This window comes from Cyanistes caeruleus, chromosome 11, assembly GCF_971803275.1.
Source record: "Cyanistes caeruleus chromosome 11, bCyaCae1.hap1.1, whole genome shotgun sequence".
In the NCBI taxonomy this organism is placed as follows: Eukaryota; Metazoa; Chordata; class Aves; order Passeriformes; family Paridae; genus Cyanistes; species Cyanistes caeruleus.
Window position 1 is genome coordinate 1,211,660 of NC_141711.1, and position 70,999 is coordinate 1,282,658.

The 70,999-nt window shown below is 46.6% G+C and overlaps 1 protein-coding gene and 3 long non-coding RNA genes across 9 annotated transcripts; all 4 read right to left on the reverse strand.

Annotated features, from left to right (window-relative positions):
• Positions 1-1,026: 1,026 nt before the first annotated feature.
• Positions 1,027-6,504, reverse strand: LOC111934861 (uncharacterized). Of its 3 annotated transcripts, XR_015275036.1 has the most exons (3): positions 3,808-3,936; positions 3,623-3,705; positions 2,405-3,526 (listed from the first exon to the last, which is right to left on the reverse strand). XR_015275036.1 is itself a non-coding variant. In XM_086846112.1 (2 exons), the coding sequence occupies exon 2, from the start codon at positions 2,389-2,391 to the stop codon at positions 1,075-1,077; it is 1,317 nt and encodes a 438-aa protein (XP_086702238.1). In that variant the 5' UTR covers positions 2,392-3,526; positions 3,808-3,965; the 3' UTR covers positions 1,027-1,074. The 3 variants fall into 3 exon arrangements, 1 of the variants encoding a protein (XP_086702238.1); XM_086846112.1 differs by lacking the exon at positions 3,623-3,705 and having other exon boundaries at positions 1,027-3,526; positions 3,808-3,965; XR_002867450.2 differs by lacking the exons at positions 3,623-3,705; positions 3,808-3,936 and adding an exon at positions 6,384-6,504.
• Positions 6,505-13,777: 7,273 nt separating this feature from the next.
• On the reverse strand, positions 13,778-22,177 carry LOC147650934 (uncharacterized). 2 transcript variants are annotated; one of them, XR_015274932.1, is made up of 3 exons: positions 21,970-22,177; positions 20,073-20,196; positions 13,778-19,835 (listed from the first exon to the last, which is right to left on the reverse strand). It is a non-coding gene; the product is annotated as an uncharacterized LOC147650934 (long non-coding RNA). The 2 variants fall into 2 exon arrangements; XR_015274933.1 differs by having other exon boundaries at positions 20,073-20,252; positions 21,970-22,125.
• A 5,197-nt stretch (positions 22,178-27,374) lies between these two features.
• LOC111934924 (uncharacterized) lies at positions 27,375-54,748 on the reverse strand. 3 transcript variants are annotated; one of them, XR_015274929.1, is made up of 7 exons: positions 47,674-48,460; positions 41,277-41,489; positions 33,826-33,903; positions 31,580-31,885; positions 30,882-31,031; positions 28,958-29,225; positions 27,375-27,587 (listed from the first exon to the last, which is right to left on the reverse strand). It is a non-coding gene; the product is annotated as an uncharacterized LOC111934924 (long non-coding RNA). The 3 variants fall into 3 exon arrangements; XR_015274931.1 differs by lacking the exons at positions 28,958-29,225; positions 30,882-31,031; positions 47,674-48,460 and adding exons at positions 28,733-28,904; positions 54,589-54,748 and having other exon boundaries at positions 27,400-27,587; XR_015274930.1 differs by lacking the exons at positions 27,375-27,587; positions 28,958-29,225; positions 30,882-31,031 and having other exon boundaries at positions 31,135-31,885.
• A 13,474-nt stretch (positions 54,749-68,222) lies between these two features.
• LOC147650935 (uncharacterized) lies at positions 68,223-69,539 on the reverse strand. Its single transcript, XR_015274945.1, has 2 exons — positions 69,397-69,539; positions 68,223-68,906 (listed from the first exon to the last, which is right to left on the reverse strand). It is a non-coding gene; the product is annotated as an uncharacterized LOC147650935 (long non-coding RNA).
• Positions 69,540-70,999: the final 1,460 nt, after the last annotated feature.

Genomic DNA, 70,999 nt, shown 5'->3' on the forward strand with positions numbered 1-70,999 from the left:
ATAAAGGGAGCAGAGCTGGACCTTAAAAATGATAAACCTTCCTGCTTGATCCTGGGGTGAATTAAAGCATCTTTGCAGTCCTTAGCAGAGAAGTTTGCCACACACAGGCTATGCCCAGGCAGGGAACACGATGTCCCTCAGCTCTCTGGGCACTCCAAGGTGTGAGCACCTCATAAAACCTCTCCAGTTCCAGAGCCACAGGGCTGGAAATGCCTCTGCTGCTGCTGCTGCTGCTGCTTTTTAAAAGCCAGCAAATACTGACAGAGCTCCAGACTGGGTTCAGGTGGGATAAAACACAGATGCAAACCAGAAATTTGTGTGGCTTCATATTAATCAAGCTGGGCATAAACACAGAGGGTTTTCTTACCTGGACACATAAAAACCCCACAGAAATCACATTTGTCTCTGTGCTTCATAGGAGATATTTGCTTTTCTGCCTTCCCCACCTTTCCTGCTCCAATTGCAGCATTCCATAGTTTAATTAGAGTCAATTTTTAGTTTGCAACTGATTTTTTCAAAGCCCCACAAAAATCCTCTCAGCACAACACAGCAGAAAAATTCTGGGGTTCACTGGGGTTTTTTTTCTGTGCTACAGGGATGGAAATTAAGACTTTCAGGACAATCCTGCAAATATCCTTTATAGCTGCTGTGGGGTTAACTTGAAGCTCTGACAAGCATTTCCACAGGCTGGGAAATGCTGTGATGGGAACTGAGCCTGAATTCCCAGGTGGTCCTGGCTCATCTGCATCGCTCCCAGAGATCTCTCAATTGACACCTTGAAAAATGATGATGATCTGCTACAACTTGGCTTAATTAATTGAACTGCTCAGCCCCCTCCTCCCCCACATTAAACACCTGATGTGCAGAGTCAGTAACTGGATAATTACAGTGGGAGAGCAGGGACACGGAGGCAGAGGGCAGGAAAACACAAGAGAGTGATTTTCCTTTAAAAATTCAGCCACCCATAGCAGAGAGCCCTGGATAAATTGAACACATAAACTCCATTTTTGCTGTGTCCAACAAGCAAGCATTTAAATAGAATTCTTCTATAGAAAAGAGAGGTGTTCTGCAATATCACTCCAGTGGTTTCCCACTGCAAGAGGGAAGGGATGGATGGATGGATGGATGGATGGATGGATGATGGATGGATGGATGGATGGATGGATGGATGGATGATGGATGGATGATGGACGGATGGACGGATGGATGGATGATGGATGGATGGATGGATGGATGGATGGATGATGGATGATGGATGGATGGATGGATGATGGATGATGGATGATGGATGGATGATGGATGGATGGATGATGGATGGATGGATGGATGGATGGATGGATGATGGATGGATGATGGATGGATGATGGATGGATGGATGGATGATGGATGGATGGATGATGGATGGATGATGGATGGATGGATGGATGGATGGATGATGGATGGATGGATGGATGATGGACGGATGGATGATGGATGGATGATGGATGGATGATGGATGGATGGATGATGGATGGATGATGGATGGATGGATGATGGATGGATGATGGATGGATGATGGATGGATGGATGATGGATGATGGATGGATGGATGGATGGATGGATGGATGGATGGATGATGGATGGATGATGGATGGATGATGGATGGATGGATGATGGATGGATGATGGATGGATAGATGATGGATGGATGGATGATGGATGGATGGATGGATGGATGATGGATGGATGGATGGATGATGGATGGATGATGGATGGATGGATGATGGATGGATGATGGATGGATGATGGATGATGGATGGATGGATGGATGATGGATGGATGATGGATGGATGATGGATGGATGGATGGATGATGGATGGATGATGGATGGATGATGGATGGATGATGGATGGATGATGGATGGATGGATGATGGATGGATGGATGATGGATGGATGATGGATGGATGGATGATGGATGGATGATGGATGGATAGATGATGGTTGGATGGATGATGGATGGATGGATGGATGATGGATGATGGATGGATGATGGATGGATGATGGATGGATGGATGATGGATGGATGGATGATGGATGATGGATGGATGGATGATGGATGGATGATGGATGGATGATGGATGGATGGATGGATGGATGGATGGATGGATGGATGGATGATGGATGGATGGATGATGGATGGATGATGGATGGATGATGGATGGATGGATGATGGATGGATGGATGGATGATGGGCAGGAATTGTTCCCTGGGAGGGTGGGGAGGGGCTGGAACTCCCAGGGAAGCTGTGGCTGCCCCTGGATCCCTGGAAGTGTCCAAGGCCAGGCTGGAGCAGCCTGGGACAGTGGAAGGTGGCACTGGATGGGATTTAAGTTTCCTCCCAACCCAAACCATTCCATGATTCTCTGACACCAAAGCTCAACACGGAGCTCCATTAAGGTTTTTTCCTCTTCTCTCCGGAAAAGATTTAAAATCATGCTCAGAGATACAAAATTCTGGGGATATCCAAGGAGATCCCTCATCACTGCCTGGGGATCCAGGACTATGATGCCCCTGGAGGCTTCTCAGAGTCCAGATTCACCTTCGGGGACACAAACGCTTGGAATGGTCACCTCGGAGGGTGAGCTCGGAGGGACTGGCAGCATCCTGCCTTGAGCAAGGCCCTGTGCACACAGCCAGGGCTCTGCAGGCCCAGGGGAGGCTGTGGATGCCTGGGCAGGGAGCAGAGCTCCAGATTCCCCAGGAATGATTTATTAACCCCGGCCACGCCGAGCCCTGGTGCAGCCCCGGCACAGAGACAGAGGGGATTGCTGTACCCAGAGCACTCCAGCTCTGCTCTGGGCACCTGGAGCACAGCACAGCCCCTAAATCACAGCTTTGTTCAGTCCTCAGCAGCCTTTGCAGGGGGAATTGCACCCTTTGCCCAGCTGCTCTGGGTGGAACCAGCACGGTGTCACAGAGAATTCCTGCGCTGGGAGGTTCCACACGGAACAAACCTGCGGCTGCAGGAGAATTCACTGCTGTCTCAGGCTCCAGCAGCACTTCTCAGCCTTCTCCCTGTGCTTGTAGAACATGAATTACAGCAAAAAATCAGCTTCAGAGCTGGGCTCAGTGCTGTGTACAATTAATTTATCAATGCTCCCAGCACTCACATCGTTCTTTGTACTCTTCTCAGCTCTGGAACATCTTGATATGCCTGAAGTGAATATGAAATCATGTCTTCTAGATAACCTGCATTTATTTAAATTTCTGTGTCTCTTTTGTCTGGCACCTCTCCAAACAAACAGATAAACCACGAATGCGTCAGGGAATCAAATCCCAGCAGCAGGATGTGCTCAGGAAACGCCTGATGTGTGATTGCCCGTCACAGCAGCTCCTCACTGTGCCAGGTGTGTTCATCCCTCCTGGAGCCCTCATCTCTCCCAGCCTGGGAGGAACAAACACCTCAAAGCGGGAGCAAAGCTGCAATTTGGAGTGAAGCAGTGTCAGGAGCCTTGGGGCTGGTGTCATTTGGTGCCTCTTGGCAGGGCTGGAGCGGAGGGAAATGAGAGCAATCACAGCATGAGAGGCTTTGCTACAACAAGGGATCCTTTCCCAGCTTCAAAACCGAGCCTAAAGGCCTCACCTGAGTGAGCCTGAGAGCTGGCACAGCAACTTCCCTGCTCCTGCATGGCTGCTGTTACCTTGGCCAGTTAACCCCTGTGCTGCCTGTGGGCACACAGAGCTGGAGCATCCAGCCCCATCCCGACCCCATCCCAGCCCCATCCCAGCGGGAATGATGGAGCTGGAGACAGCAGGGGCTGAGCTCACCTCCAGCAGCCCCAGGAACACTCACACAGCCCTGCCCAGCAGCTGCAGGCTGCCCCCTAAAATCAGAGATTGATTCACTGCAAGCCCAGCACATGAACAGCAGCCTTGGCTCAGAGACAAGAGCTGACACCAAACTCTGCACTGGTAGAAGCAGAGCTTCTGCCACCTTGATGTTGCATTTATCAATTAAAGCTTTTGGGATAATTAGGCTTTTCCTCCTCGTTAAACTCCAACCTGTTTGGTTCTGCTTTGATTATTCCTGCCTGGCGTTGGGCTGGGGCAGGATACGACTTCAGGGTGAAGGTCACCATCGTTACTCAAGGGATGCAACAGGGAGCAGAGGTGCTGGGGGAGTGCAGCACATCCTGTCCTGCCAGCTCTTGTCACCAGCATTTACTGCTCAAGGCCTTTGTTCTTCTAGCCCTGCAGAAAATAAAATTCCCCAGTCCCTTCCAAAATTTCCCCGTGTACTTTTTTCTCCCCTGAGCAGTTTTAGTGCCTGTGCACCCCTGCAGCCCCTGCCCACTCTGTTATCCTGCTCTGGGGGCTGCAGGTCCCAGCACCTGGCTCAGGAATGTAATTGATGCTGTCCAGGAAAACAGAACCAAAATTAATTATTTTATAAACAAATTATAAAATTTATAAATTATTTATAAAATAATTATTTTAATAAACAAATTATCTGGCAGATTGCTCTGCTCTCCTCTTCCCCTCTTTCCAGAGGGGGAATTAGTAACTTTTATTTTTTTGCAAAATATGGTTTTGTACCAGAATCCCAGGATGGTGTGGGGTGCAAGGGACTCTGAGACCCGTCCACCCCAGACACCTCCCACTGTCATGAACCACAAATCTCACTCAACAGCATCAAAATGTGCAGGGAAGAGAATTCCCAGCCCTTGGCCAAGGCCTGGGTGCTGACACAGAGCAGGATTTGGCTGCTCCCTGTGGAGTCCAGCCAAGGCAGCAGCAGTGAGGCAGCCCTTGCTTTGGCTTTTATTCTGATTTTTGCTCACATAGGCAAGAATTATGTTTATTAATAGAGCAAATTAAGTAACCAAGTGTTCCCAATATGTTCAGGCCAACCAGGAAAGTGGAGACAGCAGGACAACTGCTCTCTCCTGCTGAGTCAGGCAGATCCAACTCAGGAGGGAGGTCCAAGTTACCCCTTTGTGGAATTAGTGAAGATCCAGAGTGGGAAGGGACCCACAGGGATCAGAATCCAACACCCCAACAATCCCACCCTGTCCCTGAGGCGTTGTCCAAACCCTCCTGGAGCTCTGGCAGGTTTGGAGCTGTCACCACCCTCCTCCACAATCGATGAGAATTTATTTCCTGAGGGACCAACTCTGCCTTTGTTCCTGGGGCTGTTGTCTCCCCCCGGGATCCCCACGTACACTGAAATCACACTTCCTATCTGCTGCTTGCTGGAAGATGTGGCAGGAAGTGTTTTACTTGGAAACACTCAGAGAACATATTGGAAAACCAGAAAACATAAGGAAAAGCCTGCTCTTGCCAAGAGATTCTCCTTTTTCCATCCCACTGCAGAGTGACAACAGCGATGGCAGATGAGAGAGGAACTTTGGGGTTTGCACAGCCTGAGTGCCACAGCAGCTCCTGCCTGTGGGATCCATAAAGAATGAATCCCACATTCCCTGCTCTAAATCTTTAACATCAGATTAAACATAAAAAACAAATATTCTTTTTTTATGGACTTCTTAAAAATAAAAAATGAAATAGAAACTCTTTCAGTCACTAAAACCAACTTCAGCTCCCTGCTCCTTGGACAGCAGTAATTTCATATAAATACTGCAAAAGCAGATTTGTTACTACCCCTCATCACTCAGCACCTGCAAGTTTACTCCAAATCCCAAAATACATTGGAATGGGAGCTGGATCCTGCAGGAGAGCAGTAGGGCACCATCCTCATCTCCAGGGACCAGGCTGGGGCTGCCTTCCCCTCCTGGAGCAGGGTCTGAAATCCCAGAATCCCAGAGTGGTTTGGGTTGGAAGGGAAGAGCAAGGTCCAAAACCCCAGAGTGTTTAGGTTGGAAGGGAGGAGCAGGGTTTGACACCCCAGGATGGTTTGGGTTGGAAGGGAGGAGCAGTGTTTGATATCCCAGGATGGTTTGGGTTGGAAGAGCAGGGTTTGATACCCCAGGATGGGTTGGGTTGGGTTGGGTTGGAAGGGAGGAGCAGGGTTTGATATCCCAGGATGGGTTGGGTTGGAGGGAGGAGCAGGGTTTGATACCCCAGGATGGTTTGGGTTGGGTTGGAGAGAGGAGCAGGGTTTGTCACCCCAGGATGGTTTGGGTTGGAAGGGAGGAGCAGGGTTTGATATCCCAGGATGGGTTGGGTTGGAGGGAGGAGCAGGGTTTGATATCCCAGGATGGGTTGGGTTGGAGGGAGGAGCAGGGTTTGATATCCCAGGATGGGTTGGGTTGGAAGAGCAGGGTTTGATACCCCAGGATGGTTTGGGTTGGAAGAGCAGGGTTTGATATCCCAGGATGGTTTGGGTTGGAAGAGCAGGGTTTGATACCCCAGGATGGGTTGGGCTGGGGGAGCCCTTTAAAACTCACCTCATTCCCAGCCCATACCATGGACACCTTCCTGGCTCCCAGGGAGAACTGGAATGGAAGAGTTCCAGTCCATTCCCAGGAAATTCCGCAGCACTTCTCCAGCAGAACTTCAGCTGATGTTGCTGCTGTCACATGAAAAACAGTTTGAACTTTATTTTGCCTCTTAGAACAATCGGTCCCTTCAAACTGGCAAAGGAAACAGAGCCAGGGGGAGATGGGAAGGAAGGGATGTGGGAGCTGGGAGAAAGGGAAGACAGCATTAATTACACACAGCCTGACAGGTGGAGGAGAAAATTCTACACTGCTCAGAAGGTAAAGAATTAAGAGATGATGGAAAGCGGGGAAAAGTGGTAATTTCTTTGAGCAGTTTAAAGAGTTTACCAACCTCTTACAGGAGCTCTGTGTGTCAGAAAGAGATGGAAAGCAATCCAGGACAAGAGGGAAATCTAGAAAATGCACAGAAGTGGAATTCAGGAGAACTGGAACAGATAAAAGGGAAAAAATAAGAGTGTGAAGGGAACTTGAAACTATCTTAGATGTCAAATTCAGCTGGAAATGCTTGAGAACCCAAGGAAAAGATCCCCACAGCTGGGGATACTTTGGGTCTCAGCTGTCAGGGAGGGATGAAGCACAAAAAGCACCTGTGACAACTTCAACCCAGTGTTTGCATTTAGAAATCCAACAGGCACAAACCAATGTTTGTTTGTGGGAAAGGGATGATGTAAAAATGTCCTGAGCTGGCAGAACATGAAGCCAAAAAATACTTTTCATTCCAAAATATAAAGAAAGAAAGCTAAAATTCAATCTTGATAGAGATCAAAGCACTTTGAAATGCCCAGCAAATGGAAGCTATTGCTCGCAGGAAAAGCAGCAATAAAGACCCAAAACCACTCACCTCAATTTGGGGAAGGAAAGTTTCTGAAGTGTTTTGCAGGACAGGAAAACCATTTCACTCAGATGCTCCTGAGGGGAGCCAGGAGAAAATGGGATATTCAATTTACAGCAGCAAGGAAAGAGCACATTGTGATGTTACCTTTGGCTGGGAGGGACAGAAATGGAAGCAGGGCCAGATTCAGAGGGGCAGCTCCCACTTCTTACAGGAGACACAGAAGGAGCTTCGTGAAGTCCCTCCTGCCATTCAAAACCTTCTGCATCAATAGTGAAATGTCCAGGCCCAAGAGAAAGGTGTGGAATGTGAAATGTGGTAAATGAAAACCTCCCACAGGGAGTGAGCAGGGAATTCCAGAATGGTTTGGGTGGGAAGGGACCTTAAATCCCCCCCAGTGCCCCCCAGCCATGGCAGGGACACCTCCCCCTGTCCCAGTGTCCAGCCCCAATGTCCAGCCTGGCTTTGGGCACTGCCAGGGATCCAGGGGCAGCTACAGCTGCTCTGGGTAACCTCATTTCCCCACAATTTTGTCTAAAACCCCCATTTAGGCTGCATTTGTCCCAAGCTGGAGAGGCAGTGCTGAAAGGCTTCACTGTGAGGAGTGAAATGAATTCACACAAACATCCATCACGGAGATGGAGAGAGAGTTACCACTGGTATTTCAGGAAAGGGAACTGCTAAGTGACTCAGGGTGGAGAAGGGCTATAAAAAGCAATCAAAAAGATTGTGCAAGGATCCCTGGATAGTTTAAAACAAATATTTTAACTCCGCTCTATTTTGGAAGTGTCTTAAAATAATGTGAGTGTGGATATTTTTATGGTGAAAGCAATGGCACATCCTGCTAATCCAAGTTATTTGTATGCAGACAGAATGCCAATCTTGTGCATTATGGATTTGGGAATGTCCTTCCAGCCCTGGTTTATTTAACTCCTTCTGTTCTCCCTAAAGAAGATCCAGAACACATCCACTGTGCTTTGCTCCCAGAGTTTTTCCTGCCTTGCAGTCACACCGTGCCAGGAATATTCAGTGTCTCCCATGGTGGATAAAGAGCATTACCAGCATTTAAGAACTCCACATCTACAAGGAGCCACTTGGAAAAGCTCTAAATAAAGCAGAAAAACTCTGGAAAAAGCTGGAATTTGGGCAAATTCCAACACAAGGCAATTACATAGCAGCTGCAAAAGGAGCAGAGGGGGAGCACGAATGGCAGCAGCAAAGAAAGGGGAAGAATTTACTCCCAGGGATGGTGATCCCAGCACATCAGTGCTCCTGACCAAATCTCCTCTTGGCCTCCCAGCTCCTGCTCCTCTCTCCTGTCTCCCTCCTGTATCCAGGGATTCTGTAGGCCTGACGTGCTCCAGGTGAGAGACAGGAAAGTTTTTGCTGCTCTCCAGACTTCTCCTGGATGAGCAGCACTTTGGGCATTACAAAAGGGATCATAGAGAGGGTGAAAGAGGGGGAATGAAATACAGCTTGGAAATTGGATAAAGGAACCTTATTTTCCTTGTTTTACCTAGGGAGGAAAAAAAATAAGTAAAGTTTTAGGCAGAGGGAAAGGAAAGTGAATGAGCATTGTGAATAATTAAAAAAATTTAAATTAAAATTAAAAGCAGGATGTGGTTGGAACAAGTCATACAAACCAGCAGGAGAACAGAAGGATTGAACTGTGTTTCTTCCCTGCAAGGGCTCTCCAGGCTGCCCAGGGCAGTCCCCATCCCTGGGGGGTTCAAAGGTTGTGGATGTGGCCCTTGGGGCAGGGGTGGGGGAACAATAATCCCAGAGGGCTTGTCCAACCTGAATGATCCCCAGATACAGGATATCTTGATTTCATTTGATAGAGGATATTTTGATTTCTTTCTTTGTTTGCATAAGATCAATCCTAGATGGACATAAAGAAGGAACAATTTAATTCTTTTTTTCCCCCTGGTTGATATGAAGAGATGACACTGAGAGAGAAAAATCCCATCCAAGTCAGTTCCTAGGGAAGACCATTCCATCAAGTGGAGCTGATTTTTCCATGTGAGTGAAGGTTCAGAGGAACCTGCACCTCAGTACTTACCCAACTTGTATTTAAGCAGCACAACATATTCAGCCCTGCCATTAGAATATTGAATAAAACATTCCTAAAAGGAAAGGCTTTGTGAAAACATCTCCTTTTGCTCTCAGGTGCCATCAGAGGTGAATGACGGGGCTGTGTTTGGCTGTTCCAGCCTTAACAGCTGAAACAAAGAGTGACTGCAAAGAAATCCATGGAAAAATGTCCCATTTGGCCACACATGACTTGAATTCCATGAATGGATCTGTCTCCTGCAGCAGGCACGGGGCGATCAGCCTTACATAAACGCCCTACATCATCCCAGTACTCACTTTCTGATCTTCCAAATCCAACAGAATTATTTATAGCCTGGCATGAAATATTCATGGAAAAGTGTCCATTGCCTGAAATTTCTGCTAAAGAGTAATTTAACTTGGGTTTTTGCATTTCTTGCTATCAGAATAATTTAGGTCAGGCAAGTGGCAACAATATCATTTGCCTACAAACCCCTTGTGATGAACATGACAAAGCTTTTAGGTTTGGAGTAGGTATTTTGTAAAACCCTGGGTGAACAATGGGCCCAGCCCAGCTCAAGTCAATTATTAGCCCAATATTTCCAGTTATTTCAGCCTGGTGAAGCCCTGGGAGCATTTTTAATTACCACAGCTGATTCTGCCTGTATCCAAAGCTCTGTTACACCGAGTCAGATCAGGCACAGCAAATCTGCATTTCCTGGGGCCAGGAACAAACCAAACCAGCCCTGCCACATCCCCTCCCAGGGCCTGCAGCAAAATCCTCTTCTGGTTTGGAACCCCTAAAATAACGACTCCAAAGGCACAGGAGCAGTGCCACTCCTGCTTTGGGGCTGAATGCAGTGAAAATTGGTGCTGGAACCTCAAGGGCTGTTGAGCAGGGGCCAAATGACATCATCTTTGTGCTGACGTATTTCACATTAGCATTGAATAAATCTCCTGGCTAAATAAATATTCCTCCCCCCACCACCTTCAATATTTTATAGATTTTTATTTTTTTTTTTTATTAATATGCTCATCTTTACCTGCAGATAATAAATATGCAAAAAATCTGAAGCAATAGATGGGGGGAAACATTAAAGTGCAATACAATAAATATATATATATGTGTCAATGAAAGCTGCATATCCATAAATATATTTATGTGTGTCTTACAAGGAACTATTATTTCCACAGGCTTTGAACTGCCATTTTCCCTCGAAGGAGTTGAGATTTTATGGCCAGCAGATGTCATAAAAACATCTCCATTGCCACAGGAGCTGCTCCCACCCCTCCCTGCAGGCTGTGCCCTGGGCAGGGAGAGTTCTGCAGGGGGTGGATGTCACTGGCTGGGAAGGGAATGGAATTGGATCCAAGGGTGGGGAGCTGTCCAGCCCCTCGGTGTCCCCATGAGAGCCCCCAGTGTCACAGCTGAGCTGGCACTGTTCCCTCCCTGCTGGGCTTTGTGGGGCTGGTTCTGCCCCAGCCCCTTCCCCAGCCCTGGGATCTGCCCCAGCCCCCAGGCCACGCTGCCCCTGCTTGTCCTGCTCTGCTCCCTCCCTGCTGGACAGGCAGCGGGGTTCAGGGTCATGCAGGATCATCATTCAGGGTCATCCAGGGTCATTCAGGATCATTCAGGATCATTCAGGGTCATTCAGGATTGTTCAGGGTCATCCAGGATCATTCAGGATTGTTCAGGGTCATTCAGGGTCGTTCAGGATCATTCAGGGTCATTCAGGATTATCCAGGATCATCATTCAGGGTCATCCAGGATCATTCAGGATTGTTCAGGGTCATTCAGGGTCATTCAGGGTAGTTCAGGATCATTCAGGGTCAGCCAGGATTGTTCAGGGTCATCCAGGATTGTTCAGGATCATTCAGAATCATTCAGGATCATCCAGGGTCATTCAGGATTGTTCAGGGTCATTCAGGGTAGTTCAGGATCATTCAGGGTCAGCCAGGATTGTTCAGGGTCATCCAGGATTGTTCAGGATCATCCAGAATCATTCAGAATCATCCAGGGTCATTCAGTATCATTCAGGATCATTTGAGATTATAATTCAGGGTCATTCAACATAATCCAGAGTCATTCAGGATCATTCAGAGTCATTCAGGATCATCCAAGATCATTCACGATCATTCAGAATCATCATCCAGGACCATCCAGGATCCAGCCCCACCCTGAGATCCCCCCATTCCCACCTCCCCACCCAGCCAGGAGCCTCATCCTGGCAGGAGCTCTGCCTGATCCCAACACAGCCAGCTCAGCTCCTCTCTTGGATTAGATCTGCCAGGAAAGCAAGAGAGTGCCCCTGTTCTTGTGTTTCACTTCACAGACACCAAAATATTGTAAAAAATCATCTTAAAAAAACCCTAACCAACAACAAATCACCAAATACTATTAAAACCTACATGTAAGAATTTTAAGAGGGTTTTCATGTGATAAATTTAAGTATCTAAACAACTCCTGTATCTAGAAAAACACATGACAAATATAAATATTACATAGCAACAGTTTAGACAGTCAGACAGAAAAATGCCTTTTCAGAATGGCACTGCCTGTCAATGTAAATGTCACATTTTTCAATCAAATTAAAACACACCTCTAAATATTATAACACAGATTTTCCAAACTTCCCACAGCACAGCGGTTCCGAGGCATTCCTCCCGTTCCTGCTCTCCTTTTGCTCCTGTCAATTTTGCCTGCCTGCTTATCTGATGTGTATTTATAATTAAAGAGCAGCCTTTGCTGCAGCGTTAGCCCAAAAAGGTTCTGTACATGGTATGCTGCAGGATGCAATGGATAAATAATAGGATGTCTCTCCTCCACCTCGGGAAGCTGCTCCCACACCATGGAAAGGGAATCAGAACAACGCACCCCAATGTCAAGGAGTGGAAGAAGAAGAATCACAAATTCCCTGCTCCTGCACAGGGCTGTCATCACCATTTTAAGTAATCCATCTCCCCCCAAATTCCTGCGGATAATGAAAAGGAAGAAGTGTTCTCAGCAAGCAGGTGTTTTTCCCATTGCTACCAAATAATTTAGGGCAGAATGTAATATTTTGACAGTGTGGCTATGTGGGAGTGTGAGCTGCTGTCAGGCAGGAATTCCCCTCCCAGACAAAGCCGTGTGAGAGGAACAATCTGGAACGACATCAAAGGCTCCCCACCCCGAGGAGCTGGAGCTGAGACCCGGGATGTGACACACAGCATCACATCCACGGGATCTGCTTGTTTATTTTACAAAACGGGGGGAATTCGGAGTTATTTCCACTCTCAGCCTCCACAAAACCAAGCCCATGGAAAGAGCTGGGAGCTGAAATGCTCTGGGAGGCTGATTTGGGTTTAGCTTGCTGCTGGAGGCTCCACACGTTCTGCAGGATTTAATGCCACCCCTGATCCCTTTCCTCACAATCCTGTGCTGCAGGATGAACTCTCAATTTCAGATCCTAGGTGCAAAGCAAGGTCAGGCCTGCCCAGGTAATAAACCTCTCTGCAAAGGTGAGTGAGAGGTTAACAGAAGGCTCAGGATCAGCTCAGGCTCAGTGGGGATGGTTCCCCAGCTCCAGGTGACCATGGAGCTCCCAGATCCTGCATTTCACCCTTCCTTGTGCTGGAGACACTCAGACATCGCACACTGGGCTGTGTTTGTTGTGAGCTCGGCAGGGAATCGCCTTCCAACGCTTCTCCCTCCTGCAGAGGGATGGAGGCAGCAATAAATCCACTTTACCCCTGTGCCCTGCTGAGGGCTTGAGCAAAGCCAGGGGTTGCCCTGAGTGGGACAGACCGTGCTCAGCCCAAGCTGCTCTGCTGGATCCCAACCTGCTCCTGCCCCATTCCCAGATTGTCACCTCCTGTCCCCTCAGCCTGGGCTCTCCTGGGGCTGGGACCTCATCCTCCTCCTCATCCTCCTCCTCCTCCTCCTCCTCCTCCTCCTCCCAGGAGCTGCCTGAGGAACCACGGCCTGATTTAACCTGTGCTAATTCCCTCAGTGCTGGCAATAAATACTGGGAATTTCTGGAGAGCACATTCCCGTGGGGAGGAAAAGGGAGAGTTTCCATATGGGCTCAGCCAGAGCTGCCTGGGCTCTTTCCCTCAGGAGAATCTGCCTGCAGATTTAAATAGAAAATAACCCAAATTTAAATCCCAGCATTCCTCTGATTCTCTGCTTGCTTTCTGCCTCTCTCCGCCCCCTTTCATAATCATATTTAAACCCTGCAACCCGAAAGAGCTCTCTCCAGCTCCATGTAAATTCACATTCCTGGGAGTTTTTCTTCCAGTTTGTGACAGTGTGATTTGCTGCACAACATCTGAAGCTCCACCATGTCACTTAATCCTTTCCTATTTCCATAAAGCACGAATCACAAGTGGGATTTGGTGGGTTAGAAAAGGACAAATCAAAACTAAAAGGAAACATTTCTCTTCTAATTGGAGAGGAAAGGGAGGAAAACAGTTCACCTGTGATAAAACCTGCTTTAATCAGCACTTATTCTTTAGAAGAACCTTCACTGTAACAGAGATAAATATGTTTAAAATCCTTCAAAATATGATACACTTTTTCTGTTCTTCATTTATCATTTTTGTATGAGAATGGATTGTCTTTACATTACACAGCCCCATCTGTTCAAACACAAAGTTGCCGTTAAATAAAACCCCGCGTTCAGGAATTCAGTGTTAATGGCAATATTATGAGTACAGGAAAGCTGTGCCTGCATTCCCAGCTCTCCAGGCTTTCCTCAGAGGACTGGTGCATTTCCTGTGCATCCAGACTTTGCTTTAAATAAAATAAATGTGCTATTTACCTACTGACAAAGCCAAGGGAAGGAATTGTTCCTGCCACCAGCCTGGCTGCTAAAAATAAAGGCAGAGAATTCTAATCTCAAGAGGCAGATAAAAGAAACAAGGAAATTATTCTGCATAACACAACAGCTTTTCCTTTCCCTTTCTAAGTTCCCCTCCACACTTTCTTTTCCTGGATTTTTGCAGTAGGAGGGGAAAAACCCCATTTAAATTTCCCTGCAATAGCAGGGATTGCAGCAATAACCCCTGACCCAGCAAAGCAAAACAAACAAAAGGAAAAAATCTCTGGATTTCAAGAAGTTTGCCTGAAAATCAGAAGGCACCTGAGGTGGAGGATGCTGCACAGCAGCTGTGGGGAGCAGGGCAGCACTGCCAGAGCCAAGGCTGCTTTCCTGGAAAAAGCCCAGGTCAGCTCACCTGGCCTGAGCAGTAACTAAAACACAGGATCCACATCTCCACAGGAAAATTTCATCATGCTCAGCCCCAGCACTGGGGAGGAAAAAAAATTGTCATTTCAGTAATTTATAAAATTAGAGGAGCAGAGATGAGATGTAAAGGAGTGAAGTAAAAAAAGAAAAAAAAAAAAGAAGACACGAACCCAATGTCATGGCAGTATGGGAAAAATAACCACTGTGAGGAGCAGGAAAACATGGGATAAAACATCTAATTATGGGCCCACTAAAGGCAGATTCCAGTTGTATGGATTTAAACTCTTCAGTTTGCTTGGGAAGGCCAGAATCCAAACAAAACAAAACTGTCCCTTCTGCCCCAGACTCGTGGGGGAGTTCGTGTCCCAACACTGTCCTGGCTGGAGCTGGGGCAGGCAACAGACCCCGAGCCCCGTGAAGCCAAGGGGGGAGAAATGCTTGTAAGGTCATGTAAGATCCCCCAAAGTCCTCTCACATCCTCTCCTTGCAGCCCACCGTCCCTCTGAGCGCTCCCCAGAGCAATCCCAGCTCTGCTCTAAGCTAATCCTCACTGCAAGCCTGGACAGGGCTCAGTTCTGCTCCTCCTGGGTGCTGGCCCAAAGCAGCTCCAGCACCCTGTGCTCCTGCAGGAAACTCCCCCATTGCCAACCTCTGGAATGAGCAGTGGGAAACGAGACCCCCAGGAGAGCCAGGCAGAGCTGCTGCTGTGAAAGGAGCTGTTTGCTGCCGAGCTGTGCTCCAAATCCATCCCTGCAAGACACAAGTCCCAATTCCCTGGCAGTCCAGGCTGACCTCTGCCACCCCCTCCGCACGCAGAGATGGCTCTGCAGGGAGGACATGGCCCTGCTGCTTAAGCAGCTCTTCCTCAGGTGGACTCTTCCATCTCAATTCCTGTTTAAACTGCATTTCCCAGTGCCCTGCAGTGAGCCAGGGGCCTTTGGAAACCTCCCATTGATCCCGGCTGGGGTACGAGGGAAGCGTGGAGCCGTGCTTACGAGCCCTGTTGTTATGGCAGAGGAAAAGTGGTGCCTGCAGCAACTCCTGTGAAGGATCCAGCATTGCCTGGGACAGAGAATTAAGCACAACTCCCGGCTCAGTTCCCTGGAGGGAGCAACCACTGTCCCAGCCCATTAGGCACGGAAAACACGGGAGGAAGCTTTACACTTCGTGTCCTTCTCCCAGTCATCAGCTCAGCTTTTTTAACCCTCTTTCTCCACTTATAAAAGATAAAATCAAGAGAGTCAGGATCCAAAGGAGAGTTAACGTGGGTGAAAACAACGACAGAGCCTCTTGTTCCCTGCCAGCAGCCCCTGCCCGGCGCGGACCCGGCTCCTCCGGGCCACGTGTGCCACAGCAGCTCCCAGAGATTCGGGAAAAGGTGATGAGTCAGTTCCTCTATCTTGATCAAATTCAGCTGGAACTGCAACAGCAGCAGAATGCACTTTTATCTCCAAGAGGGGGAGAGAAATAGAGGGCACAGTTTAGACACAAAGGACAGACCCAGCACATTCCCAAACCTGAGATTCTCATTATAAGGCACGAGGAAAGAAAACCAGTGACAAATGTGCTCTGCTGCGAGGCAGATAATGGGAAAGGTAAAGAAAATGTACATTATGCACAGGACATTAGGATTCTTTACAGCACAAAGTTTGCAGTGTTTCAGTTTAAAAAAGAGGAGACAATTCCTGATGAAAGGCTCCCGACGCCGCGAGCAGCTGACGGTGAGCACGCTCCACACTTCCAACTGGATAAAATACAATGGGAACGGAGGAGAAAAGTGGATTAGACCGTGAAATATAAGTATGACACTATTAAAGAATATTATGATACTTCACAGTGTAGAAAGAATAAAAAGTGGAATCACTGGGCTGTGAAGTTCTTCTTTCCTCAGATAAATTCCGAGCGCGGCGTTACCTGACAGAGGCAGAGGGAAGCTCTTGCTTCAATAGTTTTTCTAATTTGTTCAATTCCTTAAAACACACTGGGAAGCAGAAGAGCTCTGACTGAAATCTCTGGAGGCTGAGGGGAGTCTCAGTGGGGTAAAGGCTGCTGCTGGTGGTCCCCAGCCAGGCACGGGCACCCGCAGGAGCTGTGGGGGATCAGCTGCTTCCAGAATTTGGGATTAAAGGAGAGGGAGATTCCACAAATCCAATAAACACCAAGAGCCCCCAGCAAGAGCCTGAGCTGTTCCCACAGCTCGGGAAATGGGTGCACTGTGCTGGACAAAAAGGATAAATAGCAATACCCCACCTACAACAGAGCCTGGCTGTGGGAATCCCAAAGGCTCAGCAAATTTGGGATATTTCTGAAAGAATTCCCAATCCCAGCGATGTCTGAAGGTGTTTGGGGCCCTGGGAGTCACCTGGAATGAGCCACTCACACAATAAAAGCCTTGTTTTGGCCTGCAGCGTTGGAAAATGACTCCATTTGATCTTGAGGGATATTTGTCCCCCCTCAGCGTTCATCTCTCCTGTTTTAAAGGCATCCCAGAAAATGTTTTCTGAGAAGTTGTAAGAATTTGTTTTATCCACAGAGTGTTTCACCCTGTGAAGGGAATGCAGAGCTGCCAGGCCCCACTGCTGCCTGTTGGTGATGCTGGGCACCCTTCACCACACTGCACAACAGCCAGCAACAATCTGCCTCAGCTGGGCAAAAAAAAACCTTGTTTATATAAAAATCACCTTAAAGGCAGCCCCACATGTGATCCTACAGCTGCCAGGCTGCAGTTCAAGCACTTTGCCAGGAAAATGTGCTTGGGAAAGAAGCAAGGCCATGTATTGAAATGGAAATTTAGGTTATAAACCTTAGAGAAATAGATCAAAAAGTTTAAAAATATATATTTTATATCCACTCACCTGAAAAAAAATACCAGTATATAAAGAAATAAATGAAATATTTCACTTTCTAACAGCTTTACAAAAGTATTTGAAGCTCCCAGCTAAAATAAAACAAAATAAACTCATAGCAGGCAGCAAAGGACTGGAATAGTTCAGACTGAAGGGATCTAAACAAGATAAATAGGAGGCAGAAGGGAATGACACAGCAGCTCATTAGGAATGGTTCACAGAACAATCTTATCAGTGAAAACGTTTTCCCCCTTCGTTTTAAGAAAGCATTCATTTAATAGGAAAATTAATTCTGAGCCTTGACTAAATGAAGCCTGGAGCCTTTCAGCAGGGATGGAAGGAACTTGTTGGGTGTTTGATTTCCAATTTATGCCCCAGACAAGTCTGCAAGTAACAGAAGTTTGGTTCAAGTTAAAAATCCAATCTTTAATTATTTCCCTGGTGGGAGCTGTGGGCACCTGATGCACCCTGCTGCTGCCCTGGGGAAAAAGGAATCATCATTCCAGGGAGCTGGGAATTAACAGCTTTAATGGCACTGCTGGCATTTCCCACCATGAAGGTGGAACTCCAGAGCTGGTTCTGAGCTGGACTCAGAGCTCCTGGTGGGTCCCTTCCATTCAGACCCTGTGAAAGGCCTTGATTGGTTTTGTTTGCTCTGAATAAAATCTGGGATTTGGCACTCTGGCGTTTTTGGGTACCGAAGCATTTATTTTTTTAACAATCTATCATCTAATTTTTACTCTCTTTTTGGAGCTGAAATACTTGCACCCACTTGAAATTGCAAACTCCAACATTTCATTTTCCTTTTTAAACAGGGGCTCTGGCGGGAGCGATGGCAGAGATTCCAGGGCGTTTTCATTTAGATAAGCTGCCCGTGGCCAGAGAGGTTATTTACCTTATCCCCTCCATCTCTGGGCCTCACTCTGCAGCTGGGGCAGCTCCTTGGGAGCATCAGCAAGTCTAAATCTCGTGTTGCCAGGGCAGGGGGAGCAGGGGGGAATTCTCTGCCGTGTCAGACCCTTCAGACATTAATGATTCCATAACCATTAGGCTCTGCAGGGCATTAATCACAGCAGATCCTGCAGCAGGTCCTGTCTCCCTCTCCCACAGAACCTGTGAGGGGCTGCACAAAACCCCAGGGAATTACAAATTCTAAATTAAACATATTCCTCTTTTCTCACAAAAGTTGTTCATTCCTTTTTAATCCTGAACTGCTTGAACAATAATATTTCCCCAACCTCTTTCCTCCAGTGAGAGCTGCAGAGATACAAACACAGCGGCATTTGATCCAGAATTCATTACCCTGATAGGAAAGGGTAAAGTGGCTCAGTCACTGCACTTTCTGATAAGCCAGAGGAGCCAGAATCTCTGTTATTAGCATGAAAACAAAGCCTGATCCGTTAATTGCACTAATTCTCCATTTAGGACTCACTGCAGGAGCAGTGATCAAACCTGAGCCCTGTGTCTGCACTGAGGGAAACGCTTCACGTGATAATGAACTTTAAAATTATCCCTTTCTCCTGAATAATGAAAATAAACTTATAAATGAGGGATGTTTCTAGTCCCTGGTGGGAAAACTGAGGAACAAAGCACTTGTGGCTGTTCCTGCAGGCAGGATGGGGGTGCTGGCACTGCCTTGTTGGGTTTGGGTCTTGGGGCCCAAACATTCTCCAAAATAATTCCAAACCTGTGCAGCTGCCTGGGAGTGACACCTTCCCTGGATCCTGGAGCCAAACCTCAGCCCCTGCACCGGGAACGGCTGCAGATCCTGCATCCTCCTTGCAGCAAAACAGGAAAGGAAAACACACAAAGGAGGTGCCAAAAAGCTCAACCACCTGCAGTTTTTGATTTTATAGAATCACAGAATCCCAGAATGGTTTGGGTTGGAAGGACCTTGAAGCTCATCCAGTGCCTCACCCACGGGCAGGGACACCTTCACCATCCCAGGTGGCTCCAAGCCCCGTCCAACCTGGCCTCCAACACTTCCAGGGATGCAGGTGCTGGAAACTTCCACCATTTCCTTTCTGCTGCAGCAATTTAGTTCTGCTTCTAAAACCTCTCTCTGTTTTCCAGCCCAAAGACGGAATGAACAAACCCAGGCCAGGAAAAGCTCCTGGGAGGCTCTGGCTGGCTCCTGCTCCTCGCAGGGATCCTGCTGGGTCTCAGCAGCGCTGGGGATGCTGGCAGCAGGCACAGGACACCTGGAATCCATCCCAGCTGCCAGGGGAACATCCAACACCGCAGCACGGAGGGGATGCAGGGCTCAGGAGCGTGAGGATCCCACTGAAGGACCAGCAGGAGCTGGGATGTGCTCAGAGCTCAGAGGAACCAGGGCTGCCCCAGTGAAGCACCAGCCTGGGGAAGAGCAAAGCCGTTCTAGAAACTCCGCTAAAACGAGCCCAAATCCGTCCTGGGTGCGCTGCCAATTTCTCCTTGAGCGTTCCTGCTTTGTACAAAGGGAAATAAGAGCAAAATCTGGCCCCCAAATTGCCAACAGCTCTCTGAATGCTAATTTAGGCTTTTCAGATATCCAAGTACACACAAAAGCACAGCTCAGGTTTGAAAAACAACCAGAATTGGCTTTAAAATGTCTGCACTCCCTTTTCTCAGTGTTCCCCAGGCAGGGCACAGCTCCTCCCCATGGCCAAGGCTGCAGCCCAGAGGAAAAACTGGATTTTACCTGTGCTGGAAGCAGAGCTCCCACCCTGCAGCTCCATCCTGCTCTTCTCCATCCAGAATCTCCTCAGGTGTGGGCAGAGCTTCCCTGGGAAGCAGCTCCAGGCTTCAGGAGGAGTTTGTACATCCTGGAGAAGGCTTTTTCTGAGTTATCCCAGCACGGCTGATGGAGCCCCAACATCCACTGCAATATTCCCAGAGCTGCAGTGACCAAGGGAAAACCAGCAGGCTGCAAAGTTTCTTTTACAGACTTCTAATTGTTTTTATTATTTCCATGTACATCCCTTAGCACTTTCTAGCAGCAGTTATTTTAATTAAGCTTCCCAACGTCAGGATTTTCACTCAATTCAATTGTTTCACTGAACCAGTGCCAGCTCTTGTTTCTATAAAATTGATGAGCACCTCTTTGAGATTTGTACACCAGGCACAAGCTGTGCAGCTGCCTTAGGATTGTCAGTCCAGACACAAATATTCACATTGTGGCAACAAAAATACCCAGGAATTTTATTGTATTTGATTTTGTTGTATTTGATTTTATTGTATTTGATTTTATTGTATTTTATTATACAGGGTAATAACCCGTAGACTATTAACCAGCAATTAACCAGCAATTAATTACTTTAAAACATATTCAGCTGGCCACTTGAGAAGGGTTGGTTATTTGTGGTTTTTTTCCCAGTCCTGTCCCACTGAGTTTTAGCCAAAAGTCACATTTCTGTCCCAGCCAGCCCTGCCTGGACAGAGAGAACCTCTCCCACCTTATTTTGTGCTCTGGGTGGCAGAGGCTGCTCCTCCTGAGGAAGGAGGGAACACTTACTCGACCATTAAGATAAATTTTAGATAAATTTATTAAATTTTATAATTTAAATCTATAAATTAATTACAATTTTATAATAAATAAATATAAATAAATAAATAAATAAAAATATTTAAATTTATAAATACATTTATCATTTAGATAAATTTATTTAATCTTAAATTCAGATAAGTTTTATCCTCCCTTTTGGAGGTTCTGAACATGTGTATGACGCACATTAACAAATATCTCACATTTTATCACAACAGCTTCCCTTTCCCTGCTTATTTCACATTTCATTCTCTTCAGTGAGTCAAATGGGGACAGAATATTCCATCCCTGGGAGGGAGCAAATGTCCCATCGAGCAAAACAGACACTTCTGGATGAACTTGTGCTCTCCAGACCTGCACAGATAAATGAACCACTGGGAAATTCAGGTTATCAAGTAATTCTCATGAACATGATAGGCTAGAAATGGAAAATATGAAAGGAAAATTATCTCCAAGTATTTCAAAGTGACTGCAGAAATAAACTGGCTTTTTAAAATTGTAAGATACACAATGATATTTCTATTTAAATTCTGATTTTAATGTTTGTTTATTAACAACAAGCATTAAAACTTCCACACCCTCACCTTGTCTCCCTTTTTAAAACAATGTAAAACAGGGTTTTCCAAAGAATTTACACAAAATATTAGAAGCAGGAAGATGGGAAAGGTGCTCACAGTTCCTTTTCCAGTAAGTTTTCTCTCTGTAGCATCCTGTGATCAAAATAAGAACCACAGTGGCACCTTCCAGACTGCAGAGAAATCATTGCACTGACAGATTTGCAGGATCCCATTATCAGGACTTATCAAATATCTGCATTTTTATTGGAAAATAGGAAATTGCTGTTGAAAATGAGGGAGAAAAACCGGAATGGAAGGCATTTTCCCCGTGTAAAATTCAGGTTAAATTATAGCAGGTACATTTATTTCACTCTTTAGGAATGCAGACAAACAGCTCAGGCTCCTGGTGCAAGGCATGATTAAAGTCTGGCCATCGAGGACAGGGTTTTCCTGCTTTTTGTGGAGCAGGGAGGGAATTAAGGCACATTTGGTCTCACCTGAGCTGGGAATAGCTCCATGAGTTAATGGCTCTTGCTCTGAGCCAAGGGATTAGAGCTCCTCTGCTCTGCCAGATCAAAAACCGTGCTCAGTGCAGCAAATTTGTGATAGCCCCCACTCCCTCTGGGACTCTCCAGTGAAAGCTCTCCCTTCCCTCGTTCCTTCACAATTCCTGACTCTTTTATCCCATTCTCCCAGGTGTTTTCTGGCAGGGGCTGCACCTCACCCCTCCCTGCTGCTCCTGTTTGAGTCCAGGGGAGCTTTGAGCCATGAAAATCGGGCTTGTGAAGCTTTTAGGAACCAGCAGGTTCCTAATCATCCAGGAATGATTCCCCATTGTGATTCCCAAAGGGAATCTGAGTTTTCCACAGCTTTTTTAGTGTCCTGATTGCAGGGTACCACAGCCAGCAGCAGCAGCACTGATCTGGGGATGTTTGAAGCTAAACTCTGTTGATGACTGGTGGTTGTTGGTGAGCCCTCCTCCTCCTCCTCCTCCTCCTCCTCCTCCTCCTCCTCCTCCTCCTCCTCCCCTGGCTGTCCTGAGCCTCCCATGAGTGTCCTGAGGGATCTGCCACCATCACCTGGGCACGTTTCACTCCGAGGGAGGTGTCCCTGCCAGGGAAGGGTGGGATGCAATCAGCTTGAAGGTCCCAACCCAACCCATTCCATTCCAGCAGAGTTTGATTCTACAGATTGCAAACATGGTGACAAAAACCAGAAATGAGCCTCTTCCAAAAATAACAGAGAGCTGGGAGAACACCCCCCAGGCTCTCCTGACCCCTCCTTGCCCCTTGCCCAGGGCAGCAGAGCTCCTGGTGGTGGCAGGGGAGCAGGAGGATCCTCCTGAACTCTGAACCCCCATCCTGCAGCTCCTGGGCAGCCAGAGGGGAGCTGTAAATTCTCTCTTTGGGTCACTTGGCAGAACTAATCTCTTTTAATCTGCTCTCTTTGTGGCACCTCTTTGGGAGGCAAAACTGTGATTTATGGACTGTCAGCAAAGTCCACAAGGCCAATATCTTCCTCCAGGAGTTCCCTTCCCCCAGCAGTGTTGAGTGGCCAGGGAGGGGATTTAAAGGCAGATTTCACTGGCTGGGGCCTCAGAGCTGCACAGTGTTCCATCAGCAGCAGCCTGCTAAAGCAATCAAAACCTCCACGTGTTCTGCAAATTAATAAAAAATTAGGGCACTGCTTTGTTGGAGTGATTTCCCTGTAAGGAAAGTGGAGCATGGCGTGGAAAAGCACAGCTGGGAGCTGTGGGGAGCTGTTTGTGCACCAGTGGCCCCGTGGCAGGCCCAGGGAGCTGAAGTGAAGAATCACTTCATTCTTTATCAAAGGGATTGGGGCAGTCCCATGTGAGCTGGGCTCTCCCCCAGTGCAGGCTGAGAGACAGAGCCACGGTCCCAGGGCTGTGCCACCAACACCCAACAGCTCCCACTCCACTCATCCCCTCCCCAGGGAAGAGCTGTGTGCTTTCTGTGGAGCTGTTACATTTAGAGGCTGAAAAGAGAAGAGGCCCTTGAAGATTCAGAGGATAAAAATAATTACCTTTGATTCTGAAAATCAATATCTTTTTTTAACCAATCTGGCAAGGCGGCATCCAACTAATTAGTGAAGGGAAAAATTATTTATATAAGATTAGTACTTAAATGTCTCCAATAAGATATTCATTGGCACAATATTGAGGGGGCAATTGTGAAGTATTAACTGATTTAGCACAAACAGATCGAAAAAACAACAGCTATTCTGGCTTGAAGGGAGTCAGTGAGAGGAGAAAGACTTTTTACAAGAGCATGGAGTGACAGGACACGGGGGAACTCCTCCAGTGACAGGAGGCAGGGGTAGACGGGATATTGGGAAGGAATTCCTGGCTTTGGGGGTGGGAGCCCCTGGCACAGGTGCCCAGAGCAGCTGGGGCTGCCTCTGGATCCCTGGCAGTGCCCAAGGCCAGGCTGGACATTGGGGCTGGAGCAGCTGGGACAGTGGGAGGTGTCCCTGCCATGGCTGGGGGGCACTGGGGGGGCTTTAAGGTCCTTCCAGCCCAAATCATTCCACGATTGTGTGATTTTACCAAAACCAAGTCACAACCAGACCAAGGGATTGACTGGGGGTCACACTGACCACCTGCAGCAGAGGCAAAACCAGCACCAACTTTTCCAGGCCAATTCAGTCATTAACCAGCAGCTCATCCTTCCTCTCCGATTCCCTGAGCCATTCTTTCAGAATCCCAGGACACAGGCTGGAATTTCAATGCAGTTGCACACCGTGTTCAGCATCTCATCCCAAAGGATTCCATCACCCTAATCTGAGGAAAGCCATTCACAGGCACACGAGCATCTGCAGAACTGCTCCCTGGCTGAGAAATATTTCTAAACATGCCCCCTGCGAGGGGAGAAGCATCTGCCCCCCTCTTTTCTCCTACATGTGTATTTTGCATCTGTAAACCATAAACATATGATAAAAGCACTGCAAACCTCGGTGGAGCTCGGAGGCAAAACCGATCTGTTTTGCTCTGCCAGTTTGAAAATGGTTTTCTTGATGAAACTCATGAGTCTGCTGGAGACTGAGACACAGATGGATGAGCTGAGCATATGATAAACCTGCTGCATGAGTTTGTAGTTAATTGCCCATCATCTTTTTTGTCTCCCCATAAAACATTTCACGCCCACCTTGCACAGTAAAGGTAACCCGTGTGTCATAAACCATTTGTCTCCTGAGCTTTCCCTGCTGCACTCCCCGAGCTCTGGTGGTGAGAGAGCCGTGGAGACAAGACAAATCTGCTGAACCCTTTTACAGATGAAGCACTCTGCATCTTTTATCAAATGATCTCCATTCTTTAATGAGAAGAAACACCTCCCAGAGTCATTTGCATGCTAATATCTTTATTTCTAAAACAATAAGCAGGCTGGGACTCTTTGAGGCACCAGTCAGCACAGACACTGCATTTCCACGAGCCAAGGGTGGAGAGAGGCCAAGAAACCAAATTTCTTCCTCTGGGCACAGAGGGGACTTGGGGCTGGGCACAAAGAGGGGCAGAGGGGTCCAGACAAGAATCACTCCATTCCCTGGGTGGGGACCCACCACTGCTGGCCTGTGCAGAGCCAGGAGCTGGGCTTGGTGATCTCTGGGAGTTCCTCAGGATATTCATAGAATCTCACACTGGTCTGGGGTAGAAGGGACATTAAAGATCATTTGTGCCCCCCAGCCATGGCAGGGACACCTCCCACTGTCCCAGGTGCTCCAGCCCCAATGTCCAGCCTGGCCTTGGGCACTGCCAGGGATCCAGGGGCAGCCACAGCTGCTCTGGGCACCTCTGCCAGGGCCTGCCCACCCTCACAGCCAAGAATTCCTTCCTAACATTCCATCTAAACCTACTACTTCCAGCTTTAAACCATTTCCCCTTTCCTATCACTCTACACTTTCACAAGAAGTCCCTTCTCCATTTTTCCTGGATTTCTCCATTCTCGAGCCCTATTTTCCATCCTGCCCTGCCCTCAGAGCTGCTGTTGGGAGAGCAGCAGTGCAGGAGCAGGGTGCCAGGCAGGTGGAGCTGGCACTGCAGGAGCCCCAGGGCTCCTCACACCTGCGGGTCACCAGGACGTTCCTCTCTCCCTCCTCTTCTCTTTTCCCTGGGGCACAAAAGCTTGCAGGAGCAGGTCATTCCAGGGCAGCACTGAGAAAGACACTGCCAGCCACCACAGCTCTAGGCCTGCCCTCAAAAACTCTCCTGGTGATTTTCCCGGATGCCAGAGCAGAGGCTGCTCCTCCCTGCCAGGAGGAAACCGGTGTCACCCTGCCCTGGTGTTGGGACTTTGCTGTCCCTGCCCATCTGAGCTGAGTGATTCTGCTGGGCAGCACTCACTCAGCAAAGGGAAAAGGGGAAGAGAAAACTCTTCCTTGCACTGAGTCAATTTGAAGCAAATGGAAGCCCTTTTTCCATCAGAGCAGGGCTGGCAAAGAGCCCCTCTGGACAGCCCCAGACCCCCCCAGCAGGACAGAACTTCCCAGGAAACTTTTCCTCAGCACTGGAAGCCTGGAGAAGGAAGGAGCAAAGCCCAGTGGGCAGTTAAAGGAGTCAGCCCCACTTTCCCTGGCGTGCTTTCCAGTTCATGGCCCTGATTTACAGGATTTAATCTCCAGCAAAGAGATGTTCCCTGCCCGGAGCAGGGAGAGCAGAGGAGCTGCCAGCACAGGGCTCCGTGCTCCTGAGAAGCTGCTGGGAACAAGGAGAACTCTGCTCAACACCTCATTTTGGAATTTGCTGAATACCAGCAGAAATGGCTCAGGGCAGAGGAACAAACTCTTCCAACATCACCGTGCAGCCTCTGCTGAGGCATTAACAACAACACAGATAACAGAAGTGGGACCTGAGTTATTATATGGGGTCCTATATTTATAATATTGATTATATTTTGTTATACTGGCAGCTCTCCAGAGGGAATCACACAAAGCCTTCACCTTGCTAATGAAGCTGGTATTTTTAATATCTGGTTTTGGTTATGTGTTTATGGGTTTGTGTCCTTACATCTCTCAGTACATTAAAACTGCATGTTTGCACTGCCCATTTGAAATTTCACCTCTTTTTTTAGGCTGACATATAGTTTTACTCTAATGAAAATAGAAAAGAATATTATACAAAGGTAAAAATTATATTTATCTAAGACTATGACTGTTATAAGCACTTGACAAGTGATGGAAATGATTAAAACCACTCCTGTCCTGATAAAAGGTCAAGAATCAAAATAATCTTGTTAGCAAGGAATTAGAAAGCCTCTCCCTCTGTCAGGTTTCTGTGGAAGTGCTTCAGAGATGCCCATTTTTCCCCATGGACTTGAGAAGAGCCATTCCACACGCTCTGTTTTTCTTTCTGACTGCATTAAAACAAGCACTCAATGGAGGGACTTTCTCCCCATCCCTTTCAAAAGGCTGCCACCATATGGGGGATCGGTTTTAATACAAGGCTGGCTTTGGGGTTGTGCAGGTAGAGCTTGCTGGAGGGACAGCACTGGGAATTGTGACACAGAAACAGCTCTGGCCCACAAAGGGCTGGAATTACCTTCCTTTAAAAACCTGCACTTGGTGCTGAACATTTCATTGTTTCCATTCCTATTTCATCCATTTGTGCTCCACACACTTCTGGGGGTTTGGAGCTGCAGCAGTCCTGTTCTGCCTGAGGTGAAGGATCCTTGTCACCAGCTCCATCCCCTCACCTGGTCACCAGCTCCATCCCTCACCTGGTCACCAGCTCCATTCCTCACCTTGTCACTGGCTCCATCCCCTCACCTTCTCACCTGCTCCATTCCCTCACCTTGTCACTGGCTCCATCCCTCACCTTGTCACCAGCTCCATCCCCTCACCTTGTCACCTGCTCCATCCCCTCACCTTGTCACCTGCTCCATCCCCTCACCTTGTCACCAGCTCCATCCCCTCACCTGCCCCATGGTAGGTGGCTCTGCCCGTGGCAGGGGTGGAACCAGATCATCTTTGAGGTCTCTTCCAAACCAACCCACTGTTCCACTCAGGTATTCCATGGAAAAATGAGCTCAACAGGAGGGTGAAGATACCCTGGATCCAGAGGAGTGGCATTCCCAATCCATGGGCAGCAATGCAAGCTCTTACTCTGAGAATAAACACAATCCAAGGTAAAACAATTGTCTTTCTATGGCAATGAAAAATTAGGATGAAGAAATGAGAGCAGGTGAAATGAGGGAAGCATAAAGCCTTCTGTTACATTAGAATTTCTCTGCCAGATCTGACACTGTTCCACACTGGAGCACATCAGCTGAAGAACTAACCCCAAAACAGTGCTTGAATTTGATAAATAAAATAAATCCCCATCTCTCAGTGCAGCAGATTAAGCCAGAGGTTCTTCCTATCAAGCTAAAAATGTCATGTGAAGATCAAGCTCCCATCTCACATGAGTTTGTTCAACAAAGCACGGCAGGGCCTTCCCAGGGAGCTTAAACCGAGCGAGAACCTGCAAATAATCCTGCTGTCAAATTTAATTCTTCTCGCAGGCAGGGCAGTGCCACAGCTCTTCCCCTGCCCAGACCAGCTGGAGCTGCCCACCTCCAGGTCATCTCCAGCATAATTTGCCCTGCAGGTCCCACCCCTGGCTCTGTGCAGGGAAAGCCTCGGGGCACCAAGAACAAGAATTGTCACATTGCATTGAGCAGAAGTCTGAGGGAGCCAGACTCTGGCACTGTCGCCAATTCTTCAAAGCAAGAATCCATGTGATCTTCCATATGGGCACCACCCTATATAGGGAGGGATTTATGAGGGAGCCTTTGGGAACCCAATTCTCTCTTCTCTACCATTCTCCCAAGAGTCACTCCAGTGTTCAGAGAGTGATGAGGAACATGGAGTTTGAGGCAGGAACATGGACAAATACAGGAATTGGCCTCCCAGTGAGGAAAAAGTGGGCTCACATCACCCCTGGGTCAGTCCTGGAGCTATTCTGGCTGCAGAGTGACCACACCAGGACAAAAATGATGGCTTAATCTGAAAAATTCATTCCTTGCACCATAATTTTATGAATGGGAAGGAATTGTTTCCTGCCCTTTCTTGGTCTAGCAAACTGTTGGAAATAAAATGTTGTAGTTCTGCCTGGGGATCCCTCTAGCTGTAAATACATTTTGAGGAGATATTTCTGTGATTGTATGGAAAAGCAGTTCCTGTACACTGTAATTGATCTCTATTGATCCCCACAGCCAAGAACGTGGTCCTGTTCTCCCTCAGGTCCTTTTCCCTTCCTGCCACACACACCTGGATGTTTCTGTCCACGGCACAAACCTGCCTGGCCCTCTCAAATGTCAGGGGGCATCACTGGGATTTTTATTTTATTCCTGCAGTGCCACTGGATTTTACCAACAATGATATCCCAGGTTTTATTTGCTTCATAAATCCATAGTTTCCTTTCCTAGCAGATGTGGAGCTTCTGGAATAGAAGACAACGAAAGTAATAAATTCAATGAATTCAGCTCATTTTACCTGGATCTGGCTCTACCAGTTCCCTAAAGCCTGGAGCTGCTGGAACACTGCTGATGCCTCCACTGCAGTCAGGTGTAAAAAAGGAGGGGAAAGCAAGGAAAAGAGGCATTGTCCAAGGCCAGGGAATGAGCTGAGCATGCACAGCTCCACGCTGAGCTCCAGCAGCTCGGGTACAGAGCTCTGGAACACCTGGGCTGCACAAACTCCTGGCTTTTCCTCACACACAAACGAGGATTTTACCACAGAGCAGCTCCCGGTGCCAAGGAAACTGGAAAGATAAGGAGTGAGAGGAAAAGTTATTCCATTTTAAATGTTATCATTAGCAACAGCAGGTTTGAAAAAGCCATCATAAACTATTGCCTGCCACGTTCCCTTCCCACTGCCATCGGAACCAGCAAAAATTCCTGACGGTCCCGATGGCTGTGGAGTTAAATGAGGTTTTATCTCCAGTAAGTGTTTATTTCACTCTCCATAAAGTAAAAGGCACCACAGTTTAGAAATAATGCATTCCCAGCCCTGAGTATTATGGGGAACCCATTATTTTTATTGCTTGCTGTGTAAAGGATATTTCATATTTAGGGAATGGAGCTGTTCCCAAATAAATAAGGAGGTAGGAGCTGGATAAAAGCCTTGGTGCAAAATACCCATACAATTATGTGCCAGGCAATGCAGGAGGACATTGTACCTGCTCCCAGAAGTTTTATAGCCCTGAGAACAATCCCTTATTTGCATGTGCAATTACTGCAATTGCATTTGCAGTTACATCAATTGTCCAATTACATCAGCTGTGTTTCCAATGAGTTAAAAGAAGAAAAAAATAAAATAAATACAGTACACATAGCTCTTCACTGTAATAAAAATGTGATTTGCATCCACAGAAAAAAGATTTCTGTTTGTTGGGAGATGAAATTAGACTACCTTGGGGTATTTTGCTTTTCTTGCATGAAGCCTAAGCATTTCTGTGATATTAAAAAAGGTTGGAGCTGTCTGATAACTTGAGACTGCACAGTAATTTCTTCTCTTGGGCCACCATAATTACTGTGAAGTTTTTCATTGTCATCAGAGAAATTATTTTACATTTAGAATTAACAGGACACAGTCTTGGGGCCAGTTCCCTTAAAGCTTTCCTTTCCTAATAACTGAGATCATTAGGAGTCACATGTATTCCATTCCTCAGAAATGTGCAAATAAAATAAGTCTAAATTCCAAGCTAGAATTCTCTTTCCAGCATTACCAGCATCTGCTCTTTCTAATAACTCCACAGGTGGTAGGAAATCCCTTAATCTGCTCATCACCAATTTCCACCTGTGAAATGAGAGCATCTGAAAGTGCAGCAACAATCAGAAAAATACAGAAATGGAATCCTGGATTTTTTAAGTGTACAAGCATTTCCAGGATTTTCAGCTCTAACAGTTTAGGAATATAAAGTTTGGTTTATTTTCTTCAGTGCTGTATAAATGCCGTGATTTTCCCTGTGCTGCAAATTTGGGCATCAGCAGAGAGGAATTTCAGTGGGATGTTCCCAAGCCTCTCCTCAGATTTGCTCTCCCCATCCTCACGTTGAGGTTGTGCTGGGGACAGGGGGAGCTGGGGCTGCAGGACCTCCCAGGCCCCTGGAAATCCCTTGATTTTGGGCTATTTTGTGGTTTTGTTAAACCCATGACCAACTGATGCCCCTCAGTCCTGAGCAGGTGGAGGTGACACGGCCAAGCCACCATCCACAGGTGCCTGGATCTGGGTATCCATGAAGAATTTCCAGCAGGGGATGCTGAAAGCCCTGCAGCACCACAGGGACAAAATCCCTCAAACCCCACACTAAATTCTGAATGTTAAAAAGGAAAATAAATCTGCTTTGGTAGATGAATGTTGCACCTGGAGGAAGCAGAGCCTGCTCCCTCCTGAGCAAAACAGCAACAAAACCAACCTGATTTTCCTTTCCTCCCCTCAGGAACAGATGGGAACACTGTGGAAGGGAAGGGCTGGGTGTGGGTGTCATCTGTGTGTCAGCTGAATTCAGGTTCCTGGTTAGATCAGCCTAAGCAGGGCAGACAGGCTCTCTCTGCTGCCTCGACACCTTGAGTTAGGGAAATAAAGGTGCTTTAGCGCCAGATCCTTCCCAGGCCTCATCACTTTTAGACAAATACACATTCATTAAAATGGCCTGAAAAACTGACTCCTGCAAGAAGTAGAAAAGCTTGTTTAATTGTTATTTCAGGTCCAAAATGAAACAAGTGCCTCTGTCACTGAAGAACGAAAATGCTGATGTTGAACTCCCGTCACTTGCTCAGTTTAAACCTCATCAGAAGCGACTCAGTCCCTGGCTCAGGAATCTCCTCCTCCTGCAGCATTCACCTGGTATCATTTTAATGCACTGGTACCTTTCATATTTGCTGCTTTCAGATGCACTTTTCTACTTCCATCACATAACAGCACACACTGAAGTTAAACAGAAGGCAACAGCAAAAGCAGGTTTGCCACCAAAGCTCAGCTATTGCCGCTCAAAGCTGCTCCCCTCTCCCCTCACCAGCAGACACCTCAGTGAGCTCTGCTCTAGGGAGCTCATTCAAGCCATGAATTAGACCTTGGGAGGAAGTTTTTCACTGGTGAAAATGTTTTACTTACTTTGAAATAACTTTCCTTTCACTCTGAAGTCATTGGAAGTGGTGGGACCGAACTGCTCCCACTCACTGTGGAGGAACCGGGAGCTCTTGGTCTCAGCTGAGTTATGGCCCCACAGGTGGAGTTTGTGAGCACTTGAAGTAATTTTTGCACTTCAGCTGTGTTGGAGAGGTTTCCAAAGAACCCTTTATGAATGGTCAGAGTGTTCCTGTGCCCTCTCCAGGCACTGAGGATGGTGCTTCACACCCAGCGCTGGCCCTTGGCACGCATGGCTCTCTGGAGATGTTCAGGGTGCAGCCTCTTCCTTCCCTGAAGAGCAGGAAAAGCCCTCAGCACAAAAGAGTCAATGCCAGAACATCTTTTTACTTAGTCTGACAAAGGTCCTGAGGAGCTAAAATCAGTTTCTATACAAGAAAACGGGGTAGGTTTGGATGTATTTCTGAAAACAATCTTTCCTCTTGGTGATAATGTTCATTCTTGTCTCCAGTCACATTTTGTATTCATGTGTAATTTGTGTGTAACCATATACAGGGCTGAGATTTCAAACCTAAACAGCAAATGTTATAAATAAAGACCTTCACAGAAAAAAATAAATGCAGCAGCAAAGTGCTTTAATTTGTGTTTGCCAGTTCTGGGAACAATTGCTGTGGGATGAATGCCTGGCTCTTTCTGTCAGGGAAACTTTGCTATTAATTCCTCAGCCTGAGAACAATTCTCCACTTAGCAAAGAGCTTTGGGCTGTTAAAGCTGGGACTTTGCTTTACAATGAGCATCCACAAGAATGAGGCAGCAGAATGGTTGGGTGTTTGCTTGGAAGGTAGAAACCCATCCCAGAGCCAAAGGCAGTCACGGCAAACCTCACCTGAAATTCATGAACATCCTCCTGCACAATGCAATTTTCATTTATTTCCCTTGCCCAAGCCTCCTGCCCCTTTTTCCCTTCACATCAGCAGCTGCTTCCACCCCAACATCTGGGTCCCACAGAGGGTCTGTGTTTGAACCCCTCAGACAAATGGGATAATTGTGCTTTCATTGCTCCCACTGTGACAGGAGACTGCAAGGACACAAGCTCCAGAGACCACTGAGAGCTCTAGGGACAAAAATAATGTGTTATTTATTATCAATTTTAATGTTAAATTCACTTTATGAGCAGCAATGTAGAGGGGAGGTGTTCAGTTAAATAACAAGGCTTCTCTGGACGTGAAACATTTGGCTCTGAGCAAATTAACTGGATAAACTTAGACCCAGTGTGGGAGAACTGGGCTGACACATAAAGCCCAGTTTAGGAAACTACCTGGAGAATCAGGAGTTCAATATTAAATGTACAGAGCTGTCCAGCACTGAAGATTTAAACACAAATCACATGGAATATTTATGACTGCATGGACCAAGCTCTTGGAGGATTTCTTATTTCTGACTCAGTTTCAGCAGCTCTAAATGAAGGAATATTTAGTGATGAATTAAACATTTGTAAAAAAAGGAAGAGTTTAAAATGCTGTGCATTAAGAACTTAAGTTGACCATTCCCTTTTCTTGCCCTCTGCCTTCTGAGCTCTATTATTGAAAAAACAGATTTCCATTAATAAAATAAATTTATTTTGCTCTGCCTGTTGAGCAAGAAAAAAGCTTTGTGCAACTCCCAGCTGTGGCTTTGAGATACTGCTGCTCCCCAGCTCTTGGCAACTTCTCCCTTATTAAAATGCCTATTTTTATAATATTTTTATAATATTTTATAATGTTTTTATAATATTTTACGGTGTCTCAGTGTCACAGTGCTCCCTGGGCGCCCTGCAGAGATTTGGTGAGCACTGTTGCGTTTGTAGCAACAAAAACTCCATTTTTGAGCCTCAGAGCTGCTCGAGGTCATCCCTGAGCACAGAAAACTGAGCCAGCTGCTGAGATTGTTTGCCAGATATAAATCCCAGCAAGAATTGAAGAGACATCCATGAATCCCAGGGCTCCAGGGAAAGGGAAGGTCTGGTTATTTGCTCTACAGCCCACAGGGGCAAAGGTGGACACACATCAGCCAACCCAAGCCCTTCCCAAACCTTTCCTTCACCAGCTGCCACAGATATTTAATTTTCCAGGCAAATCCCAGCAAGAAAAAAATGATGGAAATTACTTCTTCTACCACAGCAGGAGGAAAACGCCAAGCCTGTGTTGTCCCATCCAACCGGTAGTGACAACTTTAGCACCCAAAAATAAGTTGTGAAAAAGGAGGGAAAGGAAGAACCATCTGAGCTGACTTACGTGAGTGCTTTTTCTGGGCTTGGAACAGGAATTATGGCCAACAAACCCCCACACTCTGACAGCCAAGGCCACAACAACCTGCAAAACAAAGCACAGTGACACAGATTGAAGTCTCCTAAAAAGTTGTGATGGAAAAAAATTGTGGCACATCCGGTGGCCCAAATGAAATCTTGTTCTGTGCCTTGTCCAGCACTCAGGTGTTTGTATCACCTCAGAGCTCTGAGCACTCCTGAGGAGAGGCAAAGTCCAATAAAACTGACTTCCCATCTTGAACTGAAGCTCTTTGTGGTTCTTTCTGCTGGGGCTGCAAGCAGACACTGAGCTGTGTTTGCTCAGCCCCACCACCCTGTCACCTTCCCTGTCAAACCCAGCCGCTCCTGACAGATGTAGGACAGGCACCTCTCCCAGGAATCCTCTGGCAAACAGGGATCAGAAACACTCTGGTTAATTTGCCTCTTTATGGCAGTGCATTGCTGCTTTTCCCCTCCTTTAAATCACACTTGGCTCCCCCCAGTCTGTGCTTTGACAGCGCTGCTTCATTCAGCAAGAGCCCCTTGCCCCCCTTGCTTCCCTGTGATCTGCAACTTCACAATGCATATGCAAATGAAATTAGTGCTGGCAAAAATAATTATAGTTGCTCATGGGAGGATTAATAACTGAAGCCTGCCCTGCTTAAGCTTGGGTTTAATTCTGTTATAGGCACTAAAAGAAGTTAATTCTGCGTTCAGTGTTGTGTGTGGCAGTTTAGAGGTGGTGAGTGAATGCAGAGGTAATTAAGTGGAAGGGAGAGGAGGGGGTGTGGGGATCCATCAGAGAAAATCATGGAATCACAGAAAGGCTTGGATTGGAAGGCACCTTAAAGACCATTTAGCTCCAACCCCATTCCACACTCAGGAAATGTTCCACTAGAACAGGTTAGTCAGAGCCCAATCCAGTATACAACCAAAAAAAAATAAAATATATATATATACACATAACAATATAAATTAATATATTAAAATCCACTAATGATCATTAGCTGGTGGATGAATGAACATCACAACCCTTTTCTCCTGGATACACCCCCCTGCCATCCATCATTTGAAAGGGAACAGGATTGACTCGTTCCTACCAGGTGTAATGATGTTGTATAAACCGTGCCCTCAGGCTGGCAGTGTTTAATAAAAGAACAAGCTCCTTTTTATACAACATTTGTGGGAACAAATCAAATTTAGAGCGAGCCATAAATCCCTCCCTCGTTACAGCATCGCCCTGCCCTGCCTGGGGAAGGAGGGACAGCAAGGACCAAAAAGCTGAATCCAGCAGTGATGCCAGCCAGGGAGCACCAAGAGCAGGCTGCTGCCTCCCATCCCACGGGAATTCTCCTCCTTGGGAAGAGAATTAAATTCACTTTATGAGCAGCAATGTAGAGGGGAGGTGTTCAGTTAAATAACAAGGCTCCTCTGGACGTGAAACATTTGGCTCTGAGCAAATTAACTGGATAAACTTAGACCCAGTGTGGGAGAACTGGGCTGACACATAAAGCTACTGTGCAGTTTAGGAAACTACCTGGAAAATCAGGAGTTCAGTATTAAATGTACAGAGCTGTCCAGCACTGAAGATTTAAACACAAATCACGTGGAATATTTATGACTGCATGGAGCAAGCTCTGCCTTGGGAAGAGCTGGGCTGGGAAATCCTTTCCATCCTTGTCCCCATCCTCCATCAGCAGGGCCAGGGAGCAGGAGAATCCCTGCTCAGGTGAGAAGCAGGGGAAGCCCCCGATTGCAGGGATTAAGCACTTTACAGGCTGAAATCCCCTGCCTTTATCTGCCTGTTTACAGCCCTGATGAGCTGGATTAACCCAGTGCAAACCCAGCTACAACAGCTGCTTTTCACCTAGGATTAGCATAAAAATCAATCAGCCCCCCTTCTGCTGCCAGCAAACTCCAACTGGGAGAGCTCCAATAAAAACAATATCCAGGTGGAAAATATGCAAGTTTTATGGAGCCAAGGAACACACGTCCAGGCTGGGCATTACCTGCTCGTGTTTGTTTAAAATCCACAATTTAGTGCTTGTTCCACCACTGAAATGAGACAAAGCTGATGTTATTTGATTAACTCCTAACTTGATTTTAAATTGCTGCACACTTTCAGATACATTAAGCTTTCCAGTGTTTTGCCAGGGATGGTATTTACCACAACGAGCTGCTTGTTTTGCTGTGATATCTTCTGGAAGAACACACTTCATTAGTGGTTAGGATATCTCATTAAAGCCCACAAAAAGGGTCTCAGACACATCCTCACAAACACACTACAGGCATTTCAGAGTCATTTCAAATCATTGATTTGGACTTTTCTTTATGGTCAATGTCAGGGTTGAAATAAAGGGAAGAATATCATCAATAATCCAGTAATAATATATAAAATAATATATAAAATAAATTTATTGCTATGTGAAGCAGCCAGGTGGATAATAATTTACAAGAGAAATTTCTACAAATTCCACTGTTAAAATACTCCATTCAAAATATTCTATTCTTATATGCAAGCAGATAACATTAGAGAATTAGCAGTGACATTGATTTACATCTGCAGTTGTGCTGATTTACTGTAAAGCTGCAGAAATCAGAGCATTTGGTTTGAGGTAGAGGCAAAAGCAGCAGGTGAAGGTCACAAACTCACAGCCAACCTGACGCTTCTCCAAAACTGGATTAAACCTCAACTTGCAGATTGTTCCAAAGGCACCCAAGGCTTCAGCTCCCACAGCTGCCCTGCTGAGATGTTTTACACCCACAGTGTTGCTTCCATCTGCAAAATCCCTTCCCATAACTTCATCACTTTTTTTTTTTTCCCCCCTTTGGTAAATTTAAGTTAATTGGCAACTCACAGGAGCGTCCTTTAATTATTCTAACACCAGCAGTGCCTTGGATCACCACAGAAAAATCCATTTTAGCTTCAGAAATCCTGATGTTCTGCCCCAGATATCGCTGGTCATGTATTGCTTGTGTGTGTCAGGCACCCAGAGATGTTCCTGTGCTTCCACAAGGAGAAAACACTGTGGAATTTACTCAATCTACAAGCAGGAAAATGGGTTCTGATTTAGTTCTTACTCAGCTGCTTTAGTTCATGCCCCACATTCAGAGAATCAGCTTTTCCCCTCACAATAAGATTTATTGCATTTAGACCAACCAGGATTTCATACTAACTCCCTTTCCTGCCTTTACTTTTTCTTAACTGATTATATTTAGAATTTCTCCTTCTACCTGTCTCATTTAAATACTTCTTTTCCATAACAACCAGAATTATGGACTTACCTCAGATACTCACATTAACCACCATAAATGTATTTGTTTACAACAAACTGCACCCTTCAGGATCAGATTTTCATCCCCCAAACCAGAATAAATTGTGATATAACCACAAGGCTCCAGAAGAAAAAGAAGGATTTACTGTGCAATCCTAAATTTAGTAGTTCTTCCTTAAACAGCGAAACCTTCAGAAGGTGTGGGTCAGTCTCCCCAATATTCTCAGTTAAATATTACTAAAAATTCAGCTTTCAGCTATTTCAGTGCAGAAATACCACTCCTGCAGCTGTTCCCTGACCAGACTCCGAGGACAAAAATAACTTGTGGAAAGGACAAGTGCTGAAGCACATGGGTGGCACAGCTGTGAGCTCATGAAATTTTAAAAGTGATTTGAATCAGACACTAAAACTCCTGTCTGCAGTTAATTCCAGTGCTTATGTACAGCCACAGAAGGGTGAGATGGACTTGGATTTTCCTCTTTCCTAGGCAGGCTGGCTAATGGCAGCAAAGAGTAAATGCAGGGTGAGGGTAATTAGCCACATGTGCTAAATGAGTTTTTGTAGGAACTCTTTGCTGTGGGATGGGACCAACCAGCATTAAAAGGAGCACCCAGGGAGGGACCAAAGTCCTGCAACAGGAGTCTGCTTGGAGGGGAAAATGATGCCTTAAGGTTTGGCTTTCATGTTTTGCAGATTTTCTGAGCTCCACACAAAGTGTCAGCGAGCTCTCCCAGCTCAGGCACACACAACAATCCTTTCCCAGCCCCAGAACCGAGGGCAGCGCTGCAGCTCCAGGCCCAAAAAGCACAACCAGCAGGGAATTGATGGAGCAACCTGGGAGGATGGGACTGCATCACCTGCAGCTGGAATTGCACAATTCACCCCGAGGTGGAAATGGACCAAAACTGATCCAAGTGTGAAACTCCTGACCCGGGGCCCATCCTGGCTGCAGCCAGGGCCGGGCCCTTGCACTGCCCAAGGTGATCCTTGGAAGGGTTTTAATAAAAATAAACCCTGATTTATTCCTTTAATGTGCTCTGCTCCAGGAGCCTCTCCAGGCATCAGCTCCTGCTTCACCTTCTGGCCTGGGCAGGCAGGGATGAGCATCCCCCGTGCTCCCTGTCCACAAGGTGAAAACCTCCTTGGGATGGGTGGAGAGCCCCTTCCAGATCTGTGCTGCCCTCCTGCTCCTGGGACGTGTCTCAGACCATGGGGAGTGAGCAGGGAAAACTCTTCCCATCTCCCACATTTGTCAGCCCCATCCTCGGATTTCCTGAGGACTGCTTCCCACTGCCAGAGGGCAGGGCTGGATGGGATTTTGGGCAGGAATTGTTCCCTGGCAGGGTGGGCAGGCACTGGCACAGGTTCCCAGAGCAGCTGGGGCTGCCCCTGGATCCCTGGCAGTGCCCAAGGCCAGGCTGGACATTGGGGCTGGAGCTCCTGGGACAGTGGGAGCTGTCCCTGCCATGGTAGGGTGATGATCCTTAATGTCCAACCCAACCCAACCCAGTCTGAGAGTGTTTCTTCCCTTCCCACAGACAGAGAAATGCCAATCTCCTTCCCTGAGGTCAGCAGACTGTCACAATTCTCTCTCACTTCCCTCCTTTTTCCTCACTTTTAGTCCCAGCCCTTCCCAGATGGATCAGAGGCTCTGCCAGGTCGCTCTGCCCGGTGGGACAACGCCAAAATCCAAAGGCAAGAGGCCAACCTGACTTTGCAAAGGCTTTGCTCAGAGCCAGCTCATCCTGCCAGGGCAGGAGACTCCTTTCATAGCTAATTGAGCTGGAGGTGTTTCATTTACTCTGCCTTTAGCAGTGATATAAAACTGCTGCAGATTTTGCCAATATCCATTAATGAGAATAACTTCAGAGCTCATTTTTGTCTCAGATATCCAGATTGATTCCTGAACACAAACCCACCAGTTATCTGACAGCACTTAATAGCTATTGCTTCTTCCTGGCTCTTTTCCCCCACAATATAAAAAAAAAAAAAAAAAGTTTTCCTCACTTTATTTTTAAAGCTGGAACTCCAAAGGAATCTCAGAGCATTTCAAAATCATTTCATTGTCCACCAGCAGTAGCCACTACATTTCATTTATTTATTCATCTCCTCACAGTTAAACAAGTGCACCTTCACAGTTTCCTGCATTTATAAGGACAAACTTAAAGCTATTTCCTCAGTTTTCCACGTGCCTTTTCTCATGGCTAATTTGTTCAGACTTTCAGACAAAAACACCTGCATTTATCTCCTCTGGCCAGGTGGAAGGTACTTAACTATGCATAAAATAAACAAACATACCCATTACTGCCTGAGGAAAAATGTTCCTCATAACACAACTTCCAAATTGATGCTTGGAAAAAGACTTTAAAAAAACAATCGTGATATTTTTGCGATGTAATGTGACCAGCAGGCCAAAAAGCTGACCTTTGATATCACCTGACCCTGTTTGTAGTGAAAATGGCCTGAATATGGTGCCAGGATCATTGAGATGCTGGAGACCACGGAGTCACAGCCCAGAGCACCCAGTGCCATCCCCAGGCATTCCTTGGACCCCCAGGGCTGGGGACTGCACCAATTTGAGACTCTCATGCCCCTCATGCTGAATTTCCTCATTCCCCTGGATAAATCCCTTGTCAGAGGTGTTAAACACTGAGTGCTGGCAGCAGCACATCCCTGTCACTCACTGCTCTGCTGCTGCACTTCTCGCTGGCAGAGGGGTAAAACCAAAATTCCCCTGTGATTTAATGGCACTATTTAATTGCATTAAGATGATTTCTTAAAACCTTAACAAAACAGATTTAATACAGGTATTAAATGAGAGTGCAGCAGGGATATAATTGAGGGCTGTTACCCAGAGAAGCTTCAGCAGCAGAGGGTTATGGTATTTTTTTAGTGCCTTATTAAAACAGCACAGATATGAACATTTTCAGGGACATCTTGTCACATAAATAATTGGACCGTTACTTTAGTACATTGTACACTATATAAAATGTTAATAAACCTTCTAAAACAGCTCTGCTTTATAGAAAGATATTTTATATTCCATAAAACATTTGGAAGGTCAGGGGAAGCACCTGGGGACCAGGGATGCTGCTGGAGCCAGGAGACGTCACCACTGGGAGCAGCTTCAGCTTCAGAAAGCAAATCAAAACATGACCCTACAGAGAGCAAGTGCTCAGGGTGGGCTCAGCCCAGAATTTTCAGTCATTATTGAATCAGAACATCATTTCTCACCAGAAAACATCCATCAGATAAGATATATGAGCCCCAGACAGGTCCAAACTATGTGCTGTGATTTTCTGGAGTAGTCAAAGAGCAAAACAATTCAAAGTTTGGGCTGTTTCTTGTTTGACTCAGCATGTGAAAGTCATTGTCCTCACTGTGCTCTCCTGAGGAGGGCCATAAATCAGGTATAAAAGCCCACAGTCAGAGTTTCCTCCCAGTGCTGCTGTAATTCACTGAACCCTTGCAAGGCTGTGTGAGTCACTGGGGTTTGGTTGAAGAGCTCCCATAACCTGTTGGAGCCACAGAAAAACTCTGTGTGAACTCAGCCCTGTCTGGAAGAACCCCTCCCAAACCATCCCAAATCCAGCTGGGGATTCCAACACCACAGGAGGCAAACCCCAAAAACCACTTTATTCACCAGAGACTTCCTTATGGGATCAAAGGACGCATGTTTGAGGTTGGGCAACCACCAAACCCCACATTGCTCCAACCAGGAGTTACTGGGCATTCATTTGCCACCAAGGGCACCTCCTGAAGGCCAAGTAGTGCCAAGCACTTGGTGACTGCACAGGGGCAGGGCAGACAAATAAAACCACCACAAAACTGGGAATTATTACTGGAATTCACTGGGGTTTATATTGATCTCCCTTAATAAGGGAAGATGGGAAGAGCAAACAGGAAAATTATGGAATAAATTAATCACAGAATGGTTTGGGCTGGAAGGGACTTCAAAGAGCCTCTAATTCCAACCTCTGCCATGGGCAGGGACATCTTCCACTAGACCAGGTTGTTCCAAGCCCCATCTAGCCTGGCCTAAATATTAAATATAATATTATAACCCCAGACATCCCTTACTCCCCCAAAACACAACACTTTGTCAAGGAAATTGTGCAAAGACTCACTCCAGCCCACACAGGGCTGGGTGTCACTGGGTACTCACCCAAAATTTCCTGTGGACCAGCAATCCCTGCTCCCACCCCTCTGGAGAAGCAGGATCTGCTCTGATGTGAAGTCACCGCACAAAGGAATGGTTTAGAAAGCCACAAATTCCACAGGCTGGGATTTTTCCCCCTTGAAAACTGAAGATTGACACAGCCAGCTCCAAGGCAAGAAAGGAGAGAGATTTCTTGATTCAAATTGTCCTGTTCTGTACCTGTAAAAGCATGAATATTTCTATTAATAATTAATTAGGTAAAACCAGGAGGACAACAGGGCTCTCTGCACTGGTTTGTGAAGAACAGTCTCAGCTGCTGTGATGTTTCAGCAAAGTCATCTCTCTTAGTGGCTGAAACAAAGCTCAGGCTTTGAGATAAAGAGCATCAAAGCCAAATATTGCTCCAAAAAAGGAATTTCTTTTCATTTCCTTTGAGCATATTTCTTTTCCAGCGAACATCTGATGGAGACAGTTGTTCATGGCTGATGTCAGTGGATTTGAGCTGCAAATGCTTGGGGTGTGCTGTGCATAGCCAGGAGTGGGAACTGGATGATCCCTGTGGGTCACTCCCAGCTCAGGATATTCTGTGATGTTTAAATCTGATATTTAAATCCCTGGATTGCCCAGCTGGGTGCAGAATTCAGGCATTTCACTCCTGCTTCCCCCAGCCAGGAACCCTCAGTGAAACTGGAGGAAATTTTATTCTGTAGAGACGGCCAACTCTTCACTCCCAATTTCAGAATGCCTGATAGAGTTTTATATTTTCTTTAAAATAATAATAATAATTAAAAAAAAAATCCTTTTCCTAACAGCCCCTTTTGTGGTGCTTAAAGCTCTCCATCAGCTCCATGGACAAGCTGAGCACAGATCCAGGAGCACACCCAGGGGACAAGCAGGGATATAATTCCTGCTGCTGTTATGGACTCGCTGACTCACTGGTGGAAGTTACTGGAGAAGGTAATAAAAGCCAAACAGATAATGGCTGCACTGTAGAGAAAATGTTCAGCAATTAAATTAAAATGGAAGATCTTTTATATGTGCCACATTTGCATCTTTTCACCAGGCAACTCCAAAAAAAAAAATACCATAAAGAACTAAAGAAAATGTTTAAAGTTTACTTTACAAAGTGCTGAGAAAAGTCCCCTCCTCTTTTGTGCTTAAACAAGGAAAAGTCACCAACTCTCAGTGAAACAGAAAAGAAAACAAAATCTAAATCTGCCTCCATCAGCTTCAGGCCATTCCTCTTTGTCCTGTCACTTCAGGACCTTGTGATGGGCACACCACACATATAAACATAAATATCTATATCACAGAAGTGGCTTTTTCATAATACAGAAATTCCCAAGTGCCCAGAAGCCAGCTCATAAAATAGGGATGTTACTCATTTGTAATATTTTGGAATTTAACTTGATGAAAACCTTCCTCTCTCCACTGTGGGAGCTGCTCAGAAATGTGGCTGGGCACTGGACACCCCAGCCCTGAGCCCTGTTCTCCCCTTGGGAAGTGCTGAAGACATTTTATGGATCAGACCTTTGCAATTCCAGAGCTCCGTGACCCAGCACAGCCCCCAGCCCTCCCAGGAGTGGTTTTGGGCCAGACAAGATTACAGGAGAGGGTGTGAAGCCTTCAAATCACTCCTGCAGCACTGCTGAGGAGGTCCTGCCCTGCTCCCTGGGAATGAGCAGCAGCTTCCCAGGGATCACTCAGCACATCTGGGAGGGAGAGGGGCCCCAGAATTTGTGGTTCAAACACCAGGTCAAGCTGAATTTACAGCTACACCTGCAAGCACTGCACTGCCAGAGTTTCCTCCTCAGAATTCCAGTTTGCCTCTGGAATACCAAATGGAATGTGGCTAATGGGAAGGCTATACATAAATTTTTAACAGCTGCAGCAATAGTTACATCCTCTTTTTCAAAGGGATTTGTGCACTGGTGGGAGAAGTTCCATGTGATTCCACAGACACTCGGGCACTTTTGGAACTCTGCTGTTGTATCATCATTGATCTCAGCCTTCCACTGTGACATAAAACCTGATCTTGGACATGAATAGGTCTGAGCAGATTTGAGATTGTGCACATTATATTTAATATTAAATAAAGCTCAACATTTCCTTCTTTCTTCCTCCGCTGCTTTATAGATCCAATAACCTTTATCTGCATTCCAGATGTCAGGAGAAGAGGAACTGATGTTTGCAAAGCATTTGCAAATGAAAAGCGTTATATAAATGTAAGGTAAGCTATTATTCCTATAGTTCCTTGAGGCTGATAATACCATTACACCTCCAGAGATGCTGGGCAGCCTCTCATAATGAAGCATAATTCAGCACAGTGAATAATGGAATTACGCAGAAGCAACAGTTTCTTCTTCTCCTTGGACTAACTGCACTCAACGTGGGTTTCTCTGTTCTCCTCAGACACCTGTGCTGCTTCCAGTGGGACACTGTGTTCTGGGAAAACAAGCACTCCCACAAATATTCAGAATGCAAATGAAAAACCTTTGCTGCTTTAGATTATCCTTTGAAACATGGCATGGGAAAGAAACAGAAGAAAAGGAGTTTATGGCTTTAAACTGAAAGAGAGAAAGTTTAGATTGGATTCTAAAAATGAATTGTTCCTGGCAGGGTGGGCAGGCCCTGGCACAGGTGCCCAGAGCAGCCCCTGGATCCCTGGCAGTGCCCAAGGCCAGGCTGGACATTGGGAGCAGCCTGGGACAGTGGGAGGTGTCCCTGCCATGGATCCTTAATGTCCCTTCCCACCCAAATTAGTCTGGGAATCTGGAGTTATTTGTGGGGAACTACCCAGCCACCAGTGCAGGGCTGACACACACAGAGCCTCCTGTGCCAGCCACAGGCACGCAGGGATGCTGGCTACAATTGCTGAAATGTAAATTAATAGCAGAAAGTAAAGAAGAATCCAAGAGAAGTCAAAAGCATTGGATTGCAACAAAAAGAGCATCAGTCTGATCTAAATATCCTCAAAGCCAAGCAATCGAACTTGGCCAAGTCTTCCAGCTGATTTTGGGAACCACCAGCTGCTTATAAAGAACGGGCCTCTGAGGGCCCATCAGTAACACGAAAATTTAATGAGGTGGCTTTGGGCATTCCTGGCATCATCTTTCAGAGATGAGAACTGCAAACTTCTGCTTCCAGATTACTGCTGTCCAAATGGCTCCTCCCCAGAAACTGTCTCAGCTGAGAGTACTTAAGAGCAGTTGATGAAAACTCAAATGCTGCAGATGCTGGCACCTGACCTGGGCCCGGGCAGGCTGAGGAGAGCCAAGCTGCTGGACACCCTCAGGATCCCCAGCTGGAGCCTGGCCCTGCTCAACACCCCTCTCTCTGCTTTCCTTTTGAAAGGACAGAGAGCTCACACATCTCTCAGTGACCACCACAGGTCTCAGCTTTGCTGAGGAAGAATCACGAGTTTGGAGGAGATCTTCAAGATCACTGAGTCCAACGGAGCCCAAACACCTCAAACAAAGTCCTGTAGGTGCAGAGGTCAGAAACACACATGGATCAGGATTCATCTCCATGCACAGTCCTGCCTCTGCTCACAGACACTGCTGGGGACAGAGACCTGCGCTGGTGTGAGTTACAGCAGACAAAGCCTCTGAGCTCAGCCTCCTGCTGATCAGAGTCTCAAAGGCAGAGCTGGGATGTGTTTTATCCCCGGGGGATGTCACTAGGAATATTCCAGCTGTCATGGAAGCAGATTGGAGTGTTCCATCACCCTCTGCTTTCACTCCTCAAGCAGAGGTGCTCAGGTGCAGCTCACCTGGAGCGGGCAGGACCTGCCCTCCCCTCCTGGAGCCAAGTTTCCATGTGCAAGTGACAGCAGCCCTGCTGTGCTGAGCCTGCAGCTCGTGTGGGCTCAGCCCAGCCCCTCTGATGCCGAGCACCATTTCCCCACCCAGGCCAGGGCTGGCAGCCACCAGAAATGAAAGCGGAGGCGCCGTCAGGCCGTGATGAATTTCCAGCCGCGGCAGGTCAGGCCCTCTGCTTCCCGCTGTCGCTTCCACTGACGCCTTGCATTTGCTCCTACACAACCCTGCTGCGCCTCTCCCAGCTGCAGGGAAGGCATTTCTATATTTAGGATGTCTCTGCAGAGATTTGTGGCTGCTCTTCCCCGGCAGGGCCCAGCCGGCCTCGCTCCACGCGCAGGCCCACGGAGGCAGGGCACCACGAGCAGGGTTTTACGGGATGAGGTGATGCCTCCAGGAGATGCCAATTAGAGATTTGGAGCCTGTTTGGGTCACATTTCTGCCAGGCCACCCCTCTGCCTGGCCTTCCAAGGGACAAGGACACGATTGAGCATCCCTGGCTCCAGACAACACAGGAGCACAAGGGCTGAGGGTTGTTCCTTTTCTGAGCATCCTCGCTGTGAGGAGAGCTGAGCTTGATTTGCTTTTCCATTTTCCTTCTGCTTACACAGCCTTTATTTAACTTTTCCTGAAACAAATACTGCAAGGGACAAAAGCTTTCCCTCAGTGCCCTGAGAGTTAAAAAGGGAAAAAGGAAACCGAGCATGCTTTGTGTCACAAAATATATTTGTGACAGACACACAAATTTTCTAATGTGAAATTTTGGACTTTTTAAATAGTGCCATCCTCAGAGGCAGAAGGTTACATAGGATTAAAAACACCAGTAAATTCTTTTCCTACCTTAAGGTCATTGAAATTTGTGCCTGTAGATATATTGCACAAAGATTTCTGTAGTAAATGCTCTATTGCCTTTGTCTCTAACTTGTTTTTCCTTTGCCTTTTTAGTGCATGAAATAATTTTCAAATCGTTAGATAAAATAAATTCTTCTAGATGTTTACCACATCCTTGGCGGTCTGCATCCTTATCTTCCTCCACAATTTTCCTTTATTCAATATGAAATCTAAATCATAAAAATAATAACCAGGAAACAACATTAAAATCTCATTGTCTTCTCTGCAAAATCCATGATATTTAACTCGGCTCTCTGTGACCACCTGCTGCTGTACATTTTCCCCACAGAGAAATGACTAAAAGTTATTTTATGAGGATTTTTGGTTTCATAAGAGTAGAATTGCAGAGTAAAAGAGCTCTAGGAGGTCCCCTAAGATCAGCCCAGTCCCTGCAGCAGCTCAGCTCTGAGTTGTGCCATCAGTACCTGCCCTGCTCACATGAGACCTTTGCCTTGCTCCTCCCAGAAACACAGGAATTGGCCCCAAATGGACCATGTGGATATGGTGCCATGGTAGCTTTCAGCATGACAAACCTCAGAGAAAGCCACCACAAGATTCAGAGCTCCCTTGTATAAAATCCATTTCTAAAACCTGTGACGTTACCTTGAGGGAGTAGGAGTTAAACTGGATTTTCAGCCATCGCAGACAGCAGATTCCTGATCCATCCACCTCATGGAAGAAACCACCATCCAAGGATGGCAGGAAGAAGAACACAAAGGAAAAACCACCAATTTTACAACTCACAAAGGCAATCTGAGGCCAGGGTAGTGACCACACAGAATGTTTGGTCAGCAGCAGCTCCTGGAGCAGAGTCCAGCTGGGAGGATCACCCAGTGCTTGGGCAGCCCAGCGAGCACAGAGCTGTTTCTCTCAGCATCTGGCTCCTCTGAGATTGAGAGCCACAGAAAACAGGAGCTGCCTGGCCTGAGCAGCTCCTGACACAGCTCCATGGTGGGGCAAAGCATTCACTGTCAGCAACCATAAATCACAGCTCTCCAGCCACCCAGGCACAGAGTGCTGGCCATCCTTTGCACACCTCAGGATATTCTCACACAAGGACAGAATGGAAGGGGATGTGACAAGAAGGGAGATTTCAGATATATTAAAGAATATTAAAGATATATATAATATATCTTTATATATCTATATAATTTATATAGAATATAAAGAATATTCAGATATATTAAAGAAAAACCCTGAATATGACACCCATCTACAGCTGTTATGAATTTGATAAGAAACACAAAGTCAAATAATTTAAGCTATGAGATGTTGAAACCAGCCCTAGTCTCTCCTGAGGTCAGCATCCCCTGGCCTCCATGCACCCATGGCTGCAGCAAACAGGAATTTGGGCTATAAAGGAGCACACTGGGTTTTTTCAACACGAGTTTCCCATTTCATGCCCATTCCCTTCCCCGTTACAGAATTATCCCCACAACCACAGAGATCTAAAAGCACAGCGTGCAACCAAATTAATCTTTGAATGTGGAGGAAATCAGGGACTCTTCACTGCAAATTTCGGTTCTGAGGTGCATAACAAGATTCACAGCACTCCTCTAACAACACAGACCAAACATTTACTGCAGAAGCACTGGAGGCCAGCAAGAGACCCAACTGCAGCAGCTCCCTGCAGCACCTTTCCATTGCACTGGAGGAGAAAAACACCTCGTTTATTTGAAATCTGTTTATCCTACCTTGCTGCAGGCCAGCTCTCTTCAGGATTTCCTTTCTCCTTGTGGTACCCTGGCTGCATTTTAGAGGTGATCTCTCCAAACTCCCCTCTCTGGATGCTGTCCAGGAGCTCAGCGCAGCTCTACTGTGCCAGCTGGATGTGCCAGTGTTACAGATGTCATCTGCCAGTGGAACACACTGTGCCAGCCCCTCCTGCTGTTTGCAGATGTTCTCTAAGTGCTCACCAGTGATGAGAACCTGGAAAAATCCAGCAGCAACATCTTGGGATTACGGGTGGCTGCAGTTTGCAAACTGCCATCCAAGGTGGATAATGGACTTGGCAAAGCACAAGCTGGAAGGGAGCAGAACCTTCACTCAACAAAAAAGCAGACTGGAGGCCATTCAACCATCCAAAAAATTCTGGCATTGGCATCCAACCTCCTCTGCAGCCAGACAACCCCTGGGGAGCATCACACGGGCACCTTGAAAGGCAAGTTCACAACTTCAAGTGAGAGCAGCCCCGGTTTTTAGGTTTTTAACAACAGCTCACACTTTAGTGCAGAGCTGGGATGAAGCCCAGCCCTCAGATCCCCCAGGGGAAGCAGCACAGCCTGGCACAGCACCCAACAGGGCTGGGGATCCGACTCCAGCTGCACTTCACCGTGTGCATCTCCCATCATGTCTGTCCCACCATCACAGCCTGATCACTGCAGGAGAAATCCTGCGTCACCTCTGCTGCTCTGCCTCAGCTGCTGCTGCCTCCACAGCCCCAGCTGCTATGTGCTAACTTAGGAACATGGAATCACACACTGCCTCGGCTTGGGAGGGACCTCAAAATCCACCCAGTGTCCCCCAGCCATGGCAGGGACACCTCCCACTGTCCCAGCCCCAATGTCCAGCCTGGCCTTGGGCACTGCCAGGGATCCAGGAGCAGCCCCAGCTGCTCTGGGCACGTGTGCCAGGGCCTGCCCACCCTCCCAGGGAAGAAATTCTTCCCATTATCCCATCTAAATCTACCTTCCTTCAGCTTAAAGCCATTCTTTGTTAATTCATAAGAAACTTATTCTATTCAAACACATCCTTTCCATTCTGCCTCACTGCATGGAGTCAAAGAGCTCTGATCACCCCTGAGCAGCCATTCCTTTGCCTTGCTCTGGCCCCTCATGCAGAGCAGTTTTTTATCTCCATTATTTAGCACTTATAGCGTCAGATATTGTTTTCCAACACAGAAGAGGAAGAAAACCAATGAAACAGGAAAGAAAAGGAGAACAGAGAATTCCAGGTCTTCGTTATTACATGCTAAATTTCTACCCAGAATAAATTTTCACAATGGATCACATTGCAAATGCTGATAGACTCTTAATTGGAGTTCCACAGAGCTCACGCACAGCTACAGAGCAACCATTTGGAAATGTCTTGTTTAAAATACATTGAGGTTATTCAAAGCAGATATTGATATTCTCGTGTAGTACGAGATGCCAACAACGCCTCGCAGGCATCTCGGAGCAGCAGAATCCTTTCCAGCAGCAGGTGGGATGAAATGCTGACAAATGGGGTGGAAGCAGCACACAGGAATAAACTCTATAATATCCTATTTGTTTCCCCAGCCTGGCTGCCTGTGTTGTTATTTTTCAGGAGCTGGCAGCTGAGAGCAGCCGGAGCACAGCCCATTCCCGCAGCTCCGTCCCACGGGAGCTCGGCAGCAATTTGGGCTCTCCCCAGGAAAGCACAGAGTGTCCCTGGGGCAAGAACTGCTGATGAACAAAGCTCTGCTCTTCCTCCAGAGCAGGTTTGCAGGGTGGTTTTATTACCAACAGCACCGCTGCCATCCCTGAGAGGGCAAAGATGCTGCTCCCACCCTGCTGCTGCTGTCCCACACCAGGGACAAACAGCTCCTGTCGTGCCCAGCCTCGCAGGGCAGCAAAATCCTCCTCTAGGGATTGATTCACACTGCATCAGGTGTACTTACAGCTAGGAAGATCCAAGAGATGAAATCCTTACTAAAGCACAATGAAGTAGTAAAGGGAAAAAAAAAAAAATTGACACCAGGTTTTCAAAGCCTGTAAATTACAAAAACAAAAAAGTTATTTTGTTCTACAAATCTTGTTCGGGACCCATGCAGGGATGACTTCAAACACCTAAAGAGAATCTCTTGAGGAGAACAAGCTTTTTTCAGAGCTCTGATTCTGCACAGTTCGGGCTCAGTGGGAGCCTTGCCAGTTCCTTGGCTTGGCCGGATTTTGGCCGGGCACCACGGCAGGTTTGCTCATCATTTATCATTATGTTGTCTGAGCTCGTGTTGCCTTAGCCATGAAATGAGACAATAAATATTTGCCTCCCTCCCACAGCTGGGGGGAGGTTTAATAAGCTCAGGCCTGCTCACTGTCTGTGGGAATGCCAAGTGTGGAATTGCCTTGGAGTGGAGGAGCAGCCCAGGAGTAAATGCCAAGGTCAGGTAAACTGTGCTCCAAATGACCTCAGAGAGGTTCCCCAGTCCATGGTAAACCATGGAAAAGGGGTTTGGGGTTGTCATCACACAGAGAAAACAAAGGGGAATTTACCACAATGCAGACACACAAAGGAGTTGAGGGCACATTGCCCCGAGTGCCAAATGTCCTTGAGTGGAAGGTAAGCTCTAGAGTAGGAAGTTTTTTAACTTAGAAATCACAGCATCCCAGAATTGTTGAGGTTGGGAAAGCACTCTCAGCCCATCCAGTCCCAGCTGTGCCCAATCCCACCCTGTCCCCAGCCCAGAGCCCTCAGTGCCACCTCCAGCCCTTCCCTGGGCACTCCAGGGATGGACACTCAAACCTCCCTGGGCAGTTCCAAGGCCTGAGCTCCCTTTCCATGGGGAAATTCCTGCTCTGTCCACCCTGAGCTCCCCTGGTGCAGCCTGAAACCTCTTCCTCCTGCTCCTGATGGCAGGAATGCTTCTGCCAGCCAACACAGGAAGGTAAATCAAACCATAATCCTTATAAACAGCATTCTGCCTTCTTTAGTAAATATTTTCCATTATTTCTCTAACCTGTCCACCCAAGCCTCCCTGGCACCCCATTTCTGCACTGCAGAACTTCCTCACAAACCCTGTCCACAGAGAGAAACCTGGATTTGCTCAGTCTGAGCTAACAAACAGCATTTGTTACAGATCCCAGAGGGAATGTTCCTCCTCCCAGCTTTGGGGAAGGATGGGGGGGACAGGACACAATGGTCATTGAGCATCCTCACTCTTTCTGTACATACAGAAAAATAAACTAAGCTGAGGAGAAAGTGAAGCATTTTTCTGGTGAATTTCCAGAAGGGGCTTATGAATAATGCTCTTTGAATTCCGGGATGAAAAGTGACTGAGCACAAGAATCAGGATTCTTCTGTCAAGCTGATTCTTTCAGGAGGGGAAGCAGAGAACATTCATCCTCTCTGTGCTGGATGTTCTGCAAAACTCATCTTTAGGGAAAACATGGGTACATTTTCACCTTGCTAGAGAAATATGAAAGAGAAAACACCCTCCCTGTCCTCTGTAGCCCTCCTCAAAAACCCACGGGCTGCTACAGCTCAGAAAATCTGCCAGGTATCCACAGGCTCTGCCCTCCTGGAACCACTGCACTCCAAAGTGCTTCTCCATCATTTCCACAGCACTTAAATTGGGATTTACGACTCAATTATCCAAAAAAGCTGTTTCGAAGTGATTTAAACTCAGGTTTAAGCACAAACATTCGGAACATTCCCAGACCCCTTTTATTTAGCATCACACCGTCTAACCAACATTAAATCCAGAATAATGCAGTCAATTCCATTTAATGGACTGAGATTCTCAGTCTGTGGGTTGAAGGGTTAAAATGTCTTCAGCCTTTGCTTTACTCAAGCACAGAATTGTAATGCTGCCCCAGAGCAAACATCACTTACCTTGTCTTTCACTAGCGCAGTTTTTAGGTCTCACTACAATCATTTGATTACACTACAAGATGTGCATTTAATGCTCAGTATTACCTGTGGGTTTCTGAAACAAAATCACATTTTATGCGTTTTTACATCTATAAATTGCTCTTTTTTGTTGCTGTGGTAGAAATCCTACTCACTCAGAAGCAGTTTACCTTTGAGGGGAGCAAGGACAGATTATTCCCCAATGCTGGTGTGCCCTTGCACAGAATTCAGCTGAAAAGTTGCCCAAATATTTGGGGTCAACTTCAGAGAAGTGTTTTCTACTTTGCAGGATAATAAAGTCATTTGCAGTAGCAACCATGGGACTAAGTGACAAATACAACTTAATCAAGGGAAAATCTATTTCAAACAGAAGACAAATTGCCTCAGGCCTTGGTAATTATCTCTCCGGGATTAATAATCAACTCTAATTTAATAATTGGCTTAATATTTCCTTTTTGAAATTTACAATAATTAACCTGCAGTCTCTCAAAAATAATATTCCCAGGCACTTCACAGAATCATGTTATTCAATAAAAACAAAGTTAGATAAGCTGTCAGTGGATTAAAAAAAATCAAAGGGTAAATTATAGTCCTTCGAAGGCTTTCACAACATCCAAATCTGTAGGGAGCAGGTAGCAGGAGTGCTGTCATTGCATGTGTGGGAGCAGCAGGAGGGGGTGCAGGAATGCCTAAAGCCAGCCTTTAAAAGCAAGGCAGACCAAGGAGCAGCGAGGGGAACGTGCAGTCCCACATCCCAAATTATTCCCACAAAGCACAGACCTGGCACGTGTTTGGGACTTTGTTTTCCATGAGAGGCCTCTCAGTGTTCTCTCCTGGCCAGCTAAGGCAGTGCATTATGAAAAGCTGAATAAATCAAATGTTTTCACACCAGGGCAATGCTGGGCCTGCCAAAGGTTAGGAAATAATCAGGTGATTTGGAAAAGTGCTGGCCCTTCTGCAGTGGGCTCTGGCCATTTTCAGTACATTTGTGGCTCAGTTGCTGAAGGTCATCTCAGGATATTTTGGCATTTTCTTATAAAGGATCTACCAGCCACACAATATCTTCTGTGTGGAGCAAAATTCGATAAAGCATTTAAAGGTCCTTGGCTCAAGGCACGGCCTGAGGGCACAGAACCTCAGATCTACTCCAAGGCCTGGGGGCTTCTCCAACATTTTCTAGACCTGCCTGATGGCTCCTGCCACTTGTGGAGGTGCCCATCTGAAGGGCCTTGAGCTCTACAGCTTTGGCATCTGCTGGTGTCCACTAGAAAATCTCATTCTGAAAGCAAATTACAGCACAGAACTCCACCGTGGCTTTTCTGGGGTCACACATTAGCTTTAATACCGCTGAGAAATGGGTTTTCCTTTCACAAAATAACAAAATCCTCTCCACCAGCATGCCATGGAGCTCTCTGATTTCACGTGGCCCAGCCAAAGCCTTCCAGAGCAGGCAGAGCTGTGGGAGGAGATTGGGAGCTGGAGCTCAGCATCCCCAGCTGTGGCATGGGGACACAGCAGAGCCAGGGGCTCCTCAGCTACAGTAAATGTGCCTCTTTCACACTGGCAAAAAGTAATTGCAAAGCTGAAAAGCTGAGGTAGAAATAACAAGCTGAAATAACCTGAGATCTCTGACCAAACTCACCCGCAGGACTGAATTATTCCCTCCTTCAGCTTTGTGAAATCAGCCCAGATGAGATATTTCCTGTCAGATTGGCTGGATGGTGTTAACTTTGTGTCATGGCTTATTTCAGGGAAGTTGGCTCTCAAGTCAGCCTAAATTTGGAACTTTGGCAGTAGTTACAAATTAAAATGCACTGGGCAGAGAAAGTCTGTTCATTTATTTTCTAATATCATTATGAATCCAGAAGTCTGTTACCATAAATTTCATAAATAAAGATAATAAAAATCATTTCAAAATCAGTCTCCTAGACTCTTAGGATTTCTAGGTGTCTTTTAAACCTGTTTTCTTTTCATAATCTTCTTTCACCAAAACACAGCACTTCCTTTGAAGGAAGCACAGCAAGAGCTGTTCTCACACTGCTCCAAAGTCACCTTGCTCCTTCATTTTGCCTGTTTACTACTTTATTACTCCCCTTACTCAAAGTTTCCTACTTTGTTATTACCTAATTTTAAACAGACCTAATCCAGAGCTGGGAAACGTGATCCAGTTGATGTGGGGGCAGCTGCACCAATTCCTTTAAAATCACTCCCATCCCTGTGACCACCTTAGCTGGTCCCACACCAAAACCTCTATCCAGGAGCTGTCTCTGTCCTCCCCACCACCAGAGGACACCAGAGACTTTCTCCCTGGAGTATTTCCTAGCACAACCTTTTTTTTATTTCACTTTTTTAGTCCATTTGCTTTCTTTCAGTGTTGAAGTTTCCTCTCCCTCCTATTTAAGGATGGAGAGCACAACTCGTGACCTCACTCAGCTGCTCCTTTGGAGACCCCAGCCCCACACAGCAGCTCTGTCCCCATTTTCCTTGCTGTGATTCACCTCGTGTTTCCCAGGTCACCTCTGATTTAGGACAGACAAGAGCAGAGAACAAATCCATTGCCCAGGTTCATGGAAGGGCTTTTTGGGGAAGGACACAGGATCAGCTCCTGAACCTGCCAGGTGACCTGAAGCAGAATTCCTGCTGGGATGGTCCTGGGAGCTGAATAAACACCAGACCCTCTCCAGCCCCTGCCTGGCAGCAGCAGGAAAGGTTTGATTTGGTCTTTGCTGGAGCCACATTTCCTGTGCAGCTCTGGGCTTTCAGTTCCCAGTTACATCCATCCCCACAGCAGCAGCCTCTGGCACCCCACAGAAACCAGCCCAGTTTTCCCAGCACACAAGAATCAAAGAAGAGCAGGATTTCAACCCATTCCAAATCCAAATAACTCCTGTGTCCATCAGTCATTCCTCAGTCTGCTTTAAGCTCCCCTTTTGAGCTGTTCCTATCACACAGTGCTCCCTTTGCCCAGACAGAGCTGGCATTTCAGATCCCTCACAGAAATACTTCTTTTTTTTTCCTACCTGTTTATGTTAATTTTCCCCTTCACATGTATTGCAGCCTCTGAAGTGAAAAAGTGTGCAGAAAAAAGGTGAAAATGTTTCTGAGACCTCTTGCAATCAATAAAGGCAAAGCTCCAGAAGGCAGAGTGCTCCCTCCTGCACTGCCTGCCCTGGAAATATTGATAGTGTTGTGGGAGAGCTTTTTTCCTTCCTGCTGCCTTTTGAAAATACTGATAATATGAATGTTCCCATTAGCAAGAAATATGTCACATCAAAATTAATGGTATTCAGCCAATAACAATGCAACTCTGGCTGTCAAGTTAACTCAATTCCAGGGCAGCAGAGCAATTCTGCCATCCAAACCTTATTCAGAGACAGAGATGAATGCAGGTGATTGTCCCAGGCTGCAGAGCCTGGAGAATGTGCCCTAGATCCCAGTGATTAACTGGAGCCTTCCACAAAACCCTTTTTTATTCCAGGGCTGAGCACCATCCTGATCCCAAACCTGCAGCAGCTCCAGGGGAAAGGAGGGAAATGGGAATGTTGTTACTTCATCCTCTCCCTGCTTAGAAATGGTCAGGATCTGGGTGTTTGACCACCTTGCTTTACTCAGTCTGAGGTCTTAAAAGCAGACCAGTGTCCTCAACATAATATTTGACTCCTTTTTATCGAAATATTCAACAGCAAGTTAAACACTTGTTAAGACAACAGAGATAAAAGATGGTTTTTGCTTGCCTTTCTTATTCAAAAAGTACTCTCAAAAGATAAAAATGTGTTAACAGCTTAGCTAAACTGCAGCAAGACCAGACTGGAGGTACCTGCTAGAGCCTCCAAGATTGACATGAAATCTTTATTCTGAAAGAGGTTATGGACAGATCAATGCTCCAGGGTGATTAAGTGACTAAATCATTTCATATGAGCAGCAGATGTTTCACTGGCAGGCAGTGGACAAAGGGAATCTGAAATGAGGCTGCAAACTGAGGTGCCCACAATGACACTGGCACAAATCTTAAATATTCTGGGTACAAGAAGGATGTGACATTGTGATAAATCAGCAGTGCCAGCAGCTCCTGTGGTATGAAACCCGATATTAATCACCATAAAAACACAGCTATCCATGCTCCAGACACTCTAAATGTTTCCCAAAGTTCCCAGTGGTATTTTGAGAAGTACCCAAGCATTTATCCTGTTGATATGATTAGATAAACACTTCTGAAAATTATATTTGGTGCCTTTAAGAACGAGTCTGCTGGAGCTGGTTTGATGAATGCAATAACTTTTAGCTCAATCTAAATCTCCTCCCAGACTTAAATTTCCCCTCACCACGACCAACCTGGTTTAAATAATTCAGTTTAAATTCTGAATTAATACCTGGAAAAAATCCTTCTGTTTTTAGGAAACAGGTTTTCCCTTCTAGCTCCAGCTCCTGTGGCATCCCAGCCCAACCATGGCCAGAGTTTCCTGCAGATCTCTCATTGCACTGGGAGTTCTTGATGATTCCCTTTAAATTTCCAGGAGCAATGACAGGCAGGGACTGGGCTGTGTCAGAAAAGATCTTTTCTCAGTTTCACTCTCTACCCAGGCAGAATTCACAGGCCAAATACAGCAGTTAAACCCCCCCAAGGAGGCACCTGGCACAGCAAATACGACAAAAATCCCACGTGGCTGAAGATCCCTGGAGCTTTGGCTGGTTTCAGCCAGGAGTGGAACTTTGGAGGGGATGGAGTGCTGACCCCCCCAGAGTGACAGCAAACACAGCACAGTCCCACAGGAACCTCCCAACAAACATCTTCCATCCACCTCCCCGTGGGAGGTCACCTTATTAATAAGTAATAGAATGAATTAATGAAATCTGAGAGCAATGGCTTCAAAGCAAAGGCTCAGAGCATCTCCTTGATGTTCTGTGAGGCTGCTCCCCCCCAGAGCTCCTGCCCCAGGCTCTCAGGGGTGTCAGATCCCTCTCCAGGAGCTGATCCCAGGGAGCTGAGCTCGCTCTGGAGATCAAACCTTCCCCTGGAGCTTTCCTTTGACACTCACCTCCATCCCACTGCTGTCTAAGGGAAAATTGCTCCACCAAGCCCTGCAAGGCAGACTGAAAATATGGGCAAAACAAAGAGTAAATTGTTATGAGGAAAACACAGAATTTGATGTAAAATTGCTGTGGACTCTCTGCACTTTCAAAAACCTATTTGGCTGCTACCACTAGAGAGTGATCTTCCAATATTTCCCTTGCTTTAGAACAAGCAGAGTTTGTTTTGCAGTATTTCTGCAAAAAGAAAATTACTCCTGATTATACTCTCTGCAGGAATCTATTTTTGAATCTATTTCTTCATTTTCTCCCTTGACTCCTTTTTTTTGAAGTTCAGACATGCTCTTTTCAGGCTGACAGTAAAATCAGGAATTGATTGGAGCCATTCTGAATAACAAAATCATCTCTGAAGCCAAGAGACAATATGAGAGGTATGAATGTAAACTAAGGAGCTCCTTACACCTGCAGTAGAGCACAAAAAGTCCAGAAAACCAAATTGTAATTTAATTTTTGTTTCATCAGTGAAATATTTTTATGCCAAGTGTTTGAAGTTTTTCAAGACACTTTTTTCATGAGCCTTAAAGGACAATTGGTTTCTGAGAATAAGATTAAAACAACCAGATATTTATTTATTATATTTAACCATGAGTATTTCTTGAGTAATTGTTCACTATTTAGGAGCTGTTTGAGTGCTCCACACTCAAATATAAATTAACTTCATTCACAGATGTCACTGGGCCTGTCAGAACTGAGTGAAGGGATCAGGGAAATGCTTTGGAAGGTGTCATAAATCATGGAATTATTAAGACTGGAAAAAAACCTTTAAGATGATGAGTCCAACCATCTCCAGAATGGAGTAAGTACTAAAACAATAGCAAAGTTGTAATATGGAAGAACTAACTACTGCTGTTGCTTCATGAATATTTGATGGTAATATTAAAATATTATAATCACCTCTTCTAGACCCAGCTCTGCTGAAATGCCAATGAGATCAAGGTGATTAAAAGCACCACAATATTCATTAAGGCTCAAATACCAGCACCAATGATTTCTTTTCCATCACAATTACACTGAATTATTAAAATATATATTCCATATGTTGTACATTAAAGTTTTACCTGTGGAGACTTTGCCGGCATAAAAATGCAGATTTTAATTCTGGTTAACAATACAAATGAAGTTAAGGCCTCATCAGAGAATGTTTTCATTCAAAACATTTCTTTCATTGCCATATGAAAACCTGGAATGAACTGGCAAAGCAGCTCCATCTACTCGTGAGCACAGCAGCCAAAATCCTCCATGGAAAGCGAGCAGGAACTTTCCAGAACAGCATTCATGGCATCACTTCCACACTGAGAAAATATCTCCAGGTATTTTCATGTGAAATATCCACAATTTTCATACTTATTTTGTGCTTGGCTTTGTGAACATCCCCTAATTTCAAAGAAAAATAAAATCAGTTAAATTCAGATAAAAAAACCCCATTATTTATAAACAGATTTGAAGCCTTTGGAGCCCTCAGCTCTGAGTTCCACACATTCCTGAAGAAATTGATTTCTCTAGATAAATATTGGTGTAAGAGACTGCTCCATTTCCCTGGAGGCACACCTTTAATTCCAGGTAAATCCTGAGCCCATGCTGTTACCTGTTCCAAACCTCTCCCCACCTCCTGCAGCTCCAGGGTTTTTTTTTTGGGACAGCTGTGTCTGGATACAACTCCTGGCTCATGGGGGACACTGGGATTCATCTCCAGGCCCAGTTCTAACACCAACAACTCCACATTCCCCACTTTCCAAGGACCACACTCCCTTTTTGGACAGCCAATGAGACAAAGATGGTCCCAGGTACTGTAGGGATTTACTGGGAAACAGGGAAAACCCCAAACCAAGGACCGTGGAGAGTGGAACATCCCAGAAACTGCAGGTTTCTCCAGAAGGGAAGAAGCAGCAGCAGCCAGGGAATTGCAGAAGGGCAGCAGGGCAAGGCACGAGTGCCCGTGGAGGGGAAGGGCTGTGTCAGCACAGCCCTGCTCACCTGGGATCACCTGCAGCCTCCAAAGAGATTCCCTGGGAATTGCTTTGAGTTCCTGCAAGGGCCACTTGACACCCAGTGCATTCCACCAAACCCAAAGTGACCTCTTGTGATGCTCCAGCCAGCTTGGCCAGCTCCCCAGGGATGGTGCTGGAGCAGAGGCATCACAAGGTGGGCACGTTTTCACTCCTAGAAATGTTCCAGCTGGGATAAAAGATTGCATTCCTCTTGCTGAGCTCTGTGAGATTTAATGCCTTGGTGCAGTGGTGCTCTTGCTTTGATGTTAAGCACATCTTTTAGCCCAAAACTGTCCAGGGGAGATTAAAGAAGGAGACAGGAGGTTAATCAGAGCTGACAAACTTGGTGTGTTCTGGGATGGAGTCCCAGCCTCGGTGGAGAAGGGAAGAGTGAGCAGCACCTGGGCTCAGGCAAAGCACTGCGTGCTGCCCACGGATATCCTCATCTCCAGAATGCAGAGACTGTGTCTGATGGAGGGACAGCTCAGGGATAAGGAATTGTCTCCTCCAGGAGCTTAGGGCCCACGTGGGGGGAGAGCAGGGACCAGGACATTCCCTGGGATTGGGGCTGTGTGAGATCCTCCACAGTGACACAGACAGGGGGACTGGGACACCCTCCCCAGCTCCCAGGACACAGGAGAGTGGTGCTGGAGGGAAGGGATGCATCCAGAGGGATGGACAGCCTGGATTCTGCACTCCCCCTCCTTAGAGATAACTCAGTGGAGACAATAGAGACATCCTAGCTGGATTGTCACACACACCAAAGTGCCACAGCTCTACCCATTCCCACCGGGATTACTCTTCCTGCTTTGTTCCTCCTGCTCTTGTGTTCAGTTGGAAGGTAGAAAAAGTGAAGGCCATTCATAATTCAGAGATGCAGAAACAAAAACATCCCGAGGGCTGTGAAGTCTAGACAGACAACAAACAAAGTTTGGGCAGAGCATCTTTTCTCAGGGCTCTCTTTAAGTACTCAAAGATCCCACTTTTCCACAAAAATCCTTTTGACCTTAGTTTTGTACGTCTTTAGCTCAGTTTCTGGAGACTTTTCTACAATTGTGCCTGTCTCAGAGATGAGACAAATCCCAGAATTGTGCTGGGATGGGCCTGGAAAATTTTTAAATGGAAAAATTCAAGGGGAGAAATGTGGTCAATCTGAGGGGCACAAGGGCTGAACATCCCAAAAATCCTTGGGTGTTTCAGACCCATCAGTATCAGACCTGAGTAGACAAGAAAATCAGCCAATTACACTCCTAGAGCAGAAAAACCCCAGGCACAGCTAAAAAACACTTTAACCCCTACTGTGGGCACTCAGAACTCCACAGAATTTTAAGGTTTGCTTTTTTAATTGCCTTTAGAGACATCTCAAAAAAACCTACGCTAAAATGAGCTTTTTGCTCCAAGAAAGCTCCCAGAGAATGGGGCATTTCTAGAATTGTATCAGCTGCAACTTGTGTTTTAAGGCAAAAATATTTCCTGAACAAAAAGAAAGAGTTTAGTGCAGTACATAAAGAGCTGACATACAGCAGCTATTACAGGAATGGAAAGAGGACTACAATGCCTACATAAATTGATAGATCCATTTCTCAGTGAGATACACAAGCTGGTAAAATAAACCATGTATTACAGTAATGGCAGAGCAGAGGAGCACCTGGAGAGGTCTCTCTACCTAACAAATGTATCTGAACTTGTCTCTGCCATTTCCCAGCACACAATTACTGATTTACAGAGGAGCTGACAGAGACATCCTCACAAATGGGAGCTGGTGGGGAGGGTTCTGCTGTTAATTCAGTTTTTATTTGTACCCAACAGCAAAGCAAGGCAGGGAAGGGCTCAGCTCCTCCCTCAAGCTCAGGGGTAAAGGAACAGCTCCTCCTTCTCTCAGCCAGGTAATGATCACTCTCCTGGCCAGCTGCAAACGAGAACATTCCCCTCTGATGGGCTGGGCCACACATTACACGGACATCACACCCTGCTCTCCTCAGGCTCTTTTCCCCTAACAGGATTTTATTTTTTTCAAATAACATTAGCTACTGGAGATAAAAATGGGATAATTAACACTTCACCCACTGCTTTCTCTGCAGAAACCAGCCAGCTGCACCCACAGGCCTCTAACACATTCCCGGCTCACTCCTGACTCCAGATCCCCTGTGGACACTGGCAGCATCCCTCACTGGTGGCTTGGCACACACAGCTCACCAGCCAGCCTGACAGGGAAGATCAGCTCTCTGCTCCTGCACTGCTCCTTGCTTTTATCACAGCTCAGAAGCTTCAACTGCGACCAGGGACCTGCTTCAGTTCCCAGCTGTGACCCAAAGCAGCTCTGGGTAATTAGTTACAGATCATTTACAGCACAAAATATGAGTGTAAGGGCACCGAGAGCAGGGCTGGGCCAGCCCCTGACCCTGCGTGGGCAGAACCCTCTGGAAGGACTGGAATGGAGCAGGAGCTGTGCCAGGGGCTGGGATTGAAGGCACCTCTGCCTTGTAGCTAATGCTGGCTGGGGCAGCCAGAGCTGAGCCCTGGCTCAGGATCTGGCACCTCTCCATAGGGAGTGACCTCCCTGCAGCTCCTCTGCTCCCAAATCCTCCCACAGCACCCCAGGAATGCCCAGAGCAGGGAAAGGCACAGCCCTGAGCGTGGGAGGACACACTGGGGTCTGCTCCCAAACCACAGCTGGGAACCTTTCCCTGGCCTGGACCAAAGCTGGGCCTCTAAATCCTGCCCATCCTGCAGGACCCAGCTCAGCTCCCCTGTCCCCAGCTCCCCGAGGGTTTGCCTGGTTCTTTTCTTGGTTCATCCAAGCTGATTTACCCTGCAAAAATGTGGGGAGGATTGCTAATAAACAAGGCACGGGGAGCTCCAGTTTGCAGGAACACACAGAAAGGTGAATTCATGGGGTTTTCCTTCTGCTCTGTTAAAAATGAATGTGAAAACCATGAACTGTTCTATTTGAATACAGGTTTTTTTTTTTTAATTTTAAATGTTGTTTTCTCTCTACCCCCGAGAGCCTGCTGTTCTACAGGATATTGTTATAGTCAAAACTATTTCTGTAAAAATGGTCTGCACGTCTTGGCAGTGAGGAGCAGAGCTCCACAGAACAGAAAAGCAGCAGCAAAAAGGCTTTTTGCTGGTTCTGGCAGACCTACCAGCAAAACCACGGGCAGACCTGCCCACATCAGCTGCTAAATTGTGTCCCCAGGGGTCACCCAGTGCTCAGCACATCCCTCAGCACAGCTTCACCCCAGGTCTGCCCTCTCTTTCCTGTGCCAGGGACAAGGAGCTGACCTGGCTGGAGGAAAACAAGGAAAGCTGAATTTCTTCAGGGCCCCCAGCACAAACCGGGGTAAATAACCACACACGGTCCTTGAGGTTTGTCCTTTTTTTCAGCCAGTTTTGCTGCTGTTCAGGATGTTCCAATGAGTCAGAAGTGGCTGAAAGCACAGGAAAATTAAACTGGAGCCTGCCATGAGAGCAGAATGCCAAATCTGTGCTGTCAGGAGACAGGGGTGGGCTGGGAGCCATCCCTGCACACCTGCAGCCTCCAGCACCTGGGACAGGGCTCTGTCCTGCTCCCCCCTCCTCCCCAGGAAGGATGGAAAGGTGCAGCACAGGGGCAGAACCGCCTCCCTCAAGCTATGCAGATATAAAAATGAAGGTATTTATAGGCATCTATTTTTGAATATATCATGAAGCCATTTAGATATTTATATATGCATATCCCATGGAGGTGCCACAGAACACACATTTAACCTCAGCTCTGAGCTGTTCCATGCCTTCCTGACCCTGCAGGTACACGGGAGAGGCAAAGCCCAGCCCCACAAAACCCCACACTTCATCTTCTGGGCCAGGTGCCCCAAAATGTGCAGGAAAAGAGGGAAGACCAAAAAAAAAAGTGACCTGAGGGGGCACTTCAGACAGTGACAAGGAAGCCCAAGTTCCATAATCATTTGTTTCCAAGACAAAAACTGAAGTAGGAGAGGAAGAAAGCAGCAAATGGGCTTCTTAAAATATAAACTTCTTAAAATAAAATATAATCCTGTCAACTGTTGTCTCACTGTGAGCTCAACTGCTATGCTAAAGCTGCAAGGTGTATTAAGAGTTGAAGAACCCATAAACTCGGCCATAACTCTCTTTAATTTATGGCTGCCTGACAGTTTCCTTCTCCTGAGCCATTTACTTGATGTATACCTGACGTCACCTCCAGTGCACACTGAAATAGAAATACAATGGGATGGGATAAACAAGTTTGCTTGGGAGACTTTCCAAAGTTGGCCTGGAAAACACACCTGGCTCAGGAACTTTCTCACTCCTCCCCATCCACACATGGCCCTTCCCACACAGAGCCTGGGCCAAAATGCAAATTCTGCACCTCCCCTCCCTTCACCCTCTTCTATATATTCTAAATATATGTTTGTTTGTTTCCCAGCCAGGGAAGATTGAAGAGATTTTCACCAAGGTTCTCTTTGAAAGCTGATCAAAACAACTTAGAAGGGAAAGGGGTTTATTCTCCCCAGCAAGAGCCCATTGCCTCAGTCCAGCAGAGCACACAGAATTTCCAGCACGCAAATAATGTCATGGCAAAAAATACTAAAAAGCAGTTTCTAAGATCAAGGCTGGAATATCCACAAGCTTTCCTTATGAAGCCTCAAAAATACAAGGGAGCCTATTAAAGCAGCTTCCTAGCAGAACATCTCCCTGAAGAGCTGATCCTGACCCTTTCCCTTCTGCAGAGCAAATATTTATTGAAACACTCAACAATTAGTCCTGGCAAGGAGGAAATCCTCAGTTGTTGGAGGCTGACATACTGAGTGTGTGCCCTTGTTTCTAATACTTAGTTCTAGGATTCAAAGAAATACTGAATTTCATATAATATGAAATTCATGAGCGTGTTTTCATGGTGATACATGAGAACAAATGTTAGAGAGGAAAAGTGTAAGTGTGTAGATTAGAAAGTTTTTTAAATCACTGGGTGAAAAAGTAGTTTAGAGAACAAGAGACAAGATGAGGATTTAGGGTGTTGTCTCTTGTCCTTCTTTCTTCTTCATGTTCTTCTCCGAGGGGTTTTTGGGTGGTAGTAAGTGATTGGGTAAAAGATGTCACAGTGCAGCACAGAGGTGGTGGGTCATTGGGTCACTAAGAAAAATAATTTAGTTGGCATCTGTTAATTGGGTAAATGGACATGAAAAAGACCTTGAAGAGGATCTTTGTTATCCATTTTACCCTTTTCTATCATAGTGCACACAGCTCCTTGTACCTTGAAATTCTGATAAGAAAAGAATAAACAACTGAGCCCGAACAAGAGAAAACTGCCTCCCTCTCGTCAATCTTCAGTTGAAAGGGAAAAAGAACCTAATCCAGAAGTCCCTAACGAGACACTCAGTCTCACCACAGAGACAAAGCCCTTGTGGTAATGAGCTGCTACTCGACTCTGGTGCCATGTTCTGCCCTGGCATTAGCCTGCCCAGGGCTCCACACTCCCAGCTCCAGCCCAGCGTGGAGCCTGGATTTCTTTAGCCAGCATTCCTGCTCCTGCTGCTCTGCACTGCCCTGGGAAGGATCCATCCATAACCCAGCCCGTGTCCAGCCAGGAGCAATGACAAAGGCAATTCCTAACGCTGCCACTGCAAAATCCTTGTCACCAAGAGCACCGGAGCCCATTATTAGCTTGTCAGGAATCTTTGATTTAAGGGCCATAAAAGCTGTATTTTTCCTGGATTTTGCTATACCAAGGAGTTTCTAGCCTGTAGGATTAAAATGCTTAAGAATGAGAACTCTCCAGTCCTACCTGCTGCTCTTGGCATGTGGCTCCAGGGAAACGAGGAGCACAGAGCTCCTGGAGTGGAACAGCAGCAGCTTTGTGCCACACCTGGGGACACTGGCACCGGGACAGGAGTGAGGCACAGCCACACACCCTGAGACAGGACCTGCTGCTGCTCCAGGGACAGGGTTTGTGCAGTGCCTGGTATGAGACTTGGGGATATTTAGGGGAAAACAATCACCTCACCTAAAATGGGCGCAGTACTTTACTCTTTCCTGTAGAACATTACTAATGCAGGGAGAACTGGAAAAGGTTTGGAATCACAGAATGTCCTGAGCTGGAAGGGACCCACAGGAATATCCAGTCCAGCCCCTGGCCCTGCACAGACACCCCAACACCCCCAATTATCCAAGAGCTCTGGCAGCCCTGGGGATGTGCCCATTGCACAGCCTGGGCAGTGCCAGCACCCTCTGAATTCCACCTCAGGAATGTGGCTCAGAAGATGACAACCTCTGAAGATCCAGAGACCCAAAGAGAACCTGAGATGCTGCATTTCAAAGCACCTCTCACTCAGTCCCTCCTACTGCCTACACCCTCCCTCTAGCACCAGCATGTATTGCAAGAAGCCTGTTAAGGCAGACAACAGATTTCCTATAAATTCTGAAAATGAGATGAAAAGTGCCTGTCCCTTACCATGGGCAGTTTTTCCCAAGGAGCTCTTTGTAGCAGATTTTGCAATACTGGTTTCCCATAACGTGTAGGCATCTGCATCCTGTTCTCACTTTAAAATCCAACACCAGAACTCTCATTTTCCATGTGGCAAGAGAATGACTGCCCAGCTTCTCTTCCAGGAATGTAGAAATGTCTGGGAGGGAAAGAATCTCACCAATTTGGACAGTGCTGCTTCCACCAGGGAAGAAAAGGGTTATTTCCCTTCTGTCAAAACAACCTGTCCTGAAATGTGCTTCAATTTTCTCACAAAATGGACCAGAAGGGAATGAAATAAAAAAACACATCAGAAAGACTGCTGAAAAGAGAAAATGTTCTCCAGTAAAGAATGCTAATATAAGGCAGAAATATTGGGAGCTGTTTCAGGGAAAGGAGAGGCCTTGGAGCTGCCTGGTGCAGCTATAACCTTGGAGAACTTTGAATTGTCAGAAGCTCAGACCCCCCCCAGTGTCCCCCAGCCATGGCAGGGACACCTCCCACTGTCCCAGCTGCTCCAGCCCCAGTGTCCAGCCTGGCCTTGGGCACTGCCAGGGATCCAGGGGCAGCCCCAGCTGCTCTGGGAATTCTGTGCCAGGGCCTCACACAACATAAAACACTTTGGGCAGATCAGCAACTCCTTTGAAGCCAAGTTTCCTTGTAGGAAACCACCAAAATTGTTACTGGAACCAAGGTTGGTTAATGGGAAGAACAATCCTTGCTGCTGTTCACTTGGCAGTGCCTTGGGGTGTCCCTCAGTGGCCCCCAATAAAGCCCAGCTTTGCTGGCAAGTCCTGAGTACTCCACGTTGAGTTTTCACATCAGCAGGGCCAGAGGTGCCACGCTCCTGTGACAGCTCCAAGGACAAGTGCCAGGGATTTCTAGGGAGCGCTCCAGCCTTGCAGGAGGAGCCGTGACCCCAAGGAGCTCACAGAAGAGTGAGAAAAGGCAGGAAAGGTCCCCCAGGGTACAAACATGTTCTGTTTGTGTTGTCAGTTGGGTTTTTTTAAAAATTCATGAGGCCTTGAACACTGCAAAGATCCAGCAAATGTTGAGCTATTAAAAAAATAACACAGTACATAAAAAAGTACTTGGGTTTTTTCCCCTCCATAAAAAAAACAGTGCAGTCAAGTGGAAAAAAACTGGGAGAAGATCTCCTGCCTTGTAAAGGTTCCTGCAGAGCATGAACCATCCGTGCTCCTCTCCTCCTGTCCGTGCTCTTGCTCCCCTCTGCGATCCTCGGCTGGATTCTTCCATGTCCCTGCACCTTGACCTGCCCTTTGGGTTGGATGTCCTGGGAGATGCTGGAGTTTGTCCCAGGGAACACCCAGAGACTGGAACGAGGCACTGAGACAAACAGATTTAAAATCCCATTAAGCTGTGAGTCAGCAGAGACAAATCAAACTATTTAAACGAATATTTCTGGTTGGAAAGGCAGAGTGATGGCATCCCAGGCTGGGCAGGAGGGCATAGCCCCCCCTGGAGCTCTGTTCATGTGGAAACTTGAGTTTCACCAAATGCTTTGAGTTACTGAGTGAATTTCCCACAGAAAACAGAGTGGGGAATTGTCGTAAATGTAAACAGGAACTCACCACGTTTGGGACACTTTGATTTGTCCATCAGCACTCTGCTGGAAGCAGAGGAGCTCTGGGAGCAGCCCCCACATCCTGCCCCCTTCTCCCCCATCCCTGGGCACAGCCACTGTGAGAAACGGCTCCCACAGGTGGAGAGCAGGAGGCTCTGGCTGAGATAGATCCTGCTCATCACATCTCAGCTGGGCCTTTGCACATCTTGTGGGCAGGACAGGCCCACCACTCTTCATGTGTTTGGTGAACATTTTCCTGAAAGAAATCTGCCAAAAATTTAAAATGAATAAATGAAAATAAAATGAAACCAAGAAGGGCGCACTGAGCAAAACAAGGAGAGCAGGGCGAGGAGAGCTGAACAGCACTGCTGCAATGCACTCTGCTGGAAGGAGAGGAGAAATCCTGGAGACACCAAGGAAGGTGATGCCAGGGCAGCAATTCCCCCTCGTCTGAGCCACAGGCAGCACCCTGAGCCCTGGGGCTGGAGCAAAGCTCCTTCAGCCTATCAGCTCCAAGTGCTGCCTTCCTAAAACCTGGAGCAGGACACACCTTAACCAACACACAGAGAGGGGCAGGAGCTGATCAAACATTTCCTGAGAGATTAAAAACAGAAAAGAAAAAAAGACCTTCATCCCCTCCATATTTCAGCGTCCCCCTCTCTCCAGGAGCCTGGAAGAGCCCAGTGCCATTTCTTCCCAGCAGGACCATGGACAGCTCCAGGAGCTCCAACATCGTTCTGGATGATTCCGAGGTTTCAGCAGCTCTTTGGGATTTAAGGAGCAGCTCCAACTTCCCAACAGACCAGGAAAGTTCTCTCCCCAGAAGTTTCCAGGACCAAAGTCAGGATTTTCCCTGGACTGCAGCAGAGTAACCTCTGGGTGTCTTTGCAGGAGAATCACGCAGGCACCGAGGGAAAGTGGGACAGCAGCAACATCCCAGAATTGCAGTTGGAAAGGGGGATGATGAGCATGACCAAAGCACTGGAACAGCCATTAATAAATAATAGTGATGATAATGGGGGAATAATAACTTATTAACAGCCAGGAATAAAGAAAATTTCCATGCTCTAGGGTGCTACTCGATATGAGGAGCCACTCCAGACATCAGCTCATTAACAAATTGTCTCAGTTGCTCCCTGAAATGATTTGGAGGACGTGTTTTGGGTTTGAAAACGCTGCACTCTGGGTGATGACAATCACAAATCTCAGTTATGCCTCCAGGAGAAACGAGCACGTTTAAAATAAAAGAGAAAAAAGCATTCAGGGGCTTTGACATCAATAAATGAATCCAACACAGGTGATTTTTGGAGGGGTTCCCCACTGCACATGGCAATGGCACAACAGCCTTTCACTCCACAGAGGGGACAGCTCTGAAGGGACATCTGAATAAATCATAAATAGCAAAGGAATAAAAGCAGAAAATATCACAAAACTCCCAAATAAGAACCTCTACTTCTTGAATAAATTGTTTCCTAAGCATTATGGCTAATAATTGTTTTGCCAAATTTAGGAATTTTCAGTCTGCCCATAAAAAAAAATCCATTTTTACCTGATATATCCATATTATTTATATTACTTTGACATTCACTCACTATAAAAATCAACCCTTTTGGTGACTGGCCATGCTTGTTTGCTGCTTAATAAATAGCATTTATATTTGTCACTGTTTTTCTTCTAAATATTAAATCACAGACTGATTTTGTTAAATATACAGTGTGATGAAAAATTATATGCGATACTTAATCAGATCAAAATAAATTCAAGCTAGCACTGACATCTCCACGAGAGAGAAGCGTTCTTTTATTTTTATTTTCCAGTTCATTTGAGCTCTATTTATGTCTGTGGAGTAAATACCAGTAAAATTAGGCACTATTTATAATTTCAAATTATAGCTGTGCATATACAGCAGGATAATATTTGTGTTCCCAACAGCTGCTGGGAAGGAGGGGAAAACTGTAATGATGAGGTTTGCTTTGCCCTTATTTCCACGTAAAACAACCCCATAACCCCAGATCCTATGGGACATGACATTCTGGAGGAAGAAAAAACAAATTATTCTAAAATCTCCACTTATCCAGACTCCCAAACAGGAACCTTTTCTTCAAACCCTGGCTCAGGTTGCTTTGAACCCACCACTGGAGTTACTTCCAGCTGGAAATGAGCTTCAGGAAGGGTTTTCAGGCAAGTGTTTCCCAAAGTAATCCTCTCTGGGCACTGGAAAAGATTGAAGGAACTAATATGGCTCTCCCCTCTGGAACTCCAAATGTATATCTATTAACAGGACATAATAAATCACCAAAGTCTGCCACAGCCGGAGACAACGGAATGAGTTGGAAAGCAAGGATTAAATAAAGTTTAATAAAAAAGTATTATGAAGCAGTGATAAATGGGAACCAATACTTATTGTGTAATTCTACCATATTTCTTTGACACGAAATATCCCAAAATGTCCAAGCTGGTGTTCAGCTCAGAAAGCATTTCAGGGAGGGACAGAGACTGTTACTGGGGGTCCCAGTAAATGCTGGTTATTAAATAACTGGGAAGGGACAGGTCATCCCTCAGCTCATCTGGGAATGGCTACAGCAGCCTTTGGAGAAATTGTATTTACAGCAAGCGAGAGAAAAGCTGGATTCCCTGGGAATAAAACAGCCAGGAAAAGGGAGCCCAGCCCCAGGGGAGGGGGAACCAGCGGCTGGTCACTCACAGGAGGCCATGGGCACGTCCAGGGCTGCTCCTCAGCTCCTCTCCCAAGGCCCTGTTCCCAGGGAAAGCAGAAGGATCCATTTCAAGTCTTGAACTTGGAATTTCACAGAGCTGGAATCCTCAGTTCTCCATCATCTCTCTAGTCTAGTGAGGGAAAACACAATATATTGAACACAGTACATTAAAATTCAAACACAAAGGAGTATTTTGGGCAATTCTTGTTCCAATTAAAGGTCTTTCCCAATGTAAATTATTTCAGGAACTGCCAGGAGGTCCCATAGATTGAGTTCCCACTGGAAAACCAGCAGTTCCTAATTTAGAGAAGGCAAACAAACAGGAGTCTCGCAGGGGGGAGGGTCCTGCTGGTACCACCTCCCAGTTTTACAGCTCCATCATGCTGGAAAAGCGATGGAAATGGTCTGGGTTTATTCCCTGCACACGGACGTGGCAGGCTGGGAACGGGCAGGAGCAGAACTGAGAAGCACAAGCTCTTGAGGAGTCTTTTACTGGGATGGATGGCTCGTGTTTAAAGCTTAATAGAGCTCAGGCAATTTCACCTCGCTGCCCATCCAGATGAGGAAGAGCTCATAAATGAGCGAACTCCGAGACAAAATGAGACCTTTTGCTCCATCCAGTGAGATTGCTGCACCTCGAGTGCGGGAGCCGGGGATATTTCCTGTTTGTAAGGAGCTATTCCCAGTGATCACCGCCGCGTTCCGGAGAAAAATGCCTTCAATTTCCACCGCCAGAATGCACCAAGTGATTTTGCCAACTCAGATCCTTCTTTGTTAAACATTCCATTGCTCTTGTCGTGGTCACAGCAGCGAGAGCTGGGCCAGCTCATCGGAGCTGTGAGCGCTTGGATTCAGGCCCAGGGGAGATTTCCCTTGGGAATGACCCAGGTGAGATGGGTGGGTTCAGAGCCACAGCAGCACCAGTGTCTGTGTCCTGGCCCCAAGCACAAGGAGGAGCCCGAGCCCATTCCCATTCCCATTCCCAGAGCCCAGCCCATCCCACACTGCCACATTCCCGCTCCACTGCTCAGAACCGCGACCACCTGGATTCAGGCACAGCTGGGATTTTCCCTTTGGGAATGACCCAGGTGAGACAGGTGGGTGCAGAGCCCCAGCAGCACCAGTGTCTGTGCCCTGCCTTGGTCCCAAGCACAAGGAGGAGCCCATTCCCATTCCCAGAGCCCAGCCCATCCCACACTGCTGCATTCCCGTTCTGCTGCTCAGAACTGTGACTGCCTGGATTCAGGCACAGCTGGGATTTTCCCTTTGGGAATGACCCAGGTGAGTGCAGCACAAGATTTCTTCCCCCTGCTCTGATCCCAAGCACAAGGAGAGGAGCCCACTGCCATCCATCCCTCCACAGCACATCCCAGCTCCGCTCCCTCAGCAAAGCAAAAGCTCCCCCAAAGCTCCCAATGTCTCTTTAAGGGCTGGTGAGCCAGCCCGAGTGGATATTTGGGATAATTCAGCCCTCCTCTGTTCACAGCAGATTAGATACCGTGGTCAGCCAGTCTGAAAAGAAGAAATGCAGAACTCATTTGCATTAATGCTTTCAATTTGCTCACAATGTTTTCTCTTTTAATTATTAGC

What these genes read in the sequence shown, in the direction of transcription:
- LOC111934861 (XM_086846112.1), bottom strand. Translation starts at nt 2,391, where the DNA reads ATGGTTTGGGTTGGGAGGAAACTTAAATCCCATCCAGTGCCACCTTCC.